This window comes from Canis lupus, chromosome 33 (assembly GCF_003254725.2).
Source record: "Canis lupus dingo isolate Sandy chromosome 33, ASM325472v2, whole genome shotgun sequence".
In the NCBI taxonomy this organism is placed as follows: Eukaryota; Metazoa; Chordata; class Mammalia; order Carnivora; family Canidae; genus Canis; species Canis lupus.
The window spans coordinates 3,069,763-3,141,851 of NC_064275.1; the positions used below are offsets into that span (position 1 = coordinate 3,069,763).

At 35.6% G+C, this 72,089-nt stretch overlaps 1 long non-coding RNA gene across 2 annotated transcripts; it reads left to right on the plus strand.

Moving 5' to 3' along the window:
- The first annotated feature begins 26,564 nt into the window (after window positions 1-26,564).
- Window positions 26,565-37,083, plus strand: LOC112640845 (uncharacterized). Of its 2 annotated transcripts, none has more exons than XR_007408027.1 (4): window positions 26,565-26,991; window positions 27,371-27,605; window positions 30,289-30,370; window positions 33,818-37,083. It is a non-coding gene; the product is annotated as an uncharacterized LOC112640845 (long non-coding RNA). The 2 variants fall into 2 exon arrangements; XR_003124295.3 differs by lacking the exon at window positions 33,818-37,083 and adding an exon at window positions 30,831-33,746.
- The last annotated feature ends 35,006 nt before the right edge of the window (window positions 37,084-72,089 follow it).

The window sequence follows — 72,089 nt, forward strand, 5'->3', positions numbered from 1 at the left end:
TGCCGAAAGGGAAAAACAGCCAAAATCCTGTATCCAGCAAGGTTATTATTTAGAACTGAAAGGGCAGTAATGGGTTTCCCAAACAAAGAAATGCTAAAGGAGTTCATCATATCTAAATTGGCTTAAAAAATATTAAGGGAACTTCTTTAGGAAGAATATAAAAGTCCATAATTAGAAAGAAGACATATGAAAGAAAAAAAAAATCTCACTGTTAAATGCAAACTTATAGAAAAAGTAGTGGATCAACCATTTATAAAGCTAGCATGAAGGTTAAAAAATAATATTATCTATAGCTACAATAATTAGTAAAAGGAACAGACAAAAAGATGGAAAATATGATGTCTAAATGTAAAATGTGGTAGGGCGAGTAAAATATCATGCTTTTAAGGATGTATTTGAACTTAACCACCAGCTTATAAAAGTCCACTATATGTATATAGACTGTTACATATAAACCTCATCATTACCACAAACTAAAAACTTAGAGATACTATCAAACATAGAAAATTAAAATTGTAGAGATGAACAACTGCATTGAAATATTCAATAGAGGTGTTTAAAAGCAAGATAAATCAAGGAGAATAAAGGATCAGTGACCTCATACACCAGGGTGCAAAATTCTTCCAAAGCAATCAAAAGAAGAAAGAAATAAAAAGAGTGAGACTAGCTCAAGGGACTTATGAGACATCATTAAACATGCCAACATAGGCTTTATACATGTCCCAGATGGAGAAATAAGAGACAAAGAGGTAGAAAGAATTTCCAAAGATATAATGGCTGAAAACTTCCCTAAACTAGGAATACAAACAGCCAGATCCAGGAAGATTAAATAATACCAAATGAGATAAAACTGGAGACTCACATCTAGATACAGTATAATTGTCAGAGGTGGAAAGAATCTTAAAAGAAGATATATTCAACTTATTCAACACAAGACAACTGCCATAAGACTTCAAGAAATTTTTTAGCAGAAAATATGCAAGACAAAGGAAGTGGAGTTATATATTTGAAATGCTGAAAGAAGAAAATAGAAAAGAAAAGAAAGAAAGAAAGAAAGAAAGGAAAAGAAAAAAGAAAAGAAGAAAAGAAAGAAAAGAAAAGCAAAGAAAAAAGAAAAGAAGAAAAGAAAAGAAGAAAAGAAAAGAAAAGAAAAGAAAAGAAAAGAAAAGAAAAGAAAAGAGAAACGTGCCAAACAAGAATACTAGGCAAAGTTGTCCTTCAGAACCGAAGGAGAGCTAAAAGATTTCCCAAACAAAAACATCACCACTACACTAGCCTTAAAGAAATTTCATAGGGAATTCTTTCAGCAAACACGAAAAGCTGCTAATTAGTAACATGAAAACAAGAACATATGAAACTCACCAGCAAAGATACAAATATAGTAAAATTCAGAAAACTTCAATGTTACAATGGTGGTAGGCAAATCTTTAACTTTAGTATCAAGGTTAAAACACAAAAGTATTAAAAATAATTATAACTACAATAATTTGTTAGTATATACATAACATAAAAATGTATGAGTTGTGATAACAGAAATATTAAGTGTAGGGGAAGTATCAACAAATATAATTTTTATGCATTCAAATTCAAGTTATGAGCTTAAAATAGATTCTATAAATATTAGATGTTTTATGTTAGCCTCATAGTAACCACAAAATAAACCTTTTAGTTTGTTTCATACACAAGAGATGAAAATCAAGGATCAAAGAATATCATTATACAAAAAATCATAAAATCAAAAGAGATTAAGAAACAGAGAAAGTAATTACAAAAAGCAAGAAGATAATGAAAAAATGAAGATAATGGCAATGGTAATTACACAGCTATCAATAATTACTTTAACTGGAAACAGATCAAATTCTCCGGTGAAAATACACAGTAGAGTGGTTGAATGGAAAACAGCAAAACATAGCAAATACAAAAAAAACAAGTATCAGCTAGATGCTGCCTACAAGAAACTCACCTCAGCTTTAAGGACGCACACAAGTTCAAAGTGAAGGATGGATAAAGATGTTCTGTGCAAAGCAAAAAAAAGCAGAGGTAGCTATAGTCAGATTCTAGGCCCCAGACCATAATAAGAGACAAAGAAGGACGTTATATAAATATACAATTGTTAATTCATCGAGACGATAGAACATTAAGAAAATATTGTTGCTCCCATGTAGGGTTGACTAGCCACAGACAGGAGGGGTGCCACAAGCACAGGAGCCAGACTCTGACCCACACTGGACACCCCCTGCATTGGGAACCTGCATATGGAAGATGAGTTTCAGAGCATCTGGCATTAAAAATTAATGGGGCTTAATGTCAGGAAAGTTGCAGGAGGATAGGAAACTGAGTCAGTCTCTCCCTCTGCCTCCTTAACAAGATGGTGTGCTAAACAACTTGGCCTGAGGCATAGCATAGACACAGCAGTGTCAAAAGCACCTGGGGTATCCATGAAGGGGATTTATTCACTAGTCTTAGCAAGGCCTCGGAGCAGCAGGGATCTGCAGAATTCTCCAGGAAGAAGGTGTGCTGGCGGGTACCATTTTCCTCATCCTTCCCAGCCTGGATAGCAGGGCACTTGAGGACGCCAGTTCCCACACTCTCCATATGCCTTGTCTACACTGCACGCCACCCTGAGGTACTCCCTGCAGACCTGCCTGCCTCAGTAAGCATCCCTTCCCAGGGGCTCCTGCCCTGGCATACCTGGCAGACATCCACAGCCAGTACCAGCATCTATCCAAAAGGACTCCTGCTCTGAAGAGTGGGGCAGATACCCCCCCAATGCACCAATGCACCCCCAGTTCTTGCAGCTGAGCCTTTCAGCTGGCCTCACGGGTAGCAAGCCCGGCCCTTCGTTGTGTCTGCAGCTCTGGTCCAGGTAATTGAAGATTCCTCGACGGAGAGATGGCCCCATACACCACTGAGCCCTCAGAGACAGCAGTTGGGCCTTTCAACACTAGCACTGGGTCAGTCAAGGAATCAAAGATGAAGTAAAAAAAAAATGCATGGAGGCACAGGAGAGTGAAAAGACAATGGTCCAAAAATCTTTGGGATGCAGTAAAAGCAGTTATAAGAGAATAGGATATAGTAATGGAAGAACCAAAAAAATCTCAAACACTCTAACCTCATACATAAAGGGACCAGAAAAAAACAAAAACACAGATTGTAGAGTACAGAGTACAAATAAATGAGACAGAGACAAAAAAAAAAAAACAATAAAAGAGATCAATGAAATCTAGATCTAGTTTTCTGAAAAGAGAAACAAAATTGGTAAGCCTTTAGCCAGACTCACCAAGAACAAAGAAATACTCCTAGAAATGTGCAAAGGTAGTAGTCTCTTGGACGTTACCCTTAGCAACATGTTTGTGGATAGGTCTCCTCAGACGAAAGAAACAAAAGCAAAAATAGATTATTGTTACTACGCCAAAATAAAAAAAAAATTGCACAGTAAAGGAAACCATCAATAAACAAAAAGGCAATCTATTAAAAGGGAGAGGATATTTGTAAATGATACATCCATTAAGGAGCTCATATTTAAAATCTGTAAAGAACTTAAATAACCTAACATCAAACAAACTCAGTAGAGGAACCAAATAGACCTTTTTCTCAAGAAGACATATTGATGCCAAAAGACCGATGAAAGACAGATGAAAGGAAGCTCACCGTTGCTAATCATCAGGGAAACGCAAAACAAAACCACAATGAGATATTTCCTCACAGGAGTCAGAATAGGTAATACCGAAATGACTAGTAATAGCAAGTGTTGATGAGAATGTAGACAAAAGGAAACTCTCACGCACTGTTAGTGGGAATTAAATTGGTCAACCACTTGGAAAACAGTATGAAGGTTTCTCAAAAAAATTTTAAAAAAGAAAATAGAAATACCTCTTGATCCAGTAATTCCTCACCTGCATATTTGTCCAAAGAAAATGAAAACACTAATTTGAAATAATATGAACCCCCATGTTTACTGTAACATTATTTACAATAGCCAAGATATAAAAGCCACCCCAGTGTCCATTAATACATGAATGGACAAAGATATATATATATATATATATATATATATATATATATATATAATCTCCATAAAAAGAATGAAATCTTGCCATTTGCCTCAACGTGGATCATTATAACTGAAATAAGTCAGACAGAGAAAGACAAAGACAAGTATCATATGATTTCATTTAAGTGTGGAGTGGAATTTGGAAAACAAAACCATTGAACAAACAATAAACAGACTCCTGAACACAAATAACAAACTGGTACTTGTCAGAGGAAGGTGAACAGATGGTTGGGTGAAATAGGTGAAATATTAAAAGGTACAATTTATAGTTATAAAATAAGTCATGAAAATGAAAAGTACAGCATAGGGAATACAGGGAATAATATAGTGTATGGTGACTACACTTACTGTGGTAAGCACTGAGCAAGGTATAGAATTGTCAAATTCGTATGTTCTACGTTTGAAACTCACGTAACATTGGATATCAACTATACTTTGATAATATATATATTTTTTAAGTTGTAGGAAAAAATGAAGAGAGATGGTGATTTCAAGGATATCTTTTGTAAAACAAGAAATTTTAACCATGGTCGCAAGAATAATGCAGAAAGTTTCTTCAATAAGCACAGTTTCAAGGGTCTAAAAATATGTAGACAAATACATTACCTCCATATAGAAGTACAGTGAGAGAAATATTAATTTATTTAAAGTGTCTATACCTTTATTAATTCTATGGGTCATTCAGGCTCTCTCAACATTTTTTCAGTTCTTGCTTTGAGCCTTTTCTCATGACAATTTTAGGATTTTTTTTTTTAATCGACTAGAATCCTTTTTGTTATCATTTCCCTTCTCCTTTCTGCAGTAGAGGTTCAAAGGGGATTTTTAATAAGCCAGTTAAAGTTCCCCAAGTGATTTCTTTTGAGAAAATCCCCCAACTTTTACCTTGTTTACACTTACTCTGGGCATGAGTAATTCCACATATAGCTCTGTCTCCATAGTAACTTCAGTAGTTTCAGTTCTGTCTTATTTTGGTTGAAACCTTTTTTCTCTGCCTTTCATTATTTTCTTTGCTCCGTTTTTAAAGTATTTAGGTGACTTCACAATCTTCTACTTCCTAAAGTTTTTCTAACACTACTGACTTACATCTAGGTTGAAACCAAGAGCTGTGTAAAACGCACTGTGATTGTTCTTTGGATGATTTATGAGAACGTCCATTTACCATAGTAACTATGTCCCATCTGTTGAATCTTCATGGCCGCAGGATATTTTACATAGAATATATGGAAACAATTTCTGAATGGAAACAAATTCTTCTAAAGCTAAAGTTTTTTTATTATCTGCTGTAAAAAGTACCATCACAGTCAGATTGGTTTGATAGTGGTGGTTTTGTCATTGTCCATCTTGAAGTTACTGCTTTTATCAAAACTACATTGCAACAGAAGATAGAAAAAATAGATGGGAAAAAATAATCACTGTGAGTGAGAAAGCAGCAGCCCCATGCGTATGCCATTCCTGGCATAGTAACAGGAAGCAGGTAGTTAGCAGGGGGGATATGTGAATACACCAGTAACGAAGATGTGATGGTGACAAAAATAAAAAATGTAAGAAGTTTTGCCAAGAAATTTATTTTTTTTAAATGAGAAATCAGGTTTTCACACTGATTCTGCTACACAGAAGCAATCATTTTATCATGAAAGGTTATGGCAAAATTAGCCAGAATCTTGTCAAGACAAGAAGAAAAGTCAGTATGAGATAAGCAGAACCCAGATCCATAACTTCATTTAAACAGGGGTTTATAAATCTTGCCAGGAATATGTAGCCCTCAAAAATTATAGGCAACATCTGTGAAACCTTCATAGAAAGTGTTTCTAGTCAGGTTTATTCTACATGAGCCAATCATAAATTTTTTTGTTTTTGTTGGTTGCAATGAGAGAACTCTCAATGAATCTCAAGTAAAAGTAGAAAGTGTCTCTCACATAATGGAGACGTTTAAGGCAAGACTCACCAGAGACACAGATGGATGCAGGGATTCAGACAATGGCATCTGGGCTCACGCTCTCATCTCCCCGAGAAGCTCATGCCCAGTAGCAGGTACCATGGCCATTACCAGCCCAACTTCACTTTATTTTCAAATAGCAAATGCATAACGTAGGGCTCTTCGTCCCTGAAATCTGCCAACGCACCAGAGACAGCAGTGGTTTGATTAGCTTAGACCACACTGGGCCAGTCCCTATGGTCATAGGGCCACTGGATAATCTCATTATACGTCATCTATAGGGCGGGAGTGATTCCGAAGTGAAAAAACACTAGATAAGCACCAAAGGGGGTGGGGTGGGGTGGGGAATAGTAGATATCTATTACAGACTTGAACTTCGTCTATCTCTGAACATGAAATGACCATATTAAGGGGTTTTATTGACACTCACTACATAAAAATTGCTTTTTGTTAAGAAAAATGTTACATAAATTATATATTTTCCTCTTCCATTGCAACAGATCATCCATTTTCCTAGTCACATCTTAAGTAATAATTGCACGTAAATTAGAGAAATACGTATATGTATTTTAAAAGTATGTTTAAACTTTTGTCTTCATTTCTACCACGTTCTTCTGCTAAATAAGTATGTTTATTTTCACTTGAGCTACCTCATAGAATTTTTCTGCATTTCCCTGTTTTATCTAAAAAAATATAAATCATTCTATTTATCAGCTAATATTAAAATATTCCATGCCTAGGATATGAATCAGTAGAAACATCTCCCTTGGACTCATGCCCAACTAGTTAATAATTAAAGTCTCAACTGTGTAATCTTTAGGCAGACATTGGCTAATATTACCTGGTGACTTTTTTTGTTCCTTCAAATGTTCTGCAGTGTGTCCTACTTTCATGACAGAGGCTTCTGACTTTTACTCCTCCAGAGATATAGAAAAGAAAAATGACAAAATGAGGATGCAGAACAGCTTTGTTTTCACCATTATTCTAATACCGATGCATCTTAAATGGTTGGTGAAATTGCCAAAAGAAGGTAGAACATATTTTTTAATGACTCTTTTGACAGGCAAAGACCTCACCCAATAATCAAATATTTTTTTCGAGTATTTTTTAAGACCAATTTTCCCTTACGTAGGAATTCTTTGCAGTGAAGAACATGATCCGATATATATTAAGCAAACCACACAGCAAAATGGTTTAAAGGTAAACACTAAAGTCAGTCTATTGAGATCAAATCTAAGTCTACAGGCTTGTGGCAATTTAACACAAAAAAGTTTCCTTTGTTGTTAACATTACAATTAGTATTTAACCTATCACAGTGCATTAGTTGATCCTGCACAATTATAAATAAGGATGATTCAACCAATTTCAAATAAAATTGAAATATATATACATATTTACAACTACCCACATAGCTGCATTAATTCCAGGTATTCCACAGCGATTCAATATTTCTGTGCTTTGTGCTATGCTCACAAGCACAGCTACCATCTGTCACCAGGCACCATTATTATATCATTGACTACATTTTCTATGCTATACTTTTTATCCCCATGACTTATTTATTCTATAACTGGAGTTCTCGGTCTCCTATTCCTTCTCACCCATTTTGTCCATCCCCTTCCCCTTGACAAGCATCAGTTTGTCCTCTTGTATCTGCTTTTGGTTTGTTTATTCACCGGTTTTGTTTTTTTAGATTCCAGATTTATGTGGACTCATACAGTATTTGTCTTTCTCAGAAAATATTTTAATAGCCAAATAATATCAACATCTACCTAAAACATATTCGTTATCTGTAAATTTTGTAGAGAATATGTTTAGGATCTCTCATGAAAATTTAGAAAGATTATGTATATTTTCAATAGATGTTAATTGTTTTCAGACATGCTACAAATTTAACATTGTTATTGTCTCAATGTGATATCCGTGTCACTTGATTTTGGAAAGATATAAGGTACCATTATTTGGCTAGAGTTTTATTTGTCCTCTTGGCACACCCTATAACAGTTCATAACTTCCAACATAAGTGAAGTTAAATGATCCCTGTTTATGATTTATATAAGACCTTGAAACATACTATTTATTTTTAAACAAGAGTTCTCTATCATTGCTTATAATGCTATTCTGATGGCTTCAATATAGAAGTACACAGTATAAGATGACTAATTTGTTTCTGATCTATTGAAATATCTTACATTTTATATTAACATGGATGCAAATGTTTAATCACACATCCATTAGCACCTGCATTCTTATATTCCATACTTCAATAAACCTAATGTTTTAAAAAATGTTTATATGTGAATATATATATGTATATATGCAGAAATACTATCAGTGCTCAGAAAAATTTCTTAATAAGCTGTGTTATCATAAAACCTTTCAATATAGAGTAATCAAACCATCTGGGAAAGGAAATCTACTATCCAAAGGGAGTAAAATCATCATCTTGAAAGATATCTGTACTCCCATGTTCATTGCTGGTGTCACTCACAATAGCCAGGATATGGAAACAACTTAAGTCTTCATTGATGTGAATGGATAAAGAAGATGTGAGATAAACACACAATAGAATATTACTCAGTTTTTAAAAAGGAAGGAATTCCTGCTATTTGTGATACGTGAATGAACTTGCAGGATATTATGCTAAGTGAAATAAGCGATACACTGAAAGGTAATATTACATTATCTCATTTATACGTGGAAGCTAAAGAGAAGGAAAAACAAAAACCTGAACTCATAGCAAAAGTAGAATGGTGATTACCAAGGGCTATGGGGAAAAGGGGAAGAAAGAAGAGAGAGATGCAGAGGAGGCAGAGAGAAAGAGAGAGAGAGAGAGGGAGGATGGAAGGACAGAAGAAGGACATTGCCAGGAACAAAGGGGAGGAAAGAGGATGATGGAGAGATATTGTTTAATAGATACAGAATTTCAGTTTTGCAAGATGAAGAGTTCTAGAGAAAGATGGTGGTGATAGATTTACAAAAATATAAATAATACATATATGGGATATACATATTACCATTGAATTAGTGCTTAAAAATGGTTAAGATAGTAAATTTTGTTATGTGTATTGTACAAGAAAAATTGGAAAAAATTTTTTTTCAGCCTCAAATGTAAAAAGCAGATAGAAGGGACACCTGGGTGGCTCGGTGGTTGAGTGTCTGCCTTTAGCTCAGGTCATGATCCTGGGATCCTGGGATTGAGTCTCACATTTGGCTCCTGGCAGGGAGCCTGCTTCTCCCTCTGTCTGTGACTCTACCTCTCTGTGCATCTCTCATGAATAAATAAATAAAATATTAAAAAAATAAAATAAAAAGAATATACAAGTAATTTTCTAAACTTTTCATAATATTGTAAATAAGAAGTGATTTTAGGACTTTTTTTTTTTTTTTCTACAGAGGTAGTCATGTTCTTAAAAGAAGTGCTCTATGTATTTGTTAGGATCTTCCCCCTAAGAGTTAAAAAAAAGTTGACTACATTTCAGAGTTCTATAAAGTAGTTTTTCTGTCAGTGAAAGTAATCGTTACACAAGAATAAAACTGACATTTGAAAAATTATGATTGTCTTCCTTTTTTACAGTGAAGTCTTTTAGAGTGTAGTCATTACTGAAAATGTATGTTTCAAAGTGTAAAGTCAGAGTAACATTTTACAATGCAGATTTATTTATTAATTTATTCATTTTTACTCAGATGCCATGCCACGGATTAACTGTTGTGTTGATAGAAATTTTTGCTACTTGAGATAAATTCAAGGACTAAAAAAAAGATACTTAGACAACAAAGAATAAGGGCAGTAGTAGAAAATAGTTCCTGATATACATTTAATCTCTCCTGTCACAGTAACACTGAATTACTAAACTAAATTAAAAAAAAAATTATCTTTATTCAGTGGTTAACTCCTGGTGCAAAGAAGTATACCACAATGTCCCGTATGTTCTGAATATCTTAGAAAAGAAATAGTCATGATATCTGACATAAGGTAATTAAGCATCAAAACCACAACGACTACCACTAAAGGCTAGGAGTTCACTGTATGAAGGAAATGAGAAAAAACTTTCTGACCCCACTCAAAGTAGATATTGATTCCTTTCTCTTACAAGAATTTTGAGGTGGATATGCTGTGCTACAGTTTTCTCATACATTCTGATTTCATAGTAGTGAGTGCACACAAACAAACAAAACCAGTCCATAGGAAGGGAGTTTAGGGAAGTTGGACACAACTCAAAAGGAGAAGTCATTGAACATATTGAAAGGAAGCAGAAACTTTCCCAGACATTGAGCTTTAAACAATGAGGGCTTCAAGATCTTGAATACGTCTATGAGCAAAGAAGAGATATGTTGAAAACAGGATAAATCAATTAGAATATGAACTTCTTCAACAAAATAATTGTTCTAATTGCTCAAAGAAAATTTCCCAGTGATGTGATTGATATTTATCACCAGTTCTTTAGTAGGAAGAGACTAGAAATTGTCAGAACTTGATTTACAGTGTTTATTTATCATTGATTTTATTTACACATATATTTAACAATGTGTCATGTTTTCATTATAGAGCACAGAAATATTAATTTATCTTATTTTTCCTATTTAGCTGGTTTAATCTGTTAATCTATTTTTGAAATTTTCATTTTTAATTTTTTCATTCCAGAATATTTGTTCATCCTTAAATATTGCATATATTCTGTAAAAATATTTTTGGCTAACTTATGCATTTGGCTTTTCATGAAAGAAAATACTGTTTGCTTTGGGAGCTATACAAATACTATTATAATGTGGAAGAAAGCCTATGTCAAATTTCTGTCAGTTCCACTACTATCATTAACTAGACTAGGCAAATATGATCCTTAGGATGCTTTTTCCTTCTGAGTTTCAACCTAAAATAACCAAGGATATTCTTCTTTTCCTCAACCTATCAAACCCTTCAGCCAAGTAATCTTTGATTTATGCACAGAAGTCACTGATATACATCAGAACTTTACATCAACGAAGTATAGAACCAATCCCCTATTCTTGTTTCTGTGTCATGTTAAAAATGTCATGAGGTTAACTGACTTGTCCAAATGGTTCATTAGATAGCCTATCAAGTAGATGACTAATGTGAATAGATAATATTCAAAAGAAAAGTTAAATCTCAGATAAAACACATATTTCTGCTTTACTTTAATGGAGAAATTAAAGCCACATACAAAATCTTCTTTCTCACACAATTATCCTTGAGTTCCTTATAGTCTCATGTCAAGTAGCTTTATGTACCCCATTTAGGGAATCCTGCATCAAGCAAAATCAGTTGAGTTCTGCCCAGGTCACTCACTGTGCTCAGTAATTGGTTAGAAGTAGCCTAGAGGAGGAGGTGGGTCCTCACATAAAAATATATAGAACATATTAAAGCTGGACAATGTCAATTGTTGTTGTTGTTGTTGTTTCTATGTCAGGGCCTCTTGAAATGACATTTGAGAGATGAATCTCCATGGTTGTTTTATAGGTCAAGGAAGGCGTCTCTAGAGATTTGATATCTGAGCAGTATACAGAATGAAAAGAAGGGATCAGTAACTGATCTGACCTGGCCATTTTCTCTCTTCAGTGTATCAAAAACACTCAGCCTCAAACATCCAATTCCAAAGTATTTATAATTATTATTTCCTCTTTATACCTCAAAGGCCAAAGTTTTGAATTATGCAGTACATTCCTTTCAACATGTATTCCCTCACAATTCTCTTTATTCTGCAGCCCTAGTAACACCATAAGATTGGTATAAAGCTGCCCTTATAACGTCTATTTCAACAGCTTCGTGGAGTAGAGTGCTGGTACCATATGGGAACCCAGAGGTGGACATTTTCTTTAGAATAATGTCAAAAGTAGGAGATACTATTGTAGAACTGCGGTCCCATTAATAATTGGGGATAATATAACTTCTGGATAAAAGAAGTCAGGTAGGAGCACTTCACTTGTAAAAGCAAGGCAAATATCATTTCCTTTTTGGGCAACAAAGCCAAAAAGTTGTATCTGACCTATAGGGTCCTGCATAATATCACCTTAATCCATTGCACCCACTTTATGGCAAAAGAAATCAGATGGTGAACGTAGGACCATAGGATCCACTGGGTCTATCATATAGTGAATTATGCAGCTGCTGCTTTCTGGTATAGCACAGTTGATGGTGTTACTAGGCCATCGCTATAGACATTATAAGTGCAGTTTTATACCACTCTTACCTGGGAATAAACACAGTAGGTGGTTTCTTAGGTCATACGGTTTAGAATACCAACTTTTTCAAGATTTTGTTGCCTTCCTCCACTCTATCTCCACTTTTCTGCAAGCTTTTGTTTAATGTGGGCCATTGCTATTTTCCTTGTTTCCAGGGACCATTCTGGCAAGGTATCAGAATGGCCCTAAAAACCCTTTCTGGGGCATTAAACCCCAAAAGTCACAAGAGAGTGCTCATATACTGACAAAAACCATTACCTAATTTAAAGTCCACACACAACACACACACACACACACACACACACACACACACACACACCTTTTATTTAGCACTTTTAAAATAGTCCAGTTAGGTCATGCTGAGACTGGATCGCAGTTATTATTAGTCAACTGGCAAGGAGAGGAGGTAAGCAGATCGTAAAGAGAGAATAAATTACAATAGGAGATAATAAATTACAATAAATTACATCATGTAAAACCTCTTCATAAGCTTTAAGCAAAGGGTTGCCATTATTTTTTAACAAGGGGCACCAAGGTAGTCAGGGATCCTGGTGCATCTACCCTTATATTTCATGTCTTTCTCCTTTCCTTTTACGGTGTTGACTCCAACATAGTGGATGTTTCTAGGCTGAGAATTAACTCTTCTCTGAATTTCTCTCTTTTTTAGGATTTTATTTACTTATTAGAGAGAGAGCAAGCAACCACAGAAGGTGGGGTGGGGGGGCAGAGGAAAAGGGAGAAGCAATCTCCTCATTGAGCAAGGAGCCCAATGCAAGACTTGATCCCAGGACCCCAAGATCATAACCTGAGCTGAAGACAGATGCTTAACTTACTGAGCCACCCAGGTGCCTCAGTCTTCCTTGAATTTTTACCACTTATAGAATTATGCCCTATACCTGATAGTCAGCCTCCTTCATCCTCTAGCTGTAGCTGCAGGAGATAAAGATTTCCTTAAAAGCTGCTAAGGAGGAATTCTTTCACAAGCTAGTTTAATCTGTCAGTTGAGAGATCTGAGACTATCACTTTCTCAAATTAATTAATCATTGGCACCTAGCAACAGCCATCTAATTCTACTATTCCTATAATCACTACCTCTCCCACTTCTCTCAGACACCTGAGATGTTGCTTTGCTAGCACATCCTTTTTTTTTTTTTTTTTTAGTACATCGTATTCCAATCCACCATAGACAAAGTCTTAGCAATCACACTGCTAGAACATTCCAAGCACTGTCAATATTCTACTTGCAACCAGTGTTGAGATCCTCCTTGCCATCCAGAATCTCAGTTTTAGGAGCTCATTTCTAGAATGACTCCTCATATGCACTGTCTTAGGTTAAGTTTTCTAGAAAAAGAGTCCACTATGGAGATTTCTTTCAAGTGGATTATTAGGGAAAAGCCCTCAGGAAAAAAGAAAAAGAAAATGATGCAATAAAGATCAAAGGCAAATTTTAAATGATGATATCATCTCAGCTGGAGATTAGTTCCAGTCTGATCCCACATGGAATCTGTGGAACATAAATTTCGCCAAAAAGTCAATGCTTCCTTGCAACAAGTTACTTTGAACTCTTATACCAGTCAGTCACTGGCCATGGTCTGCCCTCCAAAGAGGTGAGAGCGGGGAGAGAATCCCTGCTGAGGTGCATGCTATTTGGCCAAGAGCTATCTTCTGGAAATGAGGGCAGGCAAGAGTCATCTGCTAAGCATAAGCCTCACAATCGCAGGGACACGGGTACACCAGTTGGTTGAGAAGCTCAGGAGGGACACATTCAGCAACAAGTAGCACATGAAAGAGACTCATTAAATTAAAAGATCATCTTTGTGAAAAACACTACTCAGGCCCATAACACAATTAACAATGCTAATTAACAATTAACAGTGCTCCTTTTACATGGTAGATAAACTACAGTTTAAGGGGGAATAAAGAAAAGGAAAGGGTAGATATCTCAACTCTAGAAGTATAGAGTAAAGCTGAGTTGAGTTTACAGTATGGCGACCTTTAGAGAGGGTGTGTCATAATAGCAGTTCAACTTCATTCTCCATACCTTATGGGTGAGTTACAAATTTCCCCCTAGAAAATAAATGCAGGTCATGAAACATAAGAGATTTATATGCTCAAGCCAAAATTGGGTATTTTATATTGGATATTTACTAAAATGACTCTTCTATGGAAATCAATTAAAATGATAAATATCATTACTACTCATTTGCCTTGGGGAATTTAAATGATGAAATGGAAGAGCAATGGGAACCATCCTAAACACAGAGATGGTCTTTGATCAATTACCTAGTTCGAGAGTCCAAAAAGTCACAAATTTGTCATTATCTCCAGTACAACGTACATGGCCTGCAGCTACACAATCAGCAGGAATTAATTAAAAGAATGTCATTAGTGGAAATCTCAAACACCAACTACATTGCGTGAGGGCTGCTACATGATTTGTTATGGATGAAAGAGAAATGTTTTCCTTGAACCAATTCACTTTGATCAAATCAGTGATCTGTAGAATTATTCAGTGAGAGATCCTACTATCAATCTATTCATTAGTCAGTGAGACACATTATTTTGCCACTCCAGTTTAGGAAAAAAAAAACACATTTCTTAATATAAAATTCATGGGAAAACACATTTCCTGAGATATTAGAACATCTAGGATATAACCTGGTATTTCATAAATTTTATGAACCCTAATTTCTTTCTCAACAATTGGTCTACTGTATGAGGGATTTAAGCCTTGTTTAATTATTGGCCTTTAGGAAGGAAAGTCGTATCTAGAGGATACATGGGGAAGAGATAAAAACAAATTTAGGAGGTAGCTGTGTGAAGTTTTCCTCTTTTCTTCTTATTTTTTCTTAAAGATTTCCACTGTAGTTCTACATAGAGGTGATGGAAGACAAAACAGAAGCCTTGATTAGGCCAAGTTCAATGATAATTGAAAAAGGCCGAAACAGAGAAAAAAAAGTAATAGCTAATAAACATCAATTTCAAGTATGTATCTGGAGCAACAGAAAAGGGATAAAGATATCAAAGGAAAAGCAGTGAATACAGTGTCCACTTGATCAAAGAATGTAAAAATCCTGAACTCCCAATAAATAACAAGTAATGGCTTAAATAACATTCTATACACCAATAAGAATGGTACAGTTACAAGAATGATTGCAAAAGTAAAACCATTCTTAAGCTAGGCTATTTAAAAATGCCAAGTTATCACTTCCTGCTATGGTGCACTGGGCACAGCAGGGCATTCCTTTTGTGATATTTCTGCCAAAACTGCATAACCTGAATCTAATCATGAGTCTACATCAGACAAAGCCAAATCGAGGGACATTTTACAAAATAACTGGCCTATAATTCTACAAAATAACTGGCCTATAATTTCAAAAGATGCCAAGGTTCTGAAAGACTAAGAAAATTTTAGGAAACTAGAAGCTTGACAACTAAGTGCAATGTGTTATACTGGAATGGATCCTGGACTAGAAACAAAAAGAACATTTTGCAAGAAAGAACACTGAACAATTTTAGACATCTGAACAATGTCCCAATGATTAGATAATAATATTGTATCATCTATTTCCTGGTTTTGATCACTGTAGCATGGTTAAATAATTTTTTTTGTCATGCAAACTAAATCCTTTTGGGGAATACAGATACTACTCTAAAACAGCTGATCAAATGATAATACACATGTATATAGAGAGAAAATAAATGCGGTGAAATGTTAACATTTGGAAAATCTTCATGAAGTTTTTGAAAAATTTTTTTGTATTTTTCTTGCAAATGTTCTCTCAGTATCAAATTCTCAAAAGGTTTAGAAATGGCAATTGATATCAGAAAAAGAAAAAATCATGACAAGTAGAATAGAACTCACTTTAAATGCCAAGGAATTTATTTATTTTTGGCTTAAAAACTATAATTGTATAATATGCTTAACCTGTTAGTTTTTAGGAAATTTTTTAAAGATTTTATTTACTTATTCATGAGAGGCAGAGAGAGAGAGAGAGAGAGAGGAGACCTAGGCAGAGGGAGAAGCAGGCTCCATGAAGGGAGCCCAATGTGGGACTTGATCCCAGGACCCTGGGGTCACCCTGAGCCAAAGGCAGATGCTCAACCACTGAGCCACCCAGGCGTCCCAGCTTCTTAGAACTTTTTTTTTTAAACATTTTGTTTTTATTTATGCATGAGAGACACAGAGAGATTGAGAGGCAGGGACACAGGCAGGGGGAGAAGCAGACTCCATGCAGGGAGCCTGACATGGGTCAGGCTGGCCCGAAGGAGGCGCTAAACCGCTGGGCCACCCAGGTTGCCCTTTTTAGAACTTTTAATTGTGTAAATCACATTGATACCAGTACATGTAATAGCATAAGAATATAAAAGATAAATTTTTAAAAAACTGAATAAAATTTTAAAAAATAGAAGGAAAACTTGCTTTGAGACATTAATATGCTCGTATAACAAATAATAATTTTGCTACATCATTTCTTTCCTAGTGGATAGAACTTGAAGCTGATATTTCAAATGCATGAATTTATATAAACAGCACTGCAGGTGCAATCATGTTTGTTGGGGTTAAAATTTCCCTGTACTTTCCCATAATTAACTAGTAGTAATTTAATACGATCGGGAAATTTAGTTCTCATTTTCAACTAACACCAATTAAGATAATTATATTGTACAGATAAATTCACTTTTTGCTTTTGATATGATGAATCACTCATTTCATTTTCATTTCTATTCTTGAATTGTTTGAGTCATGTCACTTTGTACTGTACAGATGTTTCTTCTTAGTTTCAGTTCAGTGGTGAATGAAGTGATTTAAGCAGTCCATCAAACATTGTGTTCCTGTCACACAGAGAGATTGCTGCACGGCAAAGTCATGAATTGTAGTTCTAAACTTTTTATATTTACAAACCATCAAAACTTCCGAATCGGTGTGGGAAATCATATTACTTTTTTTTCTCCTTTAATATTCCATCTCCTAAGGTTTGGTAAAACATAGAAATGGGATTCAAATGTTTGTATTCCACTTAGTTGTGACTATGATGTATGCCATCGGTTTGTGTCACTGTTGTTGTACCTTAAGATTGTAGGACTAAATGCTGGTGTTATTTAAAGTAAGCTAAATGCGGTAATTAAAAAAGGTTAAGATTACCACTGCCTTAAATAGTAGCAGGTACGCAAAATATACCACAGGCTGTAATTCAGAGAGCATCTTACAGGGGTGCTGGGTGGCTCAGCTGAGTAAGCCTCTTCTGATTTCCATGCAGGTCATGAGCTCAAGCCCCTCATTGGGGTGGAGTCTGCTTGAGATTCTCTTTCTCCTGCTTCCTCTGCCCTTTCCCCACTGCTGCACCTGCACACTTGCGCTCTCTCTCTCTCTCTTTCAAGAAATAAATGCTTAAAAAAAAAGGCACCTTACCAATATCATCTAAAATAACTGCAGTCTGGGGGCACCTGGGTGGCTCAGTGGGTTAAGCCTTGTGTGCCTTCAGCTCAGGTCATGATCCAAGAGTCCCAGGATGGAGCCCCCATCAGGCTCCCTGCTCAGGGAGGAGTCTGCTTCTCCCTCTGCCCCTCAACAATCTCGTGCTCTCTGTGTCGCTGCTTCCCAAATACATAATAACATCAAATAAATAAATAAATAAATAAATAAATAAATAAATAAATAAAATAACTTCAGTTTTAAAAATCTATCAGCTCTCTCCCATATGTAACAAATAATTTCAGATAGAAAATAAACCTATTAGAAGTTATTTGAAGTTATTTCTAGAAGTTGTTCTAGATATCAGAGGATACAGTTCATACAGTTTACAATGAAATTACACTGAACAGAATTCTTTCAGGTGTAGTTTCCAATAAGTGTGCTATAGATCTACTAAAATAATTCCTGTACTGCTCTAGTCATTCTGCAAGTCTCACAACATTGTCTAAAATCTGGTTTTATATGTTTTTTTTTAATCAATGTGACTTTATTTTTTCCATTTTCATATTGAGTGTTCACAATGTGCTAATGGTAAGGTACTGGAATATCATTGTAATCTGATTAAAGGTGAGAATAATTATTTAACTATTTGCTATTTAATAGTTACTTAATGAATAGTTATTTAAGGGGTATAAATGGGAAACCAAATACTTTGAAGTCTAAGATAAAAATCTAAGATCCTCACTATTCTCAGCCTGGTCTGGTGGAAACATCACTGAGAAGTCCTAAATCTAACCATAAACTAGTACAGAAGTGAGCAAGAAATCTCAACTTTAGGATTTCTGTATCTTGGTCTTTATTTATTTATTTTTTTATTCATTTATTTGTTAAAGATTTTATTTATTTGAGAGAGAGTGAGCACAAGCGGGGTGGGGTAGGAAGGGAGAAGCAGCTCCTTGCTGAGGAACCCAGTGCGACTGGGGGCTCCATCCCAGGACCCCAGGACCCTGAGACCACGACCTGACTCAAAGTCAGATGCTTAACCGACCGAGCCACCCAGGCACCCCTCTGCATCTTGATCTTTAAAATAAAGCGGCCCGGCTAGAAGAAACACGAAATCCCCTTACATGTAAATCCTCAACGTTTTTCTTTGTGAAAACAAAAGAATTTGATCAGTCACTTGCTGAAGAGTAATTATCATTTTTGTTAGGTTAATTAACATTTAGTTTAAAATATGTTTCTGGGATCCCCGGGTGGCTTAGCGGTTTAGCGCCGCCTTTGGCCCAGGGCGTGATCCTGGAGACCGGGGGTCGAGTCCCACCTTGGGCTCCCTGCATGGAGCCTGCCTCTCCCTCTGCCTGGGTCTCTGCCCACCCCCCACCCCGTGCCTCTCATGAATAAATAAATAAAATCTTTAAAAAAATAAAATGTTTCTGGATTCATACACCTTTATATAATTATCTGTTAAAAGAACTCAAAGTAACAATACCCTTAATTTTGAATACCAAATTTCCCATGAAGTTGTATCCAAAATAGCAAAATTTTAAATCACAAAGGAAAACATAAATACTTTGGGTTAGCTGTTATAATCTGCTTCTGCATATTCTGACTACATTTATTTGAGGAAGAGTCATGCTATACTTATACATGATATATAATTGATTTTCCAAGTGATATGCTACTCACACAAAATAATATGGCAAAAGAGTAAGAGTTGTGGTATGTTGGAAAGACCAATGGAGATTGAATAGAAAGATAATTTAAATGCAGATTGTGACAATTATATCAAATAACATGTATAATTTTCCTGGAACCAAGTCCTAGCTTTTCAGCCAAAAAAAGTGAATAACTGATATTTCATCTATTGATATAGTGAGGATTCAATCAGCTAATATTGACTAAATAAATTTTAAATAGTAAATCACGATAGAAATTTAAAATATATTTTCTCCTTGAGGAAATTTATTTATTCAGATTCTAAATAATGTCTGCTTTCCAGAAATATAGCTATTTCCCCATTTAAAACATGTACATCTGAAAACATTTATTATAAATATTGGCCAATGCTCTGCTATAGCTTATCTTTATTTATTTTCATTTTGCTATCACTTGCCATCACTTGCTTTAGAACAATAGATATTAGCTTTAAATTGGTTTGATTTTATTTTCATTTAAATCTTGAGCTGGTGACTATTTACATTACAAATTAATTAGGGTATTAGGAAGATATGTCTTATGATGATCTTTGATTAAAATAAAAGCCTGTGTAATAATTCCCTTTTACAGATGAATGAAAATTAGGAATTTCTTTTTCTCCAAAGGTTTGTTGAATAAAGGTGGGTGTTTCAACAGGCAAAACTGTGTTTGGGCATGATCCTCAAGTGTCCTCTGTTAGCCTGACCTCAATTTCTTCTTTTGGCCTTCAGTTTTCCCTTCATGTGGACCACTTTGGTAAAGTTCTTTGATCTCTTTCATGAGGTCTCTTTCAGCCCAGCAGTTCTCAGTGTTTACATTATGTCTAGGTTATGTTTGTCTTGGGTACAGAGGAAGTCTTCTGTATTTGCTTCCCTATGCTGTGGTTCACAGAACCCAACGAGGCTAAGATCATCTCCTTCCACCTTCATGTAAAGGAATCATCCTGTTACCAAAGATGCAGAAACTCCAAAACTCCATGTGGCTCCTCAAGATCCTGTACTAACACCACAGAATCATTTCTTGCTGGAATCTTGCACCTTTGTAAACATACCCAGAAGGCCCTCTGCTTTCCAATCCTTCAAAGCTCTCTGGAGATGAGGTCACCGCTTCCCTTTAGGATTTAACACCTTGGAATAGCAGACATAGGCCCCATTGACGTGGAACAGTGGACTTTCTACCCACCTTGCTTTCCTTATGAGCCTGCTTTCTCCTTCCCACCTACGCAGTCTGTCTAGCGTCTGGAGTTCCCACACATGGAAAGGCCTTACTCAAAGGAAATGTCACACGGGTTAGGTCAGCTTCTCTAGATGCAAAGCCTGGGATCGCCATTTATTTTTTCCATCTACACAATTGATTGTCTTAAGGAGGTGCCCTGAGAGGGATAAGGTGAGGTGAGATGGCGGGGGGCGGGGGGGGGGGGTGATGCTAAGCAAACAAGCATGTGTCTCCTCTGAAGAGGAGCTTCAGTCTAATACCATGAAGAGGCTCTAGAACAAAAATTATGTGACAGTTTATCCTACATTAAGGCCAGGTCATTTGCTGAGGTCTAGGGTGAGAGCAACGTTGGTTCCATCTGTTGGAGGAGAAGAGTGTCAAGGCTCCCAAGAAAGCACAGCTAGCTGTTAGCAACCAAACTATATAGCGGCTGGGAAGTGGCATGCAGCCACTCTTAAAGGGGCCGTGGGCAACCTCTCCAGCATAGTTGATTATTATCTACATTTTTACCTGAGTTCCCCCAAAGAAAGACCCTAAGGTACGGAGGTAGGTGCAGAAAATGTATTTGGGAAGTGATCTCAGAAAATACTTATGACTGTTATCAGAAGGAATGGAAGCATGGGTAAGTACCCCCAGCAGTCCTTGAATTCCAGACAATCTTTTCACTGCCCTGATTATGCAGCAATAATCTTGGCATATGATGTAAATAATGTTCAGTTACATCTTCTAGGATAATAAATGCTTTCTTTGGATCCTGACCTATCAGCATGAGGAGCCCACAGTGAAGAGGGAGGTGTTACGGTGTTCCCCATACTGGAGACTTGTGTTTTCTGGTGAAATTAGTCTATGTCTCTATTCCCACAAGCTAGAAATTGCATAGATGAAAACCCGAATTCCCCAAATGGATTAGGAAAATGATGAAGACAAGGAGCATTTCTACTTCGACTTTTTGGTTGCCAAGATCTTGTATTTTAGTTACTGGGAACAAAGCAACAGCAGCAGTGTGAGTCGTTGTTGGTTGAACAGGGTACCCCGTCTCCACATCACATACTCGTCAAGGTAACACTTTTCCTGAGCCTTTAAAAGGTCACCTCATATCACATCCGGTCAGCAGCTGAGTGATATGAACAGAAAGAGTTGATCCTATGATCACGTGCTCTTCATTGTTTTGCAATTCCCTGGGTCTGAGGCTGTATTATGGTTGATCCTATTACCCTGAGTCCTCTGAGAGTGGTGCTGACACAGTCAATGTGGACAGTTAAGGGAAATTTATTTCCAGAATATGTGACAATCCCAGAAAATACAAATTATTACTCATCTCTCTTTCAAGAAAGAAAATCCAATAAAAAAAAAATCCAATGTAATCAACTTGCCACCATGTCTCCATGTCACTTGCCACCATGTTGATTCTCTTGAGAGATAGTAATATATTGAGGTTAAGGGTTCAGGGAAATAACCTCAAGAGGGGTCTGAGGATCACAGAACGCAAAGCAAAAGAATATGAACCAGAATGATATGTGTCACCTGGTCTCCACCTTCCAAGAGATCCACTGCCGCATTTTGGGTCTCTGGTACAAAACACTGAATCTAAGACTCCTCAAGAGATCTGGATACTCCCTTCCCCAGTGTTTCTTGCTCTGTTAGATGTCTGCATTACCCTTTCGGCAAAAGTTGGGGGAGGAAAAAATATGTGCGTATTTATATATGTGTGTGTACACATACTTGTCGCATGGCAGGTCTTAAGAGGACCAGATCTCTTCTTCAGCTGATGGCCTCTGAGATTGACAACAAGGTCGGTGTTTAAGCAGAGGGTGGGGTTGTGATTTTTCCCTATTTTCACTTATTCTATTTCAGTTATATTAATAATACAAAGAATATATTAAATAATATATTTCCATTATTTGTTTAATTTTTATGGAGACAGTTTATCTACACAAAAATGAACTTATTTCTTATTTCTCAATGGCTTATAATTGGATTTCCTAAAACTACAGAATAATCCTTTTTTTTCCCTCCTTTAATTATGTAGTTTGGTAGTTGAATACTGACACATTACTATGATACAGAATGCACTGAGTTCTGGCTACGTTCAGATTTAGTCAAGAATGGATATTGAATAAAATAAAGTACTTTTTTCTGATTATGATAATTACATGCTTTTCCACTTTGTTTTTTTAAGCTTACATTTATTTATGTTGTAAGTTTTTATTTAAATTCCCATTATAACAATGTAATATTAGTTTCAGACATACAATTTAGTGAATCAACACTTACATACAACACCCAATGCTCATCACAAACAACAGGTGTCCTCCTTAATCTCCATCACCTATTTAACCCATCCCTCCACTCTCCTCCCCCCTGGTGACCATCAGTTTGTTCTCTAGTTAAGAGTCTTTCTTGGTTTGCCTCTCTCTTTTCTTCCTCTATGATCATTTGTTTTATTTCTTGAATTCCACATACACAAGCACTTGAAAAGATGCTCAACATCACCCATCAACAGGGAAATATCAATCAAAACTACACTATCACCTCACAGCTATCAGAATGGTTAAAATCAACAACACTAAAATCAACAGGTGTTGGCAAGGATGTGGAGAAAGGGGAACCTGCCTACAGTGTTGGCGGGAAGGCAAACTGTTGCAGCCGCTCTGGAAAATAGTGTGGAGGGCTCTCAAGAAGTTAAAAATAGAGCTACCCTATGATCTAGCAATTGCATTACTAGAGATTTATCCAAAGAATGCTTTTCCACTTTAAATTTATTTATTTGCAATGTATTTGTTTTCAGATGGTTTCATTCTAGTGGGAGACTATTTTGATTTACATCATAAAAGCATTGCCCAACAGAATAAGTATAACCATATCAAAATTAATTTGGAATCAATTAATTTCTGTAAAGATTGACAAAGTCACACCTAACTGCAAAACCTCCCAAAAGTGTTTGAAAAATTGTCTCCTTCAAAAAAGGGAGAAATATATGACAAGTGAGAAATATTTTTAAGGGTACAAGCTTCCAGTTACAACATAAATAAGTTTTGGTGATATAATGTACACATGATGACTGTAGTTGACGATATTGGATGTTTGAAAGCTGCTAAGAGAGTATGTTATAAAAGTTCTCACCACACACAAAAATAATTGTAACTGTATAAGATGTTGGATATGTTTCACTAACCTTACCTTATACCTTAAACTTATAAGATCTAAGATCTTATATGTCTGTTATATCTCAATAAAGCTGGAGGAAAAAAAGGAAACAAGATAGCCTAAAACTTTATATGAAATTATATGAAAGAATCACGCATTTGTAACACATGTCTGGAAGATTTCCTTTTGTGAATGATTAATTTTGTTGTACATCGGAGAAGATGGGAGACACCCCCCCCCCCCCCCACCGGCCCCAGTTGGTAGGATGCTGAGGGCTGGAGAAGAGAAGGCTGAGTGGACCCAGCTTCCACTGGGTCCTAGGGTGACAACTGTATACGGAGTGGCGAGCCTTGAGGAAATGGAGAAAAGGATAGAAGTTTCCTTTAATCCTTACACCCTCTTTCCTTCATTCTAACAGACTCCTTTTGTTTTATAAAGGTCCATAGCTGAGAAAACATATTTGATTCTCACTGAGCCCACTGACCGAAAAAAAAGAAAGAAGAAAGAAAGAAAGAAGAAAGAAAGAAAGAAAGAAAGAAAGAAAGAAAGAAAGAAAGAAAGAAAGAAAGAAAGAAAGAAAGAAATCTTTGCTATTACTAGATTGATGTCAACCTTGGAGACAAATCATTGCATTGTAAATGTCGCTGTTCCCTGTTAAGGTCACAAGAGGCCAGCATCTCCGATGTTATTTGTGTTGCTTGTCACTCCGCCCTCAGTAGAGATGTTAAAAGGAGACAAGGAGACCTGACACGTCTGGAAGCCAGGCCCCGGGGGGACCCTGGACCCTGTTCAGTCTCTAGCCCACAGCAGGCCGGAGATGGGCGACGCTAACCAGAAAACAAGGATGTATTTCAGAAAATGTTGGCAAGGACAAGCAACCAGAACTGCTCCTGGCAGGCTGTCCCTAATCTGAGAATGGCATATGCTGATGTCCGTTGGCCAGCTCCCACATGACAGATGTCTTTGGACCAGGTCAGACAAACAGAGCACGAAGCACACAATTTGTGCTCCCACTAGACCGGGCCTACACTGTCCCATGGAAGGCCTGCTCCCGCAGCAGCCCATTTGCCTACCCTGACCGTGGTGTCTACCCGTTTTCTTCACCTGTGCACGTTGTCATTGATTTTGTTTTCGTCTTGACAGCCCCCTCTTCCAGGATGAAACACTTCTACGTGCCTTTTAAAACTATTTATATGACTTTTAAAAATTGGTTTTGATGTAATTCCTTGTTTTCCTTTTTGTTCTTCTTTGTCTTTCCGTACTAGTATCTTCTTGAGGGCCCAGCATGGGGTGGGCACAGTGTCTGAGGACCGCAGGTAACAATAACACGGATCTCTTGTCTCTGCAGAGCTTAAAACCTGCTCTCTCCGAAAGGAAGGCCTCAGTTCATTCGGGTACAGCACAATCTCTCCGACACTGAGCCTGTTCAGAGATGCTCTGAGGACGCAGGAGAGGAGCCCCACCCTGTAGGCACTGGGAAGTTTTCCAGAATAAAATGACTTCTTCCAGGTCTGGGTGTCAACTAACATCAGCCAGGTGGATGTGGGAAAGAAGGGACCACAGACACAAATCATGGGGCCATGAGAAAGTTCCTCTCAACGGAGATTTTTCAGAAATGAGAGGAAAGCTAAGAAGTTATGTATTCCAGTGCCATTACTCGGTTTTATTATGCAAAATACATCAAAGATGTATGAACATGAACGGGACAGCGGAAAAAAATGTAAGAAGTTTTTTTCAGTAATCCAGCGAGAAATGGTGCTAAGCTAAAGTAGCCCAGGGGCAGAGGACGGTGGGAGGAGGTGGATTCGGGCTGAGGCCAGAGCGAGGGCCTTCGGGGGCGGGGCCTCGGGGGCGGGGCTCGGGGCGGGCGGGGCCTCGGGGGCGGGGCCTCGGGGGCGCAGGCAGCCGCGCCGCCACCACCACCGCTCGCTTCTCTGCGGGACACAGGCCGCCGGGCTCGGGTCGCGGCGCGTCTCGGCTCCTGCCGCGGGAGGATGAGGCCTCGCCACGGGAGCAGCAGCCGGCTGGGATCGCTCTGGCGGAGATCAGAGCCCAGCTGAGCCGGCTGCCCGTTCCGAGCCAGGACTGTAACAGCCGTTTTGCAACGTCGGCAGGTTTCTGGGCTCGAACTTTCAGATTTTATTGCAGGAGGTGGAGGCTGCGCGGGGCGGAGCTGAGAGCCCTGCGCGCTGCGGGGATCCCGGGCAACCGGGCGGACACGGAGCAGCCTGCGTCCTCGTGAGCCCCGGGGTCCCGGCGAGCCCCAGGGCCCTGGTGAAGCTCGGGGTCCCGGTGAAGCTCGGGGTCCCGGTGAAGCTCGGGGTCCCGGCGAGGCCCGGGGTCACGGCGAGCTCCGGGGTCACGGCGAGCTCCGGGGGTCACGGCGAGGCTCGGGGTTACGGCGAGCCCCGGGGTCAAGGCGAGGCCCGGGGTCACGGCGAGCTCCGGGGTCACGGTGAGCTCCGGGGTGACGGTGAGGCCCAGGGGTCACGACGAGGCTCCAGGGTCACGGCGAGCTCCGGGGGTCACGACGAGCCCGGGGGTCACTGCGAGGCTCGGGGTCACGGCGAGCTCCGGGGTCACGGCGAGGCTCGGGGTCACGGTAAGGCCCGGGGTCACGGTGAGCTCCGCAGGTCACGGCGAGCTCCGGGGTCACGGTGAGACCCGGGGTCACGGCGAGGCTCGGGGTCACGGCGAGCTCCGGGGGTCACGGGGAGCCCCGGGCCCCGGGGAGCTCGCCTCGGGTTACGGGTGGTCGGGGTGGGTCCCGCGGCTCGCAGAGCTTTCCCGGCGTCTCCCCGCCCGCGGCTGGTGCCGGGACTCGCGCCCCGTGAGAGCGGGTGAGGGGTGAGAGCGGGACCCGCCGCGGGCGTAGCTTCGAGCGCGGAGCCCCCCCCCCCCCCCCCCCCCCGCTCTTCGGGGGGAGCCGCCGCCCGCCCGCTCTTTTTAAGATTTTATCTATTAATTTGCGAGCGAGGGCACGAGGGGGCGCAAGGGAGGGCCCCTGCCCGGGCCCCGCTGGCCCCACCCGGCCCCACCCGGCCCCACCCGAGCCACGTGCCGGGGCCGCACAGCGTCTACACTGCAGGGCGCACGACTCCGGAACCGGCCCCCCGGGCGGCCCCGTGGGCGCGGGAGCCGCAGCCAAGAACCGGACCGGCCGCGGCGAGCCCCGGGCTGCGAGGGCGCAGTGCCGCGGAGGAGCCGCACCCGGAGCCCAGCCCCGCGCCTGCAGCCCGAGGTACCCGTGCAGACGCCTGGGCCGCGGGTTGCAAACCGCAGAGCGGCCGTCCTGCTCCTTCTCTTCCACCGACACCTCGCATGTGTGTAAGGAGCGGCTTAGTTCTACTGCGTACATCATCCGTTTTGCGATATATATATATATTTTTGACCTTCTAAAATACCAGTAAAAGTCATCGGAAATTATTTCAAATAGCTTTATAGACTTTTTAAAAATGAACATATGGCATCTTTCTGTTGCAGGCATTACTTTTTGTTTTTTAGTCTCTTAAATCTTCTTTTCTTCTCATCTTTTTATTGCAGTATAATAAACATAACCTGAAATTTACCGCGTTAACCGCCTTTCAGTGCACGGTGGCATCCAGCACAGTGATGCCCGCAGCCCCCAGCACCATCCATCCCCAGAACCCTTGTGAAGAGGACACTTTTTCCTAATTTTTTTTTAATTTTTATTTATTTATGATAGTCACAGAGAGGCAGAGACCCAGGCAGAGGGAGAAGCAGGCTCCATGCACCGGGAGCCCGACGTGGGATTCGATCCCGGGTCTCCAGGATCGCGCCCTGGGCCAAAGGCAGGCGCCAAACCGCTGCGCCACCCAGGGATCCCTCTTTTTCCTCATTAAACAATGACTCCCAACGTTCCCTCCTCCCAGCGCCTGAAAACCACCATTCCACTTTATGTCTCCTTAAATTTGACTCCTGTAAGTACTTTATAAAAGTGGAAAAGTACAGTATTTGTGTTTTACCGACTGGCTTATCTCACTTAACATAATGTTCTCAACTTTCATTCATGTTGTAGCATGTGGTAGAATTTTCTTTCTTTTTCAGATTGAATAACATTCCACTGTAGGTTTTTTACGACATTTTGCTTATCCATTCATTCTTCAATGGATACTTGGGCTGCCTTAAAAAAAAAAAAAAAAAAGAAAAGAAAAGAAAAAAAGAAAGAAAATATGACTTAAAAAAACCCTGTAGGCTTCTTGGTAAAAATCAAGATCGTCCTTTTATTTTCTGGAACTGCTTTTAGGCCTTTTATGCAAATAGCTTACTAAGGAGAAGAGTCTTCAAATTCATTTTTCAAGTGATTACAGTGTGTCATTAAGGGGTAAAATGACAGTTGAGGTCACCAATCCAGTTTCTATTACATATATCTAAGTCTTTCCTAAGAGAAAAATAATTTTATAAGCTGTTATAATTCTGTCCAGACCTAGTTATATAAGCTGATATCTCCACTTAAATGTCCAGGACGCTTAACATGTCTTCGTTACAACCTCATTCCCAATCAACTGGCATTACCATTCACTCGTTGCATAGGACAAAACATCAGAGCAATCCTTCTGTACTTTATTTCCATGGCAATATTCATATGATTCTAAAATCCGTCTTGGGGCACCCGGGTTGGCTCAGTGGTTGAGCATCTGTCTTTGCCTCAGGTCGTGACCCCACGGTCCTGGGATCGAGTCCCACATCAGGCTCCCTGCATGGAGCCAGCTTCTCCCTCTGCCTGTGTCTCTGCCTCTCTCTGTTGATCTCTCATGAATGCATAAGTAAATAATCTTTAAAATAAAATAAAACGTGTCTTCTTTACCAAATTGTATGTTGGAAATATTAACCACAACTTCCTATGACTTATTTTCATATTTGTCTAGGCCACTATTTTTTTCACTGTTCTCTTTTTTCTGGACTAAATAATTGCAAAACTTCTGTCCAATCCCTATAGCATATTTTCCATATGAGAAGCATGAATAAATTGAAACACTAACTAACCTGCCTAAGATTGTGTAAAATCTAAACTCCTTACCAGGAAATCCTAGGCCTTGCACAAATATTCCCTGTTTACTATCCAACTATGCTCATCCCTGTGCCATATGCCTTGGCAGGTCTGCAGTAGTACGGATAACTCCTCAAAGCAAGAAAACTTTCAGTAACCACAGTATGGATTAAGCAATGATCTTGAAATGCCAGGCTGAAGTTTCATTATCAGCTTCGTGTGAATCATCAGGCAATCTCTACGAAATGTTCCATTTATACCTGAACAGAAATGATGTGTTGGCGTGTTAACACAATTGTGTTCCATCTTTTTAATTCCTCATCCTTAGGGTTCTGTGGCTTTCACACCAAATGTCAACTTTGGCCAATTCAAATCCTAGCATTTCTTCAGTGATGTAGGATCATATATTGTATAGGGATCATATGTATTCAGTGGCTCTAGGGAAAGAGAAAAAGGAAAGCTTATTTTCCAGCTGGGGATGTATGAGGAAAGTACAGATGTCATAGGTAATCAGAAACTTGTGTCAAGCCTTTCTCTTCTTGAGTCAAATTCCCAAAGAGTCAAGGAGCAAAGATGAATAGAATGAGGGGGATTCTGGATTTTCATGGATTTTATTTATTGCTCCCTTTTTGGGGACATCTTCTAGAATCATGAGTTTCCCAAGATACAGACCATGGTAGCATACGCCAGAAACAAATTGGGTGATTGGGTAGACAAGACATCTGCAGAGACTGGAAGACTCAGGGGACTGTGCCTGTTTCTTGATCCATCAATGCAAACCATCCTCTCTTCTGGTGACATGGGTCACATAAATGTACTCCGTCTCCTTCCTTCTCCTGCTCATGTCACACAGAACAGAGTGATTAAATGTTCCTTGCACATCTTTATAGTAGAGTCCATGCTAGTTTCTCGTACTGTTTTGGTATGAACAATTTTTTTGACATCTTTTTCCTGCCCTAGCAACTTGCATTCGTCCTCAGGGAAAGAAAGATACTTATCTACAATTTGAATATAATTATGGATTGAGAGAGTCTAAACCAAATATCAATTCAATATAAGTCTGTAGTTGTTAAAGGAAAGTGTGATAATCTCCAATTTTCTATCTTCTTAATGATATCCTACAGTTATATAACACTAGACACCTTGTAAAGAATGGACAGCATGGGGGAAAAATAACCCATAAAATCACAGGGCAAGAAAACAATGGTGGCATTGAAAACAATTGGATATTTTGAGATTTAATAGAGGTCAAACTAGAACCGATCTTTCTTGAAAGCACTATGCAGTGCAATCAGATGGAAGAAAACAAGTTTGCAAAAATCGCTACATATTTATATAAATCTATTTTTCTCTGCTTTTTCTGGTCAAAATAAAACAGACCTTCAGGCTCTTCATCTATCTTTTTAGTTTCATTTGTCTTTTCTAGCTCTGTCCCGTGTTTCTTTACTTTTTGATTCAATAAATTTTATGTATCCTAGAAAATGGTTTCATGTGAAATTTGGAAAGCTGATAGGAATTTTATGAAACTTTAAACTGAATACTTGCATTTTCAATTTGATAGAAATCTAATACTGACTTGTTTTAATTAGACTTTGATTGGTTTGCATTTTCAGAATATTCCATGGCTGAGGTCAGTGATGATAATGAAAATGTCAGTATTTGTTTGGGACCAATGAATCAATGGACAAAGAAAAGGTGCCACTTTTTCATGACAATATTAGTTAATGTATTGGTGATGGGTCAATGAGAGAGACACTACCCTGAAGCTTATTAAATGTATGATTTTGTTGAAGATTGATGACCCTATAGCTAGGGTTTTGTACTGCTCAATTAATAGCAATAGATTTATTGAATAGAGAACATTGTGCATTCTCCACATAACTTCTGAAACAAATTATTGTGAATAGAGTAATCAAAATGATATATTAGCAGTTTGAAGATGAATAAGATGTTACAGAGAACTAGATAAATTTATAGAAAAACTAGGAGTGTGTGTGTGTGTGTGTTTGTGTGTGCAATTGAGCTGCAGTAACAGAAGAGTATAAAGGAAGAGAGAAGTTCCTTTATTACAGCCTGCCTATAGACCTAAATTCTGTATTAAATGCTATCAAAATAACATGATCAACCACCCAAATCTTTTTTTTGTTGTTGTTAGATTTTATTTATTTTTTTTCATGAGAGACACAGAAAGAGAGAGGCAGAGACACAGGCAGAGGGAGAAGCAGGCTCCATGCAAGGAACCCAACGTGGGACCTGATCCCGGGATCCAAGATCACGCCCTGGGGCTGAAGGCAGACGCTAAACTGCTGAGTCATTCGGGGATCCCTCAACCCCCCAAATCTTATCATCTTCAAATCAGAAGAGTCTTCCTCAAAACACAGCTTACTTGCTTGTTTGTTTTCTCTCATTCTTTTTTTTTTCTTTTTTTACAGTATAATGGGTTAATAGATAAAAGTTGAGTTTTATCAAAAGGTATTGAGTTAAAAGGATATTGAAAACAATGTGAATTTCTTTAGTTTGAAATTTATTTGAGCGATTATTACCATTTTATGTAATAAAATATTCAAGAACTGTATAGAATATAGGTTCATATTTACTGACAAAGTTCAAAGCAATAATTTTCCTTTGCAAAGCATGGTTAATAATAACTCGTTGCTGTTTTATCCAGGTTATAATCTGATTTTCTTCCATTTTCTACTCAGAAATTTGCTTTCTAAAAAGGTGTGCATATGAAATATGTAAATAATAGTCTAAATATGAATTTTTCTGAAATTGTAATCTCATTCAGTATGAATTGCATTCAAAAGTTTGTGTTTCACTTTCCTCCTCTACTAATACAATAGCAAGCAAGGTATGTTTTTTACTAAACTATGATTACTTCAAAATCTGTGCCCAGTTACCCCAGTGTACTTAGACAAGGTGCCACGTTATACTTACGCTATTCCATGTGTAAGTTGAAAGGCATTGGTCTGGTTGAAGAAAATAAAATCTGAGATCAATAGACAACTGAACGAGAAAAGTTTACTCGAGGACAGTAGTGTAAACATTTCTACATTTTATTCAATAATTCCAGCTTACCACTTTAACTTTTATTCTTAGGTAAAAGTAATTCATTATGATGTGAATATAGACAAAGTTCTTCACTCCTCATAAGTAAGATCAACAAACTATTTAACATCATTGTAACTTTCCTATCTGTGAGCAAAAACAAGAACATATTGACAGATCCTGTGGTATTTTTATTTAGGAAGAACAATTTAAGAATTGTTTAAGAATTTTAAGGTCCCAAAATGAATTTTTGAACTATATATACACTATATCTCCCTATTATTTTTTTGTCTAAATTTCAACTGATCTAATTTGATTGCAGTGTGTTTCTTTTTAATTTTTTAGTGAGATAGTAGGAAGAAATTTAAATGAGGTTTTGTTTGTTTCTTTTACTTAATGTATATCTTTTTATTATCCTATATCATCCGTAGATTGGAAAGAGAATGTGGTTTAGGGTATAAGAGCACATTTCTAGAAATAGGCTCTGTGCATAAATTCACTTCTCTGAAAAAAATAGTCACTTCAACTCTTATTTTAAAAGTGAATATGAGGGGATCCCTGGTGGCGCAGCGGTTTGGAGCCTGCCTTTGGCCCACGGCGCGATCCTGGAGACCAGGGATCGAATCCCACGTCGGGCTCCCGGTGCATGGAGCCTGCTTCTCCCTCTGCCTGTGTCTCTGCCTCTCTCTCTCTCTCTCTGTGACTATCATAAATAAATAAAAATTTAAAAAATGTAATTGGAATTATAAAAAAATAAAAAAATGAATATGATTGTAATGATGAACTGATATCTGAAAGCACTTACACCCTAACTGGGCACAAGAAAAGCACTAAGAACTGTCAGATCTTAGTGTTTGCCTCTGGATAAAATCCTGTTTGCCTCACACCAAGGCTCAGCATCCAGCAGAGCAGAGGAGGCCTTCACACTTCCATTGAATTTCTTCAGCATCAGGATCACATTCTCCTTCCGTTGTTAGGATGTCCAAGACCTCTGTTGTAACTGTAGTGAACCTGGTGTCAAAACTGTGACTAAGAATGTGCGTGTTGCTCAAAGGGCCTCACATTTTAAAACTATGAAGGAAAAAAAAAATCTATCCCTTGACAATAACTACTTTGTGTCTGCACAAAGCTACGCAATATTAGATGTATATTCACGCTTTGAAAAGCTAGTCTTCACTGTTCCATGACTAATAATCTCAATTATTGTGCATCTGAAATTATGCTGCATTTGCCAATTGATACTTCTTGGAGCTTAACCTTTTGAATTTGATGGAGGAAATCGCTCATCTGCCACCATGAGTTTGTTATGAAAATGATCAGGGCAAAAAATTGAGATGATTATTTTTACTGATGTATAGAGTGAACTTTAAAATATATACACCAGGAAATCTAAGGAAAGGTTTTATTCTGAGTTTGAGGATGCTAATCAATTGCTTAATTAATTTTAGTAGGTTAGAAGTTTCAATTTAATTTATAGATCTGGGGGAAGACTTTCATATAATATTAATACATGGTCCCCAAATAATCTGTATTTCAAAAACATTATCTCCACCTGTATTTTGCTTTTTTCCTTCCTAACTTCCAAAGTATTAGTGACCCCTGATGTAAATTTTTATTTTCATAAGAGATTGATATTCAATTAATAAATAAGTAGGCATTTTTCCTTAGGTAAGATGTTATCTGACAGAGAGAACTTCAAAACTTAGTAAGAATAGAAAAACAAAGTCTAGATAAAGGTAATTATAAATAGAGTTGATTGGGGAAAATAATATTGAGATATTTAGAAAATGGAAAATGTGATCTTTATCAGTGAAAAATTATTTTTAAGGTTTATATCCAACATTAAAATATGTGGTTTCTTTTCTTTTTTCTTTTTTTTCTTTTCTTTCTTTTTTTTGTTTTTTTGTTTTTTTGTTTTTTTTTTGCTTTAACAAGACATATGTAAAGCAATGGACTAGAGGGTGGAAATTGCCCAGAGAAAAGAGCAATAAGATGACTAAGTTTTAGGAACACTAATATACAAAGATCAAAGATGATTAGACTACTCTAATTGGTGAAGATGACTCATCAGAATGATTTAATTTTCCTTTCCAGATTTGATCAAAAGTTATACTGTCTCCATGAAAATAAAAAAAGTGAAGACTGGCCTACAGTGAAGTTCCTGTGATCAACTTTGGTATAAAACAGTGTTTCTGAAATCAGTAGTCACTGAGATGTTGTTATTATATCCTCATGTGTTGATATTATTACCGTATATGCAATATTTTGTGACTATGTCATTATTCATTGAATTATGGAGTAATATTTTAACATTTATATTGTGAGACTCTAGGCACTGAAACTATGAAGACAACTAAGGGATAGCTCCTCGTAAGGAGACATTTATGTGAAAAATTGCAACATAATGTAATAACAAGCTTTGAAATAGATATATGCCTAAGATGTTAAAGTTGTACAGAGAAGGAATCTCATTAAGTTGAGAGAAAAGTCAAAGAATTCATCCTGTAATGTCAGATTGACATTATAGCGGTGTCATAAAACTTGAGAGAATTTAAGCCAGGCAAAGAGCAGGCAAAAAAAAAAAAAAATACTGCCATAAAAGATGAGAAGGAGCATATTGATTTTAAGAATTATAAACTCTGTGGTCTACTGTGATTAACAGAGGACAGAGGTTGAGACTGACAAGAGTTTTAGCTGGAGCAGTTGGAAAATCCTGGAGATCTTCTGTGATGTGTTCACAAATTATGTGGGGGTTATCGGCAACCAATAAGGATTTTAAATAATCAAGAGATTTTTACGTTTTAGAAAATACAAGTAAAATTATTTGGAGAATGGATCAAGATTGCAAAATGGATACAAATATCTTTTGTCTTTCCTATCCCTAACTTCATTCAAAAAGGGAGAAGGAAGGAAAGGATTTCAAAGTGAATAAATCAATTGATTTATTGCACTATTAGGAAAAAAAAAGACAAAAATGTCCCCAGGAAACTAGAATTTTGAGTAATTCCTAAAAGATGAAGGACTGATGGGAATGATTTTATATAGAAATAAAACTAGAAGAAGCTACAGCACAAGATGACTGCAGGTAACCACGAGGATGCTCTGAGCTTACTCAACCTGTGGGAAAAGCTGCAGGGAGTCCTTGATCACATTTAAGGGATTATTCACTGAGAAAAACATCAAGGCCAGATAACACTCCCTCCATGCTTCTTGGTTGTTGAAAGTAGCGAGGAATATTAGTATTTGCAACCAGATCCTAAAGCTGTGAATTGGATATAAATTATGGAGAGGCAGGCATTTTCTAACATTCAGCACATCACCTTTTCCATGGTAGTGGGAAAAAGTTGTTTTAAATAAACCAGTAATTACAACAAATAAAACCCGAGAGAAAAATTCAAATATAAACGAACATAGAATTATGGATCTTCCAATATCTTCTAACATTTAGAGAGAAGGCAAACAGTAAACGAAAAGCAAAAAACCTAGCTCATAGGTATAGAAAGGATTTTGAAACATTGCCCAATGTATTTTTAATTCAAAGTATTTATTATGATTATGATTATGTTTGCCCTGCGCATCTCAAGCTAAAACAATTAAGGATAAGGTATACATTCCTGCAGCAGAGAAAAAAAATCACTGTTCAATTTTCATTTTTAGAGTAAGTGCAAAGAATAAGGAACTTTGAAAAACATCTTAGGTTTAAGGAGAGAAGAAAAATACTAGTATATCCCAGGATGCCAAATAGCAGAGGATTCAGAGTACTTTATTCAGAGTAGTCATGTGGGATATGCAATAAAGGAAATTTCTGCGACAATATAGAGCAGAGGTGTTATTTTGCTTGGTGGGTGTAAGGATGGAAGAATCTGAAGAAATTTAGAAGCTTTAGGAATGTACTAATCTATTTGTCAAATTAATTCAAATTAATTCAGCAAACAGACCAAGGATCCCAACCCTTTATAATATAATAAACCCTTTATAATTTTGTTCTAATAAACAACAGGTAGGAACAGGGAAAAACAGTTCTTGCTTTGGGAATATAGAAACTTGAGATATTTTGAGAATTTGAACTTTGAGGTAAGCTATGCCTAACGGCCCGCTTTAACTGTGAGAACTGAGTAGCAACACAAGACTGGTCAAAAAGACCAGAAATAGTGGCTTGTCATGGTACAGATGAGAGAAAGCCTACATAGTACCCCTCCTCCAAATCATGCACAAAATGTGTGAAGTTGAATTTCTGCATATGGAAGTCAGAATGCACAAACTTTATAGCTGCTTCTCCCACTTAAATTTGTTCATACAATACGTTTTTTGGCTGGTGTCAGGTGACACTTGGTGGTGTCAGAGCTTCAAATTGCCTTTGGAATTCTATTCCAACGACTTTACAGCTTGATGTTCTAAAAATAACTCATTCTAACAATGTTAGATTAGGTATTTCCTTCTGTAAAATGGGAAAAATTACAGTACTTAGCTAATAAGGTTATTGAAGATAAATACAAATAATATGCAGTTGACCCTTGAACATGGGTTTGAACTATGTGAGTCTTACACATACACATGGATTTCTTCATCAATGTAGTACTGTAAATATATTTTCTTTTCCTTATGGTTCTCCTAATAACATTTTCCTTTCCTAAACTTGTTTTATCATAAGAATACAGTATACAGTACATATACAAAATGTGATTTATTCAAATATTTGTGTTATCTATAAGGCTTCTGGTCAGCAGTAATTGAGTTTGAGAGGGGTCAAAAATTCTACATGGATTTTTGACTGCATGGGGGATTGGTTGTTCAAGTGTCAACTGTAAATCATAAGAACTATTGATATATAAATTGGAACACAATAAAGTAAGTTTCACATGGTGCCTGGGAAATGAAATATGGGTGATGAAGAAGATACGATTGTATAGCCCTACTCATACAAGTCACGGGGAGACAGAAATGTAAGTTACATATGTAAATTTACATTTTCTAATAGCCACATTAAAAAGAATAAAAGGTAAATTGTGGGTAAATTAATACATTTTAATTATTTGTTACTAAGTCTTTGAAGTCTAATGTGTATTTTACAATCACAGTACATCTCAGTTCACACTAGACACATATCAAGTCCTCATTAGACACGAGGCCAGTAATTATCATATTGCACAGATATGACTAGAAGTGATAGGATAATATTCCTTCTGTCTGGCACATGCATAGCAAGTGAATGGCTTGCTTTCCCAAGCATTGAGATCAGTTCAGTTTCTAGAAAATAGAGTTCCTCAAAGCCGTGGTTTGTATGTATAAAAGAATGACAAAGAAATGCATGAAAAAAGTGAATCAATAATAAAATACAAGTGTATAGAACAACAAAAAATGGCAAACCAGTTGGTGCAGTACCAATAATATGGTAAAAGAATAGCCACAGAAGTTAGACACATTACAAAGAAAATAAAAGATTCTATATGTCATGATAAGCAGTTTGAATCTTATCCTTAAACTTTGGGACAATCTGCACTAGGGAATTCTGTAACAGAACCAATAGAAGATTATACATATACATTATATATAATATGCATATATATCATCTGTCTCATTTACATAAATATGTATATGTACACACAAGAGAGAAAGAAAAAGAGAAAGGGAAAGATTGTTTTTAAGAAATTGGCTCACACAATCGTGAAGTGTGGCAAATTCAAAATTGGATTTGACTCAATAACTGGTTTATCAAAAACAAGCGTAGAACTGAAAGCCATTATATAAATATACATTCTAGTTTACTGACATTTTGCAGAACCTCTATAATTCATTATATTTAAATTCCAGAAAGGGTAATTGTGATGCATGTAAAATTCTAAGATCAGAATCACCAAGGCGGCCTTTAGATAGCACCAAATACAGAAAAACTTTATTAAATATTAGGATTATATTACTCTTCATTATGTAATTATTCCCCCCCTTTCATTACTAAGGATGTGGTTTAAAATTATATTGGCTTAACTTTGCTCTGACAAGACTTTGTCTCTTTGCCTAACACAAATCAAACCCCTTGCAGCATGCAAGGTTTCAATCAATAGAGTACACTTGCAGTTTCCAGAAAGAAGTCATGAAAGAATTCATATTCCACTAGATAATTTTAAAATAGGTTTATTAATTGAACTGCAAGCATTCAGTTTAGTTTGTGAGGTAATATCATGAGCGTGAAGCTAGTAATGTGTTATTGTTTCCTCACAACTTAAATAGTATTAACAAATTACTAGCTTGAAGAAAATGCGCTAAAAACTAAAGTCCTCATAAAACATGATTAATGTTTAAAAATGAAATTCAGTGACTTAACATAAATTCCACCAAATTTGTTAGCAAAAATTTGTTCCTTCTACAATTGAAATAGTGACTCACAGTTTATTAACTATATCCTGGGATTAATTTAAGTACTTCTAGAGAATGTATTAATTATTTTAGGGCTCTTGGGTACCATTTGGCAAATTCCTACTTTAGTGTATTAAGTGGTTTCTAAATTATTATAGTACTTACTTGTCTCTTATGTTAACCCTGAACTTTTCACTATTAAAGATAAATTTAGCCTAGGGTATTCTAAGTTGAAATATCAAATAAGAGGCTAACGATGGCCGGAGGTTGATGGATCCCTGAGAGTCGAGCATGCTTTGCCTTTCCTGATAACTCAAGACAGGGTGTATTGTCAAACCTCTACGAGGGTGATTAGAAACATTTGCTTCACTGGCACAAAAAGAAGATTCTCTTCCTATTCTATCCTCTGCCCTAAGCATTCAGTAGTCTACAATCTGCTACCCACACATTTTCTGCAAAGGCCTTATCTTTTATCTTTTCTCTACAATGTATTATAGATTTTCCTTTATTATTCTGTAATTATTTTAATTATGGCATTTTACAATAATATGCTCTAAATTTTAAATATTTTCTAAACGATGGGCCAATATGAGGGCAACTTTGAATCACTCTCCAGCCCGGTCCCCACCACACTTTCTAAACACATTCACTGGTGTCGGGTTGGTGTATATTCCTCAAATCTCTTCTGATACCACCCAGTGTATATCATATGCACGCATGTATATAAAATATGTATCATATCCATATACGCCTTAAGAGACAGACATATTATTGAGGCATATGGTATGAGTGAGTTTATATAAATATATATCACAAACTCTGTGTTTGTCCATATAACAGAATGACCAATCTGATAGCACATAGGTGTCCCATTCAATCTTTTAACCAAGGGGAAGAGTTTCATGAAAATAAAATTGCAGTTTGTTCTTCTGGTACCTTATAGATGGACATTTGGATCAGTTCAATTCTCTTGGATAAAGTTTAAATAAACAATAAGATTAATATTATCTCAAGTAACAAGAAATGTGGAGGTCATGTGTTTTCAAGGATGGGTAAACCAGGAGCACTGGGACATCCTCAAACTGCTTTCCGTAACTGTGCTTAGCAATCTTCACCATTTTAACATTTTCATTTATGATCACAAGATAAAGCAGTTAAGCCTGCCAACATCTTCTCATGTAGCCACATTCATAGTAGGAAACAGCAAGTCACTTACACACGACCAAAACTCATATCAAGTACTAATTCCTAAAATATTGTAATGGTTGATTTTACACCTCAACTTGAGGACTAAGGGATGCCCAGTCATTTGGTATAATATCGCTGGCTGTGTCTGTGAGTGTCTCAAGAAAAGATTAGCACTTGAATGAGTATGATTATGATCTGTCAAAGTAGGTTCGTGAATTGCCACAGAATACCAGAGCAGGGGGTACATGGGAAATCTCTATACCTTGCCCTCAGTTTTGTTGTGAACCTAAAACTGCTATAGAAAAAGAAAGTCTTAAAAAAAGACAAAGAAAGGAACAAAGGAAGAAGGAAAAGGGATATCAAGTACCAAGTCTGGGAGAAAGTTTCAATGTATTTTGGTAACTGAAAAGTCACCATAGTGTAAGATTCCATATGCCACTATGGGAAAGGAAAAACTATGGAGAAAGTAAAAAGATCAGTGGTTAACAGGGGTTCAGATGAGGAAGGAAGGGATGGACAGGTGTAGCACAGGGGATTTTTAGGGTAACTAAACTATTCTGCATGATATTGTAATGGTGCAGGATGCTGAGAGTGGAGAAGGAGATAGTTCATGTGAGGGGCAGGGAGTGTAAGGGAACTCTAGTTTTTGTTTGCTTATTTATTTTTAGAATCAAAACTGCTTTAAAATTAAAGCATATTAATTTAAAACACAGAGAAAAAGAGGAAATCTTGTAATAAGCCTTTCTGAGAGCTATTGTCAAAACAGAAAACTTCTGGGAAATAAATTTCTTGAAAATATGGATTCAGAGAATTAATGGCATCATTAGGAAAGAATTGCAACTAGCATATGAAAACTGAAACAAAATTATCTATTTTTTCTTAACAACTAAAAAAATATTCCTATTTGTTAAATAGAAATACATTATATAGGAGAGTATAAATGCATAGGTTAAGGTTTTCCTTTTCTTTTAGGACTTTTTCATATAAGATTAGGAGACATGGCCTGATTGTCAGTAAATTATGATGGAACTATTAAAAGAAAACATAAAGAGGAGTATCACAGAAAACAACAAATACTGAGATTCTTAGGGAGTCAGGAGTTTTTTGTTTCAGTTATCAACAATGATTTTGGTAAATTATGAAAGTCATTTAGCTCCTGAAACCTAAGAGAAAGCATATATACTATGTTTCATAAGGAAAATTTAAAGATAGATCATTGATAGATAAAATAGACATGGATGAGGTATAAACATAGGTACATATATAGACATATGGATTGAAGATATATTAGCATAACACAGAATATTGAGAAGAAATTTTAGAGTAAAACACATATCAAGTTGCAGTCTTCTAGACAAACATAAGTAACAGGAGGATTCAATAGTACAATGAAGTGAAACTGTACTAACTTCAGGTAATATCCTCCTATGATTGATAAGGAGGTCAAATAGATGAAGGAAAAGAATAGAGACAATCTGTCCTGATTTCTTTAGAGCTTTTTTTTTTTAAGATTTTATTTATTCTTAAGAGACACAGAGAGAGAAGCAGAGACACAAGCAGAGGGAGAAGCAGGCTCCATGCAAGTAGCCCGACGTGGGACTCGATCCTGGGACTCCAGGATCACGCCCTGGGCTGAAGGCAGAGGCTCAATCACTGAGCCACCCACACGTCCCTCTTTAGAGTGTTTTGATCCTATACCACATGAAATCATCCTTTACAACCTCCCTAAATCTGATCATTGACCCTTGATGAGTGAACAACTTTTACTTCGATCCTTACAGTAGTTTTCAATAAATCTGCCTCAGTGTTAAGAGCCTAAATATATGAGGGGGAAATTTAGATTATCTTTTAAAAAGTGCAAAAATGCATTCTAAATGATCCTAAATGTTTTGAAGAGAAAATAATCTATTCAAAAGTTGGATGAAGTTTTATAGGGAGAAGGGAAGATATAGGGAGAAGGGAAGATATGTATACCAAAAAGAAAAATATATAAAAATATAAATACAGGTGTGAAATTTTAGAGGAAAGAAAATATATGGTGATTCTTAAAAATGATTGACAGATAACAAGAATCAATCACTAAATACCTACTCATTGAAGCCATTTATTAGTTTACACACTGAACAGACCTCATTCACGACTCTCAATTGGTCATTACAAAATCCACTTATAAATTTCTACACTAATATAGATTAGAACATCATCTGGTCAAAATTTCACTTAAAATACTTTAGCCCGCCAGGGTTGACAAAAATTTTTGAAAACTGTATAATTCTATTATGATACCTCTGTATAATAAAATAATAAAAATACACATATTGCAAAGGGGCCGCCTATAACATCACGAGACATGGCCTTACTTTCTTGGTTTTTTACTTAACTCAGTTATTTCAGTCTGGGATAAGATGTGCATATGTGTCTCAGTTTTCCTTGCTTACCTCCGGACAAGCCAACTAAACATATTTAATCACACTGGATAGTGGATCCTCTGCAATAAATCTTCATTGGACAAGTGGATCACCCAAAATAAATCATCCGTGGGTGAGCGAAACAACTTTGCTCAAACATCCATGGAAAAAGAGCTCATCCATCATAAATCAAAGATAAATAAGTAGATCAGCCTTGATTTACTGCCTCCACCAGTGAATACAGTTTTGCCTTACCTAAGGTATACCAGGATTTTGCAAACAGCTTATAGTTTAAAAAAATATGGGAGAGTTAATTCCCTAATATTGCCATTGAAAGTCTGTTTTCCAGTGAAGTAGTAGCTCCATGGATAAAATAAAGAGCAAAATGAGTTGCTAAGTTTTGTTCAGTCACATTAATTTAGCAATGGAGTGTAACATAAAAAGAACTTTGAAAATATCGAAAACTGAGTCCAAATCTCAGTAAGTCTATTAGTAGGACCTTAAACAAATATTTTTTGTTAATACAATTACAATGATAATAACCAACATGATAGGTATTTTGAAGAGTAAATGAGATGTTCAATAAATACAAATATATATTGCTCACATATTTTAGAATATCTCTGCTGTCCCTAGCACTGGGATATTAAATAAGGCATATGACACACTATTCCTATTTTCCCTGAGGTAGAGAGAAAAGTGAATTAATTGCAAAATAGTATGATAGTAGTTTGGGCAGACCTATAAATGAAGAATTATTAGAACAAATAGCATAATTAAACTGTAATCAATTGGCAAAAATTCTAAGAGGAAAAAACTTGACCTTCAAGATGAGTCTTAAAGCTTAAAAAACACATTTGATGGTCAATAGAGAAAAGTATATGTGTAAAGATTAGCAACTATGAGAATATACTCTGTGGACTATAAAAAAATGTAAACGTGTCTACTTATGTGTATGCTTACCTACATAGGTGTGATTAGAAATTAGCTCAGCAGCTTTAGGTGGGGATCAGATCATAAAAGGCCTTCTATGCCTTGCTGGATACTGTGGATTTCATCCTAAGCCAATGGAGCATCACTTAATGGATTTTATGGGGGAATTATTTAATCATATTTGCATTTTAGGAAAAAACCGTAGTAGGTAGGGAAGAGTGGACCGAAAAAAATCAGTTCAATTGCAATATACCACTGAATAGTAGGATATATAATTCTTATATACACCAGGAAATATGAGGACAAGAGATAAGCCAGTTAAATGTGTATGGGAAACTATATATTAACATATAATTTATTTTATTTGTTTTTTTATTTCTTACATATAATTTATTTTATACACTCTCCTTATATCTGTGTTACAGGATATATGTATATATCTTCTATATCAGCTGCGACTCTTATCACATCAGCTGAAAAAGTCACTTTTTCCACTTGCATTTCATATAAATTATTGTTCTACAAACTGCAACATCAGATGTATCTCGACAAAACATTTCCTGTAGAGTTAACATACTACATAAATTCAATAATTCGGTTTCATCTTTGTAAATAGGATATAGATGTAAAAAAAGGAATAATACTAATGATGATCATTTATACATGCAATGATATTTTTGTTCTGTATTGAAAAAACATCAATACATATTTTTAAAGATCAAATATTTTTGTATAATGCATCTCCTTTATAGTTATATATATATATATATATATATATATATATATATATATAAATTGATGTGTAATTCCACTATTGAATTTATCATGACTTACTCTTGTAAAAACAAGCTTTCAGCCTTTTGGCAATGTTAACTGATTTATTAATTTTCCACCTTTCTTTTTCTTATACTTTTCAAATTTCCTTTCATATTCATTTTCAGACTTATTTATTAGTTGATCATATAGTTTGTATATTATTCCTAAAAGAATGTCGGTTTAATTTAGGCTGATTTTATTTTAATCATTATTTTCCCAGAGTGACACAAAGTTTCAGATTTTATTATCTAATTTGGAGAGTTTGTGCCTTGTGAAGTAAAAGAGAAAATCATCTTACTTTCTCCTGATGAACTTAAGTTTTATAAAAAGCATGCTTTAAGGATTTTGATTCTGGTTGCATGTTTCATTTTTGTTCACGTGGAGTCTCAGAGAATTATGTTGTATAAGCAGAAATGAACATGATCTTTGTTAGTCATAGACAAGAAAACTATTTTTTCCTTCTTTTCCAAAACTTTACCCAAAAATCTCATGATATAAGGTTTACTGAAATATATAATTATACAGTAAGTGTAAACATTACTCAGTGTGTATTTGTATAGATATTTTTTACAATATATTCATAACAGGTATGATAAAGTGCTAAGGGACTTACCTACAAGGAGAAGAGTTTTCTTCTTAAGCAAATAAGTTCACAATGTAACAAAATGGCTTAGATAATGTGCTACTTGCCTAGGTTTTAAAATCTAAAATTTTCATATAAGTAAAAATGGGTATCCTGGCTTGTTATTCTCCCAAGCCAAAGACATCCTTTATTTTGAAGATGTACATATTTCCTTCAGCCTCCCACTCTAGAGAATAATTTTGAGGTGCATCTGAAATTCCTGGGGCAGATTGAAATAATCAAAACACAATGGCGAATATCAGACGGCCTTAATAACAAATTTCTGCTGATTATGTCTGAACATGTGTACTGTTATATATTTTAACTTGATTACAAGGAAAGCTATCTATATGAATTATGTCTTGTTCCTATTAAGACCAGAATACCTACATTGGGGAGACTTGGGAGGTTAATTTAAGTGCAACCTTTGTTAGGATTTTAAAGTGGCTTTTTCAAGACAATTCAAATGAGGCCCAACACGTAATATATCCAGAATTCCTCTCCTTCATACTCTCTAAAGGCTATGGAATCAATAGCCTGATCTTTGATGATGCATATAATGTGCCTAGAATGCAACAACTTCAAAATTTTTAACGGTGTAAAGCGGTTTGGTATTATGATGGGTTACGTTCACCAACCAGGTCCCAACACTATCGTGGGACAGTAAGACAGAAGAGACACCAGGTGTGACAATCTTTTTTTATTGTTCTTTCAAAATAAACTCAACATCTGATTTCATACACATGATATCAATTTTTGTAAACTAGTCTGGTTATTGGGATGCTTAGTGGGATGATACGAGCTATCATACGTCCTATCCTATCTGATCAAATCATATCAGGCACACACAGCACAAACTGCTTAGTGATTGAAAACGTGCAAATAGACAGATAACCAAGCCCCACGTGTGTGAAGTTCTATTTCTTCTGCAAGGTATATATGGCTGAGCTTTCTTATGTTTAGTTGTAAGATCACATAGAGTTTCAGGTTCTGGATTTTAGTGGACACAGGAACATATTTTGAAATATTTATGGATGGTTCCAAGCAGAAGCTAGGTAGAAATGAATTTAAGTTTCAGACTAGTTCTGAAAACTGTCATTCCTCTACTCACTGCTTCTAAAATATAGCCTTCTCATGTGTGGAAAATGAATAGCTTGCCCCCATTTAGGGGGCATTTCCCTATCAAAGTAATTTATTGCAAACCAGCCATATACCTCTAATTCATTCCACTGGGTAGCAAGCCCTCTGTCTTCACCTGCACAAGGAGACTCTTCTGTGTAATGTGCATTTTATCCATTGTTGGTATGAAACATGTTTTTTTAAATTTTTTAATTGTTTATTTTTTTTTAGGAAACTTGATTATATCATTATTTTTATGTCCCGTGTTTAGGCTGCATTTTTAATTGCCCAACTTGCCATGCTATTTCTTGTAGTGGTATAACTTTCACCACATTACACACCCAACATTAGAGTGAATAATTTTTCAGGTCTGCTTGCTTCCCAAATTAATGACAATTTGATGATGTATGAGTTTCATTGCCCTTCTGTTCTCAGACATTAGGAAGCTTTCTCAGCAAACTTTTGTTCACTTTCTGGGTCTTCTGTTGTCAATTTCCTTATTTGTGGTATTTTTTCCCCCTACATTTCCCGCTCATACCCTTGAACTTTGCTGAGGAAGTATTTTTCCCATATTCCATGAGAAGTTTTACAGCATACTCATAACCAATCCTATATTTCTTCCTCTTCCCTTTGCCTGTCGTCAACGTGCCAATCAATCTAACCTGCAAACACAATCAAATTAATTTTCATCATGCCTTGCTCTTTCTCAGAGTTCTTACAAAGTGAGCTCAAATTAGCTCTCTACCTGGGGTGCTTTGCAAGCCACCTCTCTTGCTTGTTTTGTTGGTGACTTTTGCCTCTTGGGCATCTCGTATGCTTAGTACAGTGTCACTTTACCAAAGAGTATGGTCTTCCGAAATTTATACTAAATCCTTATTGTCATAAAAAAGACTCAGCATTCTGCATCACTAAAAAGGTTATGACTTTCTGAAAGCTCAGGTGATGGCTATCATTTCTTAGCAATAAAATATTTCTTAAATTAAGGTATGTATGTACATTGTGTTTTTAGGCAGAATGCTATTGCATACTGAGTCGACTAAAGTATAGTGTGAATATGACTTTTATATGCACTGGGAAACAAAAATTCATTTGACTGACGTCATTGCAATATTCCTTTCATTGCAGTGGTCGAGAACGAATGTGCCCTATCTCCAAGGTATGCCTGTACTAGTGGCTGTCACACTACCGCATCACTGTGCTAATATATTCCCTCCTGAGGCTTAGAAACAACACAAATATAGCTGTTTCCTGGTTAATATGACCAGCGGTGCCGGCACAGGTGTAAAATGCTCATTGAGGAGAGAAGAGATTTCTGTACTTTGCCCATGCACAGATTCCATGACCAAAGAAATGTCTCTGTAGCAGCAAATGACCCAGGCTCGTGTTCTGCTGAGGGCTCCACATTCACAATGGTCTGAACTCCCAGACAATGTTACAGCTCCTCAGGTTTATATGGGGAAGATATTTATATGGAGAGATACTAATATTTACCACCTCATAGACTCAGAAATACCCCGCAATTGCTCTGTCTATCCTGGGGCTGACCCACTGCTCCTATTTTATTTTTAACCAACTGATGATTTCGATTGAAGCTCATTTCCTGTTTCTGAGTGTGCATCTGGCTTCCTCCTGGTTATGTGAATCTCAAAAAGGAAAACCTCGTAAGTCTCTGAAGGCTTTATCTACATCTTCCCACTCTTCTTTGTCCATCTTTCCATGCAACACTTTTACAGTATTCTTTGCAGGAATAAACAGAATATGTTAAGCCACAATTTACCAAAACGTCTAGTTGAATTGCCTTTCAAGATATATTTTGCCCACCTTCCTGTAGATCTTCTACAACATGACTTCCAAATTCGTATCTTAAAACCTATCTTCTATCCTGAGCATTCATTCCAACCGTCTGTTATTCTTATTCAATTAGCGGTACATGGATTCCTTAAATTATTCTCTAAAAGTTTCTCATAAACCAAATTCTTAATATGTTTCTCTTGTTTCTCATTTAGGATCCTACATGATCTCTATCACACAGAAATGCCTGAATTTTCTTGGCCTCATTCTCTCCTCTTAATTCCAAGACATTATTACTACCCTCCAACATGTTTCTCATCTATTGAAAGCAGTCCCTGAATCTCTCTTCACTTCCTCTCCCAGCCCTTATTGTATCTTTCTCTGATTATTTTAATAGCCATGGACATGAAAACATTGCTCAAACTTACTGCTTTTATCCTATTATATTTTTTCTTTTCCTATATCTTGAAAAAATTCATTCACTTCTCAGGTTCAAAGCCAAATACCATATCCAATTGAAGTTTTCCTCCCATTGTGCACACCTAAACAGAATAATATATTCTTCCTTATAATTTGGTGCCTGTAAAGCAATAGTTAAATATTTATATTAATAGTGGTGGGATCGAAGACCTAGTTATACCATCTCCTAAGAGGGCTCTTAGTGGAAATTTACACATATGAAGACATCTCTGAATTGAAGTCAAAGTACCACTTAATTTACAGCATTGAAATTTAACAGTATTCCTTGCTACTTGTAAAATATGAATGGTAAACAACCTAGACTGTAACTAATCAAGCTACAAAGTCCTTCTCCCAAAGATGAGAGGAGCTAAGAAGTAGTGGAAGTAAGCAGTCCTGGGCAGCAGTGAGAAGTGACAAGTTCTCCTAGCATTAATAAATGTTTGTATTACTTTGAATTATGTACTGAACTTATATTTAGTACAGACAAGAAGTAGGTACATAATAGATAAATAATACCAATTTTATAAACCCGATTCAATATCATAGATTAAGAAACTTATTCATAATATCCAGTTTTCCCCCCTTACTCCTTAAATTATCTCCATTAGTTTCCCATTATCCCCAGTTAAAGCTTTTGAGCTCTTCATCCTTCTTTGAAGGATCATCAAGATAATATAATTATATGATATCTCATTGAAATACCACAGCATAAAGCACAGCTGTCAAAATAACATTAAGTTTCTAAGTGAAGGCTACTTCTATAATGAAATGAAATATTTCCAGAATGTCTTATATAAAACCAAGAACTGAAGTAGAAAAATCATTGCTGCTTCTGTGACTCAATATTCTGTGGGATGACTTTAATATTTGAACAGGTTCTTATAATTTAAATAATATGGATATTCACTGAACCAAAATTTACAGGGACAGCAGTACACATGACTTAAACAGGTTTTAAACATAGCAATTTAATCTATTTTTAACTGACTTGTTAAATTCCATTAATTTATAAATCTAATAAAATAAATAGCACTGAAAAAATAATTGCAGTCTCAAATAAACATAAATCATAGAATTATATTATATAATTAGCATGGAAAGAAGTAGAGAAGACTTGAAATTATATCTGACATGGTCTTGACACCAGAATTCCTTGATCCTTACTTTCTTCATTTTGATTTTGAAAAATAAAACAAAAAACACTATTCTATCTCATTAGAACAATCATGTTAATAAATGAACATAATTTTTTAGAAAACGTATTGAAAATCTCAATAAGTGGTCCAATGCAAGTCACTGATATTATCTTGTTGCGGAGTTCTGTCTTGACATAAGAGTACGGGAACACATTTTGCTTTAACCAATTAGAAGAACCCCAATTTTTTTTATCTTGTATGTAAAATGAAATGTGCTTGTTCATCAAAATCTGGAGACATCCATTGCAGTGTTTCAAACTCATGGCCTTAAAACAAAACAAAACAAAACAAAAAAACCTCATGATCTTAATACTAGATAGCGTAAGGAAATGTGGAGAACAAGGGCTTCTACGTTAACTTGCTGTTTCTTTCAATGCCAAGCACAGATACCCTTATATATTTCTGTAATCTCCCCCGCCCCTAAAACTGTTTCTCTAGGGGCAAGTGTTGCACCCTAATATACCGTGGCCTTGGAGCACAAACATTCAAATTATGTGTCATACTTACCTGGATTCTATACAATCTGCCCCATTCCTCTGACCTTACCTTCTACATCTCTACCCATTCATTTCCCACTTGTCACACCGGGATTTTTTTTCTTCTTTTTGTTTTTTTTTTTTCAATGTTCAGTTTCCTTTAATGACCCCCATGTCCCTGCAGGCTTATTTCCGCTCCTCAAATACACTGAGCATGTTCTCACCCCAGGGCTATTCGAGCAGACTGCTCTCAACACTTTGTAAGGCTTGTTCCTTGATATCAGATAAGTTTGAGTTCAAATGTCACTTTCATAGAAAAGGTTTTACTGACATAACTATCTGAAGAATCTTCCTGGCCATAAAAGCCCCCAAGTCACTCTCTATCACACCATTATATTTTTCCTTAAAAATTTAGTGCTTTGGAAATTATTGGATTTATCCATTCATTTATTAGTTTAATGTCTGTATCTTCTCCATAGACTGTGCGTATCCTATTGCAAAGGGGGACATTTTCTATTGTTCTTTTATCTCCCTGGTATTTAAAACAAATCCTGACACAGGGAAATTTAACAGACACACTTAGTATTGGTGGAAGCTGGGTTGCAATGGTTTACAAGACTCAATTTTGCAAAACATGTCTTCCTGAGTTTCTCAACAATACGTCGGTAGCTTGAAATTGACCATGTGGCAGCTTTTTCTTCACAGAATCAAACAACACTACAAATCAGGGATTTTTTTTTTGAGTCTATTGTTAAATATTTACTAGCTTATCTGTATATGACAGAGGTAATGAAATTCTCCTATAACCGTAAAATTCCTTTCCTGTAACTAACATCTGAAGTGAGGAAAATACATATGAGAAAAAGATTTATTCTTTCTGTATGCAGTTCCAATGTGGTGAAAAAAAAAAAAAAAAAAAAAAACAGGAAACAAAAACTATGCCTCTAAGCCACTGATGAGAAAAGCAACACAGGAGACCATTAGGAAATCATCCATCTCATCACAAGGTTTGATGCCAAATAATTCTGAAGAATAACCAATATTCCTGACTATGAATAATTGATTCCTATATCCTGAGAGTATTCCAATTTCTAAATAATGATCACAAAAACCATGTTTGGCCATAATAACCTCTCATTTTTTCTAGCCACAAGTAATATGCTAATATGTCCATTTATTTGAAATTACAATCTGTCCTTTCTGCTGTAAGGATGTGACAGGAGCTAATTTCTGTACTTCTCTGGTCTCAGATGTAAGTCCAGCCATTAGGCACCTTATTATCCAAAGATGATATGGCTTTTTCATGGTAAAACATGTCGGGTTGAGTATTGAGGACTTTAGTACTACCGAACAGAGTGCCTATCATTATGAACACAAGGACTTACTACCGTATTCATTCTATTAGCTATGATGTTGTGAGATAAACTACTGAGGGAAATAATTAGGATCTCATTTATTGTATATTTGCTATGCCAGACATTGCATTCTGTGTTCTGTGTTCATTTGTATTGATTTGTATTCAATCAGCTCATTGATACTATGAATAAGTTATTATTTTAATTTTAAATATGAGAAAATGGATAATTAGACAAATTTTCCCATAGATTACATATGGGTCTTGTGCATACTGTCATTCCACAAAAACTGAAGTTACTAACGACAGCTCAGAGGGCTTGGGATATTCAAAAGGCAAAGAATCAATACATTCCTACAGGAGCCTGTCCTCTAAAATGAGAAGTAGGGCATGTGTAAATACGCAGGTGTGTGTTCAGGCACATGTCTCTACTGTAGATCATTCTGATGAATAATTTGCTTGCTTGATTGAACTATTTATTCATTGGGGAGAAAGACAAAGTATCAAACATGAGTCACACTTAGAATGGTTGGATTAGGTAATACAATTACATATGAATATTTTAAAGGAGTTTGTATAGAGTTTTATATTTATCCAAGGAGTAAATAAATATATAATTTATAACAGTTTTCTGAACTAAGATACGATGGAAATTTGCATAAACACCATAAATGAACGGGCTTTAGGAAAAATACTCCAGGTCGCAGGGTGTACAACCATGGAATTAATATGTCAAAAAGAATGATTAAATAATCAATTTGAATTTGTCATATCCTGTCTCACCAGAAATTTACCCTATGTTATTGAAAAGCAGAAAGTAGTTATCTGTAACTTCAGCCTCCCTTATTTCATTATGTTTGTTTGTTATCGTTAAATAAATGGTTTCCAGAATATCCTCTAATATTAAGAATAGTCCATCTCTTATGGGGCTGGGATTCGAAGATATTAAAAGTTAAGGGGAATAAGCTTTCCTGCTATCTGGTTACAATATACACACACACACTACAACGAAATGCAAACCCCAAAGCTTACTTAATATAATTTGTATATTAATTTCATTGCCCTCAATACAGAGCTGATGTAGAAAGTAGAGCCCCTGATTCCTTAAGCAGTTAAAAGATTTTTCTTCTTTCATCTTCTTTTTTTTTAAGTAAAAATTGAAATTTAGAATAGCTTTAGATATACAGAAAAATTGTAAAGACAATATAGGCAAGAGGGGCCCCTGGGTGTTTCAGTAGGTTGGGCAGCTGGCTCTTTTTTTTTTTTCTTTCTTTCTTTTTTAAGACTTTTTATTTATTCATTCACGAGAGACACAGAGAGAGGCAGAGACACAATCAGAGGGAGAAACAGGCTTTCTGCAGGGAGCCAGATGCAGAACTCGATCTCAGGACCCCGGGATCTCGCCCCGAGCTGAAGGCAGACGCTCAACCACTGAGCCCCTCAGGTATCCCAATGGCACTATGTTTTTAACGTCAAACTCAAATTTTTCATTGCTAGTATTTATGAAACAAATGGACTTTTGTATATTAACCTTGTATCCTGTACTCCTCTTGCTCTAATTTATTTGTTGTAGGAGGGCTTTTTTTTTTTTCTCTGTTTCTTTCATAGATTATTTGGCTTTTTCTACACAGCAATCACATCATCTGCAAAGAAAAGCAGTTTGTTTCTTCCTTTCCAATTTGCATATATTTTATTTATTTATTATGTCTTATTATTCTGAAGGAATTCCAGTTTGATGTCAAATTTCAGGGGTGAAATAGAAAATCTTTGGCTTTTTCCTGATAATAAAGTAGGATTTCTAGTCTTTTGTATTAAGTATAATATTAGTTGTAGGTTTTTTGTAAATATTCTTTATCATGTCAAGGAATTCTCCTTCTATTCATATTTGGTGAAGGTTTTTGTCCTGGATGAGTGCTAGGTTCCATAAAATGATTATCCTGTTTCAACTGATACAATCTATATGATGGATTACATTGATTTTTAAATGATAAATGTACCTTACTCACTCTGAATAAATCCCAAAATAAATAAAAATATTGTACTGTGTTTCCACTAGCTCACCTCTCTTACCTTCTGTTTCCACAGAGATGAGTTCATCTGTCTCCTCTTTTGCAATAGCCTTAAATAAAGTCTTCCTTGTTTGTTTAACTCTATCCAGTGCATTTTCCTTAAAAATATCAGGCCCTCACATTCCTGTATTAGCTGTATGTTTGTCTCCCATACTGACTTCCTCGTGTACTTCTCCACAGATTGTCTTATCTACTCTTATATCATGTATCATTATATTTTCACCCTCTGTCTTATGCTGATACTTTAAAGGGGGCAAGGAGAACATTCTATAAACTTCCAACGAAATCTTAGTCATGTATTGCACTTTCATCTGAGAGATCTATCTCTGCATCTTTTCCCTGATATTCTCTACTTTTTTGCTTGGTGGGTATATTCCCAATCCATTTCTCTCAAGTGATACAAAACCATGACCCCTGTTGACTGTGCCCCCCAACTTTACTGCAGCAGCAAGGCTGGAAGAGGTATAAATTGGCAGAAATTACTCCTCACCCTAAGAGCAAATTTCAGATTATGCTGGCTAAGTTCTTTGTCCTAGAGAGTAGCCCATTGCTATGGAGAAGTCTTTGAGAGATTTTCATAATGCTTACTCTTGCTTTCTCCTGTTAGAAGTTGAAAAGAGTCATTTTATGTATCTCCACTGTAAAAATCTGGTGAATATCTACTGTAAAAATTCCAGAGAGTAACCACAAGAAAGTGTTGGGATACCCTTAAGTCTGAATTCCCTGCGAGTTTCTTCTCATGGTGATCTAAACTCAGTCTGAAGCAATTCATTAAAATTATGATTTAAGTGTTCTCATTAGTTTATACTTCAGCAGCTTCTGCTCTAATTAAATTGGCTTTGGTTTCTATATCTTTCTGAATGAACCTGTCTCTCAGGATTACAGGGTCGGAGTTGACCCAGTGACCTCAGTTTTTTATGACTCCAAAAAAGTTGTTGCTTATCAGTTAATCCAGGATAGCAGTAAAGACCACTGATCTAATTACATAATAATTATTCTAATTACTATTATCAATTCTAACCTTTCTCCCTACTTTAACAACATAAACCAAACCTTCATGTTATATATAAAAAAGACCTGGTGATCTGAAAGCTGGGACAAAGAGAAAAATATGTACAGTTTTGGAACAACATAAGAAGAGATTTAAATCAGACCAGAATAGAAATTTTCTCTTACCTATTCTCATTAGAGCTTATCATAAAGTATTTTAAGGATAGTGAAAATATATAATTTATTATTTTACCTATATCTATACCTTTTATATTCATATGACTATATTTACATATCTCACTTCAGAATTTGCATTCAGCTGCTTTCAACAATTTTTAAAACCTTCACTAAATTTATTCATTACATTGGAATAGAGAGTCTTCCTGATTGTGGTACTTAAAAGACAAAAAATAGATATCAATATTTTGCTAACTTCATTAGAAAAATATGTTTACCAGTATTGCTTACACATTGTTCTTTAAAAGTTTTAGTTTTGTGGTGTGTGCTAAGCATTCTAGGAGCATTTAAATGTAAATTGTAGTTAGCATTTTATTTTTTTTATTTTTATTTTTTTAGTTAGCATTTTAAAGTAAATATAAATTAAATTTTCTTCATGAATATAACAATATACTTTTAGTCACACAATGACTGAGAATGCCTATATCTTCGTACTTTTTTCAACATTATTGAGCTATGTAAGCCACATGCATTTGACATACGTAGACATCTGTGAAGCCATCAACTAAACACAGGAGTTAATAAACACATCTATACATCTATCCCAGAGGTTTTATTCTGCCCCTTGGAACCCCAAGCAATTCTCCCCTTCCCTCTTTATTTTTTTTTTTTTAAGATTTTATTTATTTATTCATGAGAGCCACACACAGAGAGAGGCAGAGACACAGGCAGAGGGAGAAGCAGGCTCCATGCAGGGAGCCCGAGACGGGACTGGATCTAGAGTCTCTAAGATCTGGCCCTGGGCTGAAGGCGGCGCTAAACTGCTGAGCCACCCGGGCTGGGCTGCCCCCTCCCCTCACCTCTTTATTCCTAGTCACTGATCTGCTTTCTACACTATAGATTAGATTGTATTTTCCAGAATTTTGTATAAGGCAATGAAAGACAAAAAAATATGTAGTATTTTTGGTCTGACTTTTTTCACACAGGATAATTACTTGTATATTTGTCCATATTTCCTATAAAAATAAGTAAATTTTTTCTGATACTGGGTAGTATTCCCTTCTGTGAGCATACCACAGGTTATTTAACTAGTCACATTCATGAGCCTCAGGCTTCTGTCCAGTTTGGATCTATTACAAATAATACTGCTGTGAATACTTTGGTCTGTCTTTGCATGGACACGAGCATTCATTTTTTATGGGTAAATACCTAGGAAAGGCATAGTCGGTCATGTGGTAAGTGTATCTTTAATAATTTTAACTTTTCAAAGAAACAGTAAAAAAAAGTGCTTCCCCAAGTGTTTGTACAATTTTATATTACAACCATTAGTGTATAAGATGTCCAGTTTCTCCACATCTTTGCCTCTAAATGCCATAATCTTTCTTTTTTAATTTTAGCTATTCTGGGGAATGTGTAGTATATCTTATTGTAGTCTTAATTGACACCTCCCTAATGACTAATGATGTTGTGTCTTTAAACATAATTATTTGCAATCTGTATATCTTCTTTGGTAGAGTGTTCAATCATTTGTTCATTTTTCAACTTGCATTAACTTTTTTGGCTTAAATTATAAGAATTCTTTTTTTAAATATTTTTAAAATTTATTCATGAGATATATATATAGAGAGAGGCAGAAACACAGGTAGAGGGAGAAACAGGCTCCATGCAGGAAGCCCAATGTGGGACTCAGTCCCAGGACCCCGGGGTCATGTCCTGAGCCAAAGGCAGGTACTTGACCACTGAGCCACAGAGGAACCCCAAGAATTCTTTATATATTATAAGCCTATTTTCAAATATGTTTTCCAAGTATTTTTAATGTGATTAAACAAATTGATTATTTTTATTATAGCCCATGATTTTTATTCCGTATTCAAGAAACATTCCAAAAATCAATGTCAATAATACTTTTCCTCTCGTATTTTCAGTAACATTTAGAGATTTGGCTTTTATGTCTATGATCAATTTTGAGTTAATTTTAGGTCAAGATACTCAGTGCTTATGTGTCCAGTTGTTTCAGCACTCTGTTGGAAAAACTATTCTTTTGTGAATGAATTGTTTTGGCACCTTTGCTGATGAATTGGCCATATATATTTTAGGACTCTAGAGATTTTATCATGGGTTTTCTTTGTTTTGTTTTTTAGATTTTATATATTTATTTTGAGAGAGAGAGAGAGCAAGCAGGGAGAGGGAGAGCAAGAATCTCAAGCAGATTCCATGCTGAGCCTGACATGTGGCTTAATTCCATGACCATGAGATCATGACCTGAGCCAAAATCAAGAGCTGTACACTCAACTCACTGAGCCACCCAGGTGGCCCATCATGTTTTTTGGTCTATATGTGTACCTTTATGCCAATGACACACTCTTTTAATTACTGTAGCTTTATAATAGAATAAATCTTGAAGTTAGGTAGTGCAAGACCTCAGATTTTGTTTCTCTATTTCATAGTTGGTTTGGCATTGTTAGGTTGTTTGTATTTTCACATAATTTTTGAATTACTTTGCTAATATCTACAAAAGTCTGCTGGGATATTGATTGAAGTTGCCTTGATCAATACATCATTTCCTGAGAGAATAGACATCTTAACAATAATGAGTTTTCCCATCCATGATATATTTCTCCATTAATTTGGTTTTTCTTTAATTGTTATCATCAATGATTTCATATTCCAGGATACTGGACTTGCATATATTTGGTCAAATGTATTCCTAAATATATCACATTTTACAGAACATACATCTTGAACATAGAAACAATACTTTCAGTCTTTCACCATTTAATGTAATGTGAGCTTCTATTTTTCTGTGGATGAGTTTTATAAGGATGACTATCTTCTTTGCATTTATTGTTCACTGAGGGTTTTGTCAAGTATGATTGTTGAACATTATCAAATGCTTTTTCTACTCTATTGAAATAGTCTTTAATTTTTTTTACACTGTTTATATATTAAATTTTATGGATTAATATTTCCAATATTAAACCAGACATATTTCTGGTCTGAAAAAAATGATCATGATATATTAAACTTTTCATATATTTTGCTAAACTAAATTTGGTAATGTGTTGTTGAAAATTATTGGCTTTTCAATTAATGTGGTTTATTGGTATGTAGGTTTGGAGCTTCCACCTACCCCCATTTTAGTGTTTTCTGGTAATTTTGGCCTTATAATAATGAATTTGGAAGAATTTTCTCCTCTTCAATTTTCTGTGAAAGTTATTTTAGAATTTCTATTATTTATTTTCTAAATATTTCATAGAATTCACGAGTCAAACACTATAGGTCTGGAGTTTCCTTTGTGGGGAGATTTGCTACTAGAAGTCCAATAATTTTCATAGATAGTTATCAAGTTTCCACAAGTGAACCTTGTTATTTTATGTTGTTCAAGGGATGTGTCAATATCCTCTGGGTCATCAAATTAATTGGCACAAATGTGTTTATAATAATCTCATGATTCTTTTAATGTCCATAATGCCTTCACTCATCTATGGTATAAATATCTGTGACTTTAGTCTACTTAAGTTATGTCGATTTTATTGCTACTTTTCAAAAGTTGAGCTTTTGTTTCATTGATTTTTTTCCTTTTGATGCAAAGATTTCTGATTTTTCATTGCTATTATTCTCCTGCTTTTATTGACTTAAATGACTTTTCTTTTTTTCAGATATTTTTGGGTGGAAGCTTAGGTCATTAAGTGAGATTTTTCTCTCTTTTCTAATACAGACAGTCCACAATTTATGATGGTTCAACTTGTGATTTTTTTTTTACTTCAAAATGATGCAAAAGCAATACACATTCAATAGAAACTGCACTTTAAATTTTGAATGTTATTCTTTTTCTCCCAGGCTAGCATTATGTGGTACGATAGTGTCTCATGATGCTTGGTAGTGGCAGTCAGCGGAAGCTCCCAATCAGCCAAGCGAACTTGAGGGTGAACAATCAGAACACCTAAAACCATTTGGTACCTATAAGACCATTCTGTTTTTCACTCTCAGTATAGTATTCAATAAATTATATGAGATTCTCAGCACTTTATTTTAAAATAAGCTTTGTTTTAGATGAGTTTGCCTAACCTTAGGTGACAGTAAGTGTTCTGGGCAAGTTTGAGATAAGCAAGACCAAGCCAGGATGTTTAGTAGGTTAGATGTATTAAATGCAACTACAACTTAAAATATCTTCGACTTACAAGGGGTTTATATCAGGATGTAACCCCATTTTAGGTCAAGGATGATCTGTCGAGGCATTTCTTGCCACAGTTTCTATAAAAGCTGTTTCAGATGCATCACGTGAATTGATGTCATCTTTCCATCTTCATTCAGATTAACTAGCTGCTAACTACTTTTCATATATTTTCTCTAATCCATTACTATTTTAATTGTGTTGTTTTCCAAATATTTGGGCATTTTTCCAGTTTATTTTACTGATTTTGATTTTTGCTTTCGTTTAGTTGCAGTCGGAGTATATATGATTCAAATCCATTTAAATTTATTGAAACTTGTTTTTATAGCCCAGAATATAGTCTACCTTGATAAATATTATAAATAAACTTATGAACAATATGTGTTCTGTTGATTTTGATCAAAATGTTTTCTAATTTTTTTTTCTTTTCATGTAGTTTTTATTTTTTTTTAATTTATTTTTTATTGGTGTTCAGTTTACTAACATACAGAATAACTTTCAACTAAATTAAATTAGTACTACTCAAGTCTTCTACATCCTTAATTATTTTCTGTGTACTTGTTCAATTAATTATTGAGACAGGGGTGTGAGATGATGGAAACATAATTTGATTTTATCTATTTCTGCTGCATTTTTGTATCATTTGGTTCTTGATTTTGAAACTCTGTTATTAGGTATGTCAACATTTCAGGGATTTTTATGTCTTCTTGATGAATTTACCTTTTTACTTATAGAATGACTTTATTGCTGGTAATATTTTTTTCTCTAAAATCTACTGATAATAATATACTACTACTGCTTTCTTTTACTTAGTGTGGATGTTGTATATTTTTTCTATTTTTATTTAGATGCATTACTGTTTTAAATTTATTTACCATACTATAGTTGGATCTTATTCTTTTATAGTCTAATTTGATCATTTCTGCCATAGATCATTTATATTTAATATGATTATCAATTGTGTTTAAAGCTAATATCTTGTCCTTTGTTCTCTATTTTTCTCATCTAGTCTTTCTCCTCTTTTCCCTATTTAGCATTATTAATAGCGTGTCTTTTGCTATTGTCTTTAAGTCTTTCATCACATTTTTAGTATCGCTCTGTTTAAAGACCTTATTTTTTTAAAGTCTTAAATTTACTGAATAATTACGGATGAATAGAGTGTTCCTATGTGCCTCACACCTAGTTTGTTCTATTATTAATTTCTCTTGAGACTTTGACGTACAGCCTATTTAAAAGTCTATCGGTTAACTCCAAATATTTTGTGATTTTCCAGTTATCTCTCTGTTATTGATTTCTAGTTTAATTCCATTGTGGTCAAGAACATACTTCGTAAGATTTCTGTCCTTTTAAATTGATTTTGGTGTGTTTTATGGCCCAGAATGTGGTCTATCTTGGTAAGTACTCCATGTGAGCTTGAGAAGAATGTGGATTCTGCTGTTGTTGGATAGAGCGAGCAGTCTATAAATGTCAATTAGGTCTAGGTGATTAATGGTGCTGCTCAGTTCAACTATATTCTCACAGATTTTCTGCCTGCTAGGCCTATCAATTATATTATGAGGGGTTGCTGAAGCCTCCAACTCTAATGGTGGATTTGTTTATTTCTCCTGGAAAGTCTATCAGCTTTTCTCTCACCTGTTTTGGCATGCTGATGGTGCATACGTCTTAAGGATTGTTGTCTTATCGGAGACTTGAAGACTTTAGCATTATCCAATGTCTTTTTTCATCTCCAAAAATACCGCTGGTTTAGTTAAAATCAGTACAGTTATTCTAGATTTTCTTTTGATTAGTATTTGCGTGAAGTATCTTTCTCCATCCCTTCACTTTTAATCTAAGGGTTTTTAAGAACAAAGTGGGTTTCCTCTAGCCATGTTCTTTCTTCCAGAAGAAAGTTCTAATTGATGTACTTAAAACATTCACATTTAAAAAATTATGAATATAGACATTAATAACTGCCTTTTTGTAACTATTTTCTATTTCTTGTGCTTCGTCCTTGTTTCCATTTTATCCTCCTCTTTTTGTTTTGTCTTTTCTGGTTTTAATTCAACATTTTATATGATTCCATTCTCTTCTGCTTTTGGCACATCAGTTATGCTTATCTATAAAGACTTTTGTTTTAGTGATCACCCTAAGTATTCAATATACATATATAGCTAATCTAAATCCTTTTTTAAATAGCACGTCATATATAATGCAGGTACCTTATAAAAGAGTGTTCTATTTTTTTATAACATTGTACTTATTTCACTTATGAAATAAATTGTTGCTATTATTATTTTCAACAGTTATATCAACTAAGACTAAGAGAAATAATCTTTTATTATGCTTCCATTTACTCCTCCCACAATTTCCCTTTCTATATATCCATCTGAATTTCTGACCTATACCATTTTCTTCTGCTTCAAAAACTTATTTTAACATTTTTTACAAGTCAAGTCAACTGATAAAATTTTTTGTCTTTCATTCATAAAGGCTAATTCTGCTGGATATAGAATTCTATATTGATCTTTATCTTTCAACACCTTAAATATTTCAGTTCACTGTTTTTTTGCTTTCTGTTTTTTTTTTTTACACAATATGTCTGATTACATTTTTATTTTTGTTCCACTATAGATAATGTGGTTTTCCACTTTTGCTTTATTCAATATTTTCTCTTTGTTTTTGGTTTTCTGCTGTTTAAATATGATAGTCTTATTTGGTATTTATCCTGTTTGATATTCTCTGAGCATCCTGGATCTGTGGTTTGGTTCTTTATATCATTTTGAAAACTTTTGGCCATTATTACTTCAAATATTTCTTCAGCTCCTCTCTTCTATATTCCAATTATACTTCTGTCATTCTTCTAAAAATTTCCCACAGTTCTTGGATATTCTGGTCTCCCCCCCCACCCCCATTCTTTTTTTCTCTTTGCATTTCAGTTTTGGAAATTTCTGTTGACCTATCCTCAACCTGCTGATGTTTTCCATCTATGTCCAAGCTCCTGATCAGCCTATCAAAGATATTCTTCATTCCTGTTATCTTGTTTTCTATTTCTAGCATTTCTTTTCTCTTCTTTTCCTTTCTGCCAACATTACCTTCTGCTCTTTCATATTGTCTACATGTTTCATTGGATTCCTTAGCATACTATTCACAGTTATTATACATTGGCAATTTCAAACTCTGTGTCATAGCAGAATCCATTTTGATGTCTGGTTGCCTCGATAGACTGTTTTTTTCTTACCTTCTAATGTACCTTGTAGTTTTTTTTTTCTTGAATGTCAGATATAGTCAGTTGGAAATAACAGGTAAATAAGCTTTTCTTGTGAGATCTTATACTTATCTGGCTAGGAACTGTGCTGTTGGCTATGAAGAGTGTTTTTTGTTTGATTTACCTGTAGATGGCTGAGGCTTTATTTAGTGTCTTCATTTGGTTTCCCTTGATGTTTTTGTGTCCCTATGAATCTCTAAAATAAGGTCTATACTCTATGGCTCTTTAACCTAAAATCTATATTCTTACATCGGAGTCCTATTGGTGCAGTTGTAAAATTCAGGGAAATGGGCATCTTCCATATCTTATAATTAAATCTCAGTTTTGTGCCTCTGTCTCCGCACCATGACGTTCACAAATATTTCTTAGTTTTTTCTTCTTCTGGTGTGTGATAGGAAAGCTCAAAGGAACTGAAGTTGGCTGATTGTTCTTCTTCCACATAAATAAATTCTGGTGAAATCTTTTCTCTGTAGAAAAAGGGTAGGGCTTTTTTATCTAGAATACACAATGTAATTTAATTGGTTGCTTTTCTCTACCTCTGCCTGAAAAACCAGGAGATTTTTCTTGATTCTTCAATCTGAGAAACTATTTGGGTCCCTAGATATAATTGGAATGGCTCCTCTAAAAACATAGATCCTAGAAGTTTTTCACTCTCGTGGTTGTTCACACTCTTCCCCCAGGAATTCATCAAAATTCTCATGTAAGCCTTCCTCCTGTCTCATCTCTCTAATACTTTATTCTGTTTCTGTTTTACTTTGACTTTACATACAACATAAATTCTGTTTTGTTTTTTACTTGCTTTTAATTACCTATCTTTGAGGAAATTTAAAATTAAGAAAGCATAGTATTTTTTATTTGCTCACATATATGCCATTTCTCTTGCTGTTCCTTCCTTTGTGTGGATCTAGATTTGCATCTGGTATATCTTTTATGCCTAAAGAAATTCCTTTAATTTTTTCTAAATTACAGATCCCTTGATGATTAATTATTTCAGCTTTTAATGTCTGAAAAAGCCTCAATTCATATATATTTTAAAAATAGATTTTTATCTAATATAGAATGTAGGGTGATAGTATTTTCTTTTTTTTCTTCTAGCACTTAAAGATATTGCTCCACCATATTCTTACTTGCATTGCTTCTCCCAAGAAATCTATCCTCAATGTTATCTTTTTTTGTCTTTAATGTGTTTTTTTCTCTGATTGCTTTTGAGGGCTTCTCTTTAATAGTTGTTTTTCAGCATGCTGATTATGAAACCTCCAAGGAGGTTATTGAGTTTTGAGTTTGTTAATCTTGAATTTTGAGGTTGATAATTTTGATCCAATTTAGAAAAGTACATGTCTGTTACACTCTACTCTCTCTTCTCTTTAAGCAACTCTATTTACTTTTACAGGAGTAAGAATTTTTCCAAAGTTTGCTGATGCTTTGTCCATTTATTTGTAGTTTTCAGCTTTAGACATAAAGAGAAACCTCTGTAGATAACTGGACTCTGCACTCTGCCACCTTGTCATCTCTTTAGGGATTCTTCCTCTCTGGCCTATGAATTCAAACTATTTTTCACTTCTTGAATACTCATCTCTGTGTCTTCAACTCAGGAAAGTCAGTAGATTCTATTAAGTTTCCACATATTTACTCGGTGGTCTAATAACGCTCCCCAGTAAGCTAGGGAATTCTGTAGTATGACTTATCTAATTTGTTTTTCTTATATCAGGGATTATTGTGCTGTCAGGACTGCTGTCCAATGTCTGAGAACCATTATATAATAAAGTTTGTTTATTTTCTGGCTGTTTATGATGGATATAAATTTAATCCATCCCGACTAGAAGTAGAAGAACATAGTCTTTACACCTTTAAGCACACTAGAAATCTATGTGTGTCCGTGTGAAGCCATTCCATCATCATATATGTTAAAATCACTTCCTCCAAGATATTGTTTGCCTTAGAATTATTATTTTGCCAACCAAATCATATTTGAGTGGATAGATTTTACTTCTATATGTAAAGTTCTGTAAGACCTTCTCTTTCTAGATATATAATACCTACTAATCTGGCATTTTTTTCTTAATAATTCAATCTCATTTATACTGGTTAAGGCTTATGCATGATTTGGTATATGTAATATTTTCTTCAAAAATTAATATTCTTTCTGCATTTACTCTGATTTTCTTTCTTTTTTTTTTTTTTTTTGTTTGTTTGTTTGGTTGGTTTTATTTGTTTCAAATAGTCTGAGACTCTTACTTTCTAACAATAGTCCAGATTCTCTATTCTGGTTTAGTTATTTTTTGCTAAATTTAGCTGAATGGCTTGATTTTATACTGATTCTGAAGAAAAGACACTGCTTTATAGGAGGTAGTGTTGAAAACAATTTTTTATTCATTCTGTGTAAAACCTTAAAATATCTTAGCGGATCTACATAATTAAGTAGTTGGGGATCAAAAATGAGTGAGTTAGTCATGTATTACACATTTTCTCTGATTTTGTGAAAACTCAGGAATTTTCACATCAAACATTAAGTGCTTGAAGATGTTTTTGAAACACAGAAGGATATATATAGTCCTTAAAAGATGGAACTAAAATTGCCTATTTAACTCCAAACTCCCATTCTTTTTTCTTTTATCTATCTATCTATCTATCTATCTATCTATCTATCTATCTATCATCTATCACTATCTATCTATCTATCATCTATCTATCAGCTATCATCTATTTATCATCTATCTATTCATGTATGTATCCTATAGGAATGTTTCATCTCTTTATGAACCACCTTTGATTATCTTCTCTGTATTCTTAATTACCTGAGAATTTTATAAGCATCAGAAGGATATTAACAAATCTGTGTTCCCTGATGAATGTGATGATAATGAATAAATATTTATTAAAAGCCTTCCTTTTTATGACATTCTTTCAAGTACTTTATAATGATACTGATCAAACATAGAACCCACCATTTGTCTCTAATAATAAACTTGTCCATTTATTTATATACTTTCTAACAACCTCAGTCATTGCTTGAATAATAAAATTTCTTTATTATATGTAGGGTGCCCAGTTGGCTCAGTTGGCCAAGCTTCTGATTCTTGGTTCTAGCTGAGGTCATGGTCTCAGGGTCCTGGATTGAGCCCTGAAATAGGCTAAAAGCTCTCTCTCTCTCTCTCTCTGCCCCTCCCTCCACTCACACACACACTTTCTCTCTCTCTCTCTCTCTCTCTCTCTCTCTCTCAAATAAATAAATAAATCTTTAAGGAAAAGTTTAAAACTTCTTTATATGTGATATTTTTCACAATGAGTGCCAACATTCTCCTACATTTTGCATTTTACAATCTCCCAAAGTGTTCCATTATCTGTCTATATGGTTCCCACAAAAATTTCAAAGGAGAATCATTATGACTAAGCATGTCTTGGCATTTTGTGAAAGGGGTACTACAAGTACGGAAAGAATTATGTGATGCCATATGATTATTTTCTAGAATGCCATGCACACTCATTCTCACCTGCCAATTCAGAGGTCTTCACTTTGTTATCACATTCACCTCCAATTCTTTCTGTTTAGCTACCAGTCATAAAATTTGTATTTGCCTTACAAATATGTAGCTACAGGTAGTATAGCAATGGAAAAAATAATTTTATGCATTGACATTATGCATATATATGTATGTATACACACACACATAGGGAGAGGGACCACATATACTTTGTTTCTGGAATATTTGATTTTCAATTTTAAAACTTTTATAAAAAAGGAAGTATGCTATATATAACCTGTGACATTTTTTGTGTACCAAATATTATGTTGATAGATCCTTTGGATTGTTGTTGTTTATGAAGTTTTATTCATCTGGACTGGTGATTTATATTCCACTGTATGGATAAAAAATCACACATGGTTATATTTTGTTTTGTAAATATAACAAAATTTATTTGCTATTCTGCTGATTAGCCCTTGGGTTCTACCTCCAACCTGCCAGTATTTTGTTATTACGAGTAGTACTACTCAAAATGTTTTTTCCTACATCTCCTGTATATAATTGTGATAGTTTCTCTTAAATACATATCTAGGAGTGAAAAATCTGGGTTGTATATATGAATATACACAATGACAAACTTTTTTTTCTAAACTGATTGTGTCAATTCTGCATCCACCAACAACGGACATGAGAGTCTATTGACTCTCCAATGTTTGAAATTTTCAGATTTTTTTTAAACATTTACCATTAAGTATAACATGGTATTTCATTGTGATCTGGATTTTTATCTCCCTGTCACTAATGAGGTTAAATATATATCAATGTATTTGTGTATTATATGTTTTATCTTCTGTTAAAAAAAAAAAACTTACCATTTATTTTGCTCATTTTATATTAATTTTTGTCTTTTAGTCTTTTATTGGCCATCTTGAAAAATTTCTAATACCCCCTCCCTTTTTAAATAAGTGTTGCAGTTATTTTCAAACATTGGTAACTCATCTTTTCCCTTCCTAAAGGTGTCTTTTATTGAATATGAGTTTTTCTTTCTTTTTTTTTTTTTGAAGATTTTATTTATTTATTCAAAAGAGACACAGAGGGAGAGGCAGAGACATAGGCAGAGGGAGAAGCAGACTCCATGCAGAGAGCCCAATGTGGGACTTGATTCCGGGACTCCAGGATCACGCCCTGAGCCAAAGGCAGAGTCTCAACTGTTGAGCCACCCAGGCGTCCCCAAATATGTTTTTCATAAAACTGCAGTTAAAATAAGCAACCTATTTTTTTTACAGTTGGTGCTACATAATTAGTGCTACTCAAGATATCTAACTGTATTGCCTATTAAAAGTTTTCAAGACTTTTTTTTATGTTTAAGTAGGTATACATCTTTACTTAGTTTCTTCTACTGTATAATGTAAGGGATCCAATTTTCTTTTTTTAAAAGATTTTATTACTTATTTATTCATGAGAGACACACACAGAGAGAGAGAGAGAGAGAGAGAGAGGCAGAGACACAGGAAGGGGGAGATGCAGGCTCCCTGCAGGGAGCCCAATGTGGGACTCCATCCCAGGACTCCAGGATCATGACCTGAGCCAAAGACAGAGGCTCAACCCCTGAGGCACCCAGGGGCCCACTACCTTCTTTAATTCAAAAGGCATTATGTTTAATGTGCTTTTTTTTTTTTTTTTTTTTGCTTCTCAGTCATGTGATCAGTCACTTTCAGTAAACAAATATTCCTATTATTTTTGCTTTTTCATTTGAGATTTTTAGGGCAATTTCTCCAATTCTACTTCCTCACATTTTAAAAATAATACTAATGCTTTTAATTTTTCCTAGTTCTGTAATACTCTTCTTTTATTATTCATCTATTTAAACAGTATGTATTTTTTATGTTGCAGAAATCTATTTTGGAGTTCCTTCAGAGACTCTCTTTGTCTAGTTAGGGACCATTAGTAGCCTGAAAATAAACTACAAGTCCTCTATAATAGGACTTATCACAGCATCCTCATTATAGCATAAAAATGAAAGCACCTATATGTTGAGCTCCAGTATACTGGCTAAATAAATTATACACACATCTACAAATAGTATAATGCAAACTTTTAAATGACGATATATGGTTTTATCTGTCACAAAAACTTAAGTATATTAGATATATGCATACAATGTTTAATGGTGCCTTTCATAAATAACTTTCTAAGGAAAAAAGTCTAGAAATGTTCAATGCAACATATTAATATTGACCATCTCATGGCAATAGCAGGTGATTGAAATAATTATTATTGATACTCTGAACTATAATGTTTCTTTTAAAACATTACTATGCTCTTCTTATTTTCATAATATAAAAAGAATAAATAAGTACAAAATTAAATCCAATAATGCAAATAATATCATTTCTCTTTGGGTATGATGATTTAATTACTTTGGCTCTACTTCTCAATTTTATGGCAACATAATAACATGAAGTTATGGGCTTTGAAAATGGAGAAATGGATTCATGAACTAAGAAATCAGCCTTTCCATGGAGGAGGCTGGAAACTGATTCCCCCCTAGGGTGTCCAGAAGGAACACAACCCTGACAACCCCCTGATTTTTAGCCCAGTGTTATCCATTTAGGACTCTGACATCCAGCATAATAGTATAATACATTTATGTTGTTTTTAGACACTAAATCAATCCCATGGAAACCAAGATACCAAATAAATTACAAATTTTATTTTATTGTATATCAAAAGAAATGGTTTTTCTCAACCACCACAGTAAATTAGATCCTATCTTTTTTTTTTCAAATATTTTATTTATTTATCCATGAAAGACACAGAGAGAGAGAGAGACAGAGACAGAGACAGAGACACAGGTAGAGGGAGAAGCTCCATGCGGGGACCCTGACATGGGACTCGATCCTGAGACTCCGGGATCACGCCCTGAGAGGAAGGCTGAGGCCCAACCAGTGAGCCACCCAGCGTCCGAGACCCTATTTTTATTACGGGAACAATTGTGCAGTTTTCCAATAAATTACTTCTCTTTTTAATATATTCTTTAGTGTGACCTATCTCTCAGTTTACTAAAAGATGACTTATAATTACTTTTTATGATAATGACGGTGATGTATTTACAACATTGATGATGCATTTGCTTTTTCTTCAAGTATTTTCCCTAGGCTGGGCACATAGGAGATACATTTCATGCATTTATTTATTTTTTTTATTTTTTTATTTTTTATGATAGGCACACAGTGAGAGAGAGAGAGGCAGAGACACAGGCAGAGGGAGAAGCAGGCTCCATGCACCGGGAGCCTGACGTGGGATTCGATCCTGGCTCTCCAGGATCGCGCCCTGGGCCAAAGGCAGGCGCCAAACCGCTGCGCCACCCCGGGATCCCCATTTCATGCATTTAATTCATGACTCTACATGTAGTAAATGTTCTGCTGGTGAGAAAACATGGTCAACAAAATATTAGTGATGTATTAAATTTATAGCATAAGAAAGTAACAGTCAAGAATCAGAGCCAAGGGGGATCCCTGGGTGGCTCAGCGGTTTAGCGCCTGCCTTTGGCCCAGGGCGCGATCCTGGAGACCCAGGATCGAGTTCCACGTCTGGCGCCTGGCATGGAGCCTGCTTCTCACTCCTCCTGTGCCTCTGTCTCTCTCTCTATGTCTATCATAAATAATAAATACATACATACATACATACATACATACATAAATCTTTCAAAAAAAGAAAAAGAATCAGAGCCAAGACAATTAGCCACATTCGAAGCTTGTGCTCTTGAGTTTTGATTTGCTATGTGGCTTCCTTCATGTCATGCTGAAACTCCTCTCAGATACTAACCTCAAGGGCCATCCTAGCTGACATTCCAATTCAAGTCTTCCATATCTCATAGGTGCTGTCTAACTCCACTCTTCCTTTTGCCAGTTTTCACACTCTTCATAGAAGTATTTATTAGTGGACTTGTTAAAGGAATCCAGTTCTCTCTTTGTGGCAGGGGAACTGTGTAACACACACCCCCCTCCTGTTGTGTGCTCTAGACTCTTCAATTTGTGTTTTTCACCACTGTCTATGCCTAAAATCACATCCCAGAAGGCAGGGTCCAAACGTCTGTGCTTATCCAACTTAGATGTGTTTCTTCAATGGGAATGAGAATGAAGAATTAATGTACAAAGCACAATACTCATAAAGATTTCACCTTATTATGAGGTGCTATATTAACTTTAGTTATTTTGGCCATTGTATAAAGTAGCCCTGTCCTTTTTTGTGGTTCCAAATTATTCTACACTTTTTTCAGAGCACTAACTTCATTTTAATTAATATACATTCTTCCTGGCATCTGACAGTATTAGCATTTTCTGTTGAGAAGTTTCATCTGTTTGTATTTTCTTCAATATCTTAAAGGGAAGAAGGAAAAGAGCTAACAATTATTATTTGTATACTTGATTTTGTTTCCATGTCTCTATATTCATACAACATCCTGATCTTAATCCACTTCCTAAAGAAGGTTTACCATGAGCATAGCGAATTGACAACAGAAGATGGCCACTCCATTTTCTTTCTGCCTGACACCTAGTTTGTTTGTTTGTTTGTTTTTAAGTGGGGATCCCTTTAAAAGATATCTTATGTGTGTTGTATGTGAAAATTTAACCAAAGGCCACTTTACCCTGCATACTTGTAAAACTTATTCCTATAATTGAAAAGTCATACTTCATACCCATGGTGATTCCAGTGAACTCTCACCACTTGAAAATAATAGCAGAAAACTGCTCAATATGTCATCTTTCTGAAGATATATTAGTTTAAATGTTGAAAAAATTAACATAAAATTAACTATACTGGTCTTAATATTGAACTTACTATTTTAGAAAGATAGATACCAGACAAAATAAACTAATTACAGAAATGTTTTTGAACATTTAATAACTGTGGAATAATTTTGTGAAACCAAAATATATCATAACCAAAGATCAAACTAATAGTGTGTATTAAATATACTTACTATTAACTAATAAACAGAATAGAAAAACTAACACATCAGTTATCTTAAGTACGTTTTCCAAATTGTGCATTAAAATCAACTTAAAAAGCAATCTACTGAGTTAAATAATGAACTTTAAATGTTTATTTATAGCACTGCATTTTATGGTTCTACGATCACACACAGTTCTTTGTACTGATTTTGCAAACAGTAACTTCAGTGTTATGTTTCATTCTTGTCAATTGGAAACTTAAGCTTTTTTCCTCAAATATACAAGAATGTAATTTATTTATTTAGAGATTTATTGCGTTTCAAACTTTGTCTTTAAATGCATCTTACATCTTTATTCTAATTAGCATTTTATATCTATCAGTGAAACTAACATGCACAAATAAAATTCTCGAACATAATGTATGCAGTGTAACAACAACAACAACAACAAAATATTCACCAGGTTCTTTCAATTTCTATCCAAGAAATTCTCACCTTTCTTTGCTTAAAAACACAATCCAAAGTTAGCTTGGCATAAAATTCCCCTCATACTTTACTTTTTCTGATTAAACTTCTAGGGTTCCTTAGCAAACACCATGGGAACTAAAACTGCTAGAGAATTCACCTTTCCTAAAGACATCGCACCTTTCTTATATCTCACATCTTTTCAAAAACCTTTTCAAAAACTCTCTGTCAGCTTGCATACCTATCTTCTCCTATCTCAAAATTATTTTCCACATACGTATCAAAAATTACTTCTTTGTCACCTTGTGATTCACTCCATGGGAATCACATACAGTTATTGACTACAAAGAGAATTGAAGAAAGATTGGGGATCTCTAATTTACTGTGGGATGTTTCCAGTTAGAAAAAAGCAAAAGCAGCTTTGCATTTACAGGAAAAAGTTTAATGTGTACAGATCCAGGATTAGAGTATCCAAAGCCTTCTCTTTAGGTGATTAGTTTCTCTTCAACTAACAGGTAAAAAACACAATGAAATGTAAGCTTTGTTCTTCACCCTATTTTCATTTAAAAAATTTTTTTTCACCGTTTTCAAATGGTGTATATTTGGTTAATCATAAAACTGCTAAAAATGAATTTCTAAGAAAGTAAGTGAATAATCTCAGTCTGAAAATATATTTAATGTTCATTTCTAAATAGCCTGATGGAACTAGACAGTTAATGTTAACATCAGAAACACCTAGGCTATCATCATATTCTTATCACTTACTGTCTGACTTCAGCTGATTTTTTATGTTATCTTAAAGTCAGTTATTCATGTGATATTTATTTGAGCATCTACTATGTATTGAGCACTTTACTCAGAGTTTGTGATACATTTATTTAAAAATGAAACTCGTCTTTATGGAGCTACTGTCTGGGAGGGACAAACAGATATACAATGAACATAATAAATATATCAATCTTATATTATGTGAGGGGAAGAAAAATACTATGGAAAAAATAGTCTGGCAAAATAATTTGGAAATGTGAGGGTGGGATAACAGGTTGCAATTTTAAATTCAAGGGTTGAGGAAGTTCTCATTGAGCAGTGACAGATGTAGCATTATCTCAGGAAATAGTGTTGCTGAAGGAGGGGGTGACCTCATGGAAAGGTCCCGAGGCAAAGGTTTGGCGCATTCTAGAAAGAGAAGGGAGGCAGCACACCTGGCCAGGTGTAAGCAAGAGAATCAGAGAAGGAGGGGATGCAGTTAGGGAAAAAGGGAGAGGCTGGACTGCACTGCCCCTGAAAGAGTGGGTTTTTGAATTTTGTTTTAGGCAGCCTCATGGCACTATAACACTTTATTACTTTTAAAAATACTTGAACTTAACAGAGTAGCATATTGTTTTAAAATGTAGGTGAATAAGTGCATTGTGTGCACCCTTGCAAACTTGCCCACTTGAACACATTTTACTAGCCACCCTTCTTTACGTATAGAGGTATAAAATGTAGGACAGTTTAAGGACACATTATATAGCATGGATAATGTCTGTAACACAATCTTAACTTTTTTAATATGCAAATACTATTTATCCTTTCTTTCGACTAGAATTATCCACTAGAATCTAACACTTATCAGCACATTTACATATTCGTAAAACAGCTGCCATTATTTGTAAGCCTTACCAAAATTTTTAGTGCTTTAATATATTCTCAAAGCTATTAACACAATTACTAATTAGACTGTTGGAGTGCTCTTTCATGCACAGAGAGATAAAAGAAAATCTCTTGAAGATATAGTCCATTTTGCTATTTTATAGTTCACATACTTTCAATTAAAAAAAGATTAGAGTTAAACGGGTATTCCAATTATGGAAATTTTATACTGCAATAAAGAAGTGTATTAAGAAAAAATCGTATTACGAAAGTGATGCTTCATTATAAATAGAAGAGTGGATAATGGGGCATTTTGGTGTGCTGCATGAAAATACATATTATGTAATTACAGTGTAAGCAAAGAGGTATACCGACTCTTAAATATAATTATAATGTGGACATATGTGTATCTTCATAAGATAAAGTCAGGATCATTTGATTTTACTAAAATGACCCTGTATTTTGTAAAAATTTA